This window comes from Lucilia sericata, unplaced genomic scaffold (assembly GCF_015586225.1).
Source record: "Lucilia sericata isolate MDLA Ls3-8-SP2 unplaced genomic scaffold, ASM1558622v1 Contig000366F_arrow, whole genome shotgun sequence".
Classification (NCBI taxonomy): Eukaryota; Metazoa; Arthropoda; class Insecta; order Diptera; family Calliphoridae; genus Lucilia; species Lucilia sericata.
The window spans coordinates 243,025-315,113 of NW_023994385.1; the positions used below are offsets into that span (position 1 = coordinate 243,025).

The window sequence follows — 72,089 nt, forward strand, 5'->3', positions numbered from 1 at the left end:
ATAGACTAGACTATAGACAAAACTATAGACTAGACTATAGACTAGACTATAGACTAGACTATAAACTAGACTATAGACTAGACTATAGACTAGACTATAGACAAGACTATAGACTAGACTATAGACAAGACTATACTAGACTATAGACTAGACTATAGACTAGACTATAGACTAGACTATAGACTAGACTATAGACTAGACTATAGACTAGACTATAGACTAGACTATAGACTAGACTATAGACTAGACTATAGACTAGACTATAAACTAGACTATAGACTAGACTATAAACTAGACTATAGACTAGACTATAGACTAGACTATAGACTAGACTATAGACAAGACTATAGACTAGACTATAGACTAGACTATAGACTAGACTATAGACTAGACTATAGACTAGACTATAGACTAGACTATAGACTAGACTATAGACTGGACTATAGACTAGACTATAGACTAGACTATAGACTAGACTATAGACTAGACTATAGACTAGAATATAGACTAGACTATAGACTAGACTATAGACTAGACTATAGACTAGACTATAAACTAGACTATAGACTAGACTATAAACTAGACTATAGACTAGACTATAGACTAGACTATAGACTAGACTATAGACTAGACTATAGACTAGACTATAGACTAGACTATAGACTAGACTATAGACTAGACTAGACTATAGACTAGACTATAGACTATACTATAGACTAGACTATAGACTAGACTATAGACTAGACTATAGACTTGACTATAGACTAGACTATAGACTAGACTATAGACTAGACTATAGACTAGACTATAGACTAGACTATAGACTAGACTATAGACTAGACTATAGACTAGACTATAGACTAGACTATAGACTAGACTATAGACTAGACTATAGACTAGACTATAGACTAGACTATAGACTAGACTATAGACTAGACTATAGACTAGACTATAGACTGGACTATAGACTAGACTATAGACTAGACTATAGACTAGACTATAGACTAGACTATAGACTAGAATATAGACTAGACTATAGACTAGACTATAGACTAGACTATAGACTAGACTATAGACTAGACTAGACTAGACTATAGACTAGACTATAGACTAGACTATAAACTAGACTATAGACTAGACTATAACTAGACTATAGACTAGACTATAGACTAGACTATAGACTAGACTATAGACAAGACTATAGACTAGACTATAGACTAGACTATAGACTAGACTATAGACTAGACTATAGACTAGACTATAGACTAGACTATAGACTAGACTATAGACTAGACTATAGACTAGACTATAGACTAGACTATAGACTAGACTATAGACTAGACTATAGACTAGACTATAGACTAGACTATAGACTAGACTATAGACTAGACTATAGACTAGACTATAGACTAGACTATACACTAGACTATAGACTAGACTATAGACTAGACTAGACTATAGACTAGACTATAGACTAGATACTATACTAGACTATAGACTAGACTATAGACTAGACTATAGACTAGACTATAGACTAGACTATAGACTAGACTATACTAGACTATAGACTAGACTATAGACTAGACTATAGACTAGACTATAGACTAGACTATAACTAGACTATAGACTAGACTATACTAGACTATAGACTAGACTATAGACTAGACTATAGACTAGACTATAGACTAGACTATAGACTAGACTATAGACTAGACTATAGACTAGACTATAGACTAGACTATAGACTAGACTATAGACTAGACTATAGACTAGACTATAGACTACTAGACTATAGACTAGACTATAGACTAGACTATAGACTAGACTATAGACTAGACTATAGACTAGACTATAGACTAGACTATAGACTAGACTATAGACTAGACTATAGACTAGACTATAGACTAGACTATAGACTAGACTATAGACTAGACTATAGACTAGACTATAGACTAGACTATAGACTAGACTATAGACTAGACTATAGACTAGACTAGACTAGACTATAGACTAGACTATAGACTAGACTATAGACTAGACTATAGACTAGACTATAGACTAGACTATAGACTAGACTATAGACTAGACTATAGACTAGACTATAGACTAGACTATAGACTAGACTATAGACTAGACTATAGACTAGACTATAGACTAGACTATAGACTAGACTATAGACTAGACTATAGACTAGACTATAGAAGACTATAGACTAGACTATAGACTAGACTATAGACTAGACTATAGACTAGACTATAGACTAGACTATAGACTAGACTATAGACTAGACTATAGACTAGACTATAGACTAGACTATAGACTAGACTATAGACTAGACTATAGACTAGACTATAGACTAGACTATAGACTAGACTATAGACTAGACTATAGACTAGACTATAGACTAGACTATAGACTAGACTATAGACTAGACTATAGACTAGACTATAGACTAGACTATAGACTAGACTAGACTAGACTATAGACTAGACTATAGACTAGACTATAGACTAGACTATAGACTAGACTATAGACTAGACTATAGACTGGACTATAGACTAGACTATAGACTAACTATAGACTAGACTATAGACTAGACTATAGACTAGATATAGACTAGACTATAGACTAGACTATAGACTAGACTATAGACTAGACTATAGACTAGACTATAGACTAGACTATAGACTAGACTATAGACTAGACTATAACTAGACTATAGACTAGACTATAACTAGACTAGACTAGACTATAGACTAGACTATAGACTAGACTATAGACAAGACTATAGACTAGACTATAGACTAGACTATAGACTAGACTATAGACTAGACTATAGACTAGACTATAGACTAGACTATAGACTAGACTAGACTAGACTATAGACTAGACTATAGACTAGACTATAGACTAGACTATAGACTAGACTATAGACTAGACTATAGACTAGACTATAGACTAGACTATAGACTAGACTATAGACTAGACTATAGACTAGACTATACACTAGACTATAGACTAGACTATAGACTAGACTAGATAGACTAGACTATAGACTAGACTATAGACTAGACTAGACTATAGACTAGACTATAGACTATACTATAGACTAGACATAGACTAGACTATAGACTAGACTATAGACTAGACTATAGCTAGACTATAGACTAGACTATAGACTAGACTATAGACTAGACTATAACTAGACTATAGACTAGACTATAACTAGACTATAGACTAGACTATAGACTAGACTATAGACTAGACTATAGACTAGACTATAGACTAGACTATAGACTAGACTATAGACTAGACTATAGACTAGACTAGATAGACTATAGACTAGACTATAGACTAGACTAGACTAGACTATAGACTAGAGATAGACTAGACTATAGACTAGACTATAGACTAGACTATAGACTAGACTATAGACTAGACTATAGACTAGACTATAGACTAGACTATAGACTAGACTATAGACTAGACTATAGACTAGACTATAGACTAGACTATAGACTAGACTATAGACTAGACTATAGACTAGACTATAGACTAGACTATAGACTAGACTATAGACTAGACTATAGACTAGACTATAGACTAGACTATAGACTAGACTAGATAGACTAGACTAGACTATAGACTAGACTATAGACTAGACTATAGACTAGACTATAGACTAGACTATAGACTAGACTATAGACTAGACTATAGACTAGACTATAGACTAGACTATAGACTAGACTATAGACTAGACTATAGACTAGACTATAGACTAGACTATAGACTAGACTATAGACTAGACTATAGACTAGACTATAGACTAGACTATAGACTAGACTATAGACTAGACTATAGACTAGACTATAGACTAGACTATAGACTAGACTATAGACTAGACTATAGACTAGACTATAGACTAGACTATAGACTAGACTATAGACTAGACTATAGACAGACTAGACTAGATATAGACTAGACTATAGACTAGACTATAGACTAGACTATAGACTAGACTATAGACTAGACTATAGACTAGACTAAGACTAACTATAGACTAGACTATAGACTAGACTATAGACTAGACTAGACTAGAGACTAGACTATAGACTAGACTATAGACTAGACTATAGAACTGACTATAGACTAGGACTATAGACTGACTATAGACTAGACTAATAGACTAGACATAGACTAGACTTAGACTAGACTATAGACTAGACTATAGACTAGACTATAGACTAGACTATAGACTAGACTATAGACTAGACTATAGACTAGGGACTATAGACTAGACTATAGACTAGACTATAGACTAAGACTATAGACTAGACTATAGACTAGACCTATAGACTAGATAGACTAGACTATAGACTAGACTATAGACTAGACTATAGACTAGACTATAGACTAGGACTATAGACGAGACTATAGACTAGACTATAGACAACTATAGACTAGACTGACTAGTAGCTAGACTATAGACTAGACTATAGACTAGACTATAGACTAGACTATAGACTAGACTAAGACCTAGACTATGACTAGACTATAGACTAGACTATAGACTAGACTATAGACTAGACTATAGACTAGACTATAGACTAACTATAGACTAGACTATAGACTAGACTATAGACTAGACTATAGACTAGACTATAGATAGACTATAGAATAGACTATAGACTAGACTATAGACTAGACTATAGACTAGACTATAGACTAGACTATAACTTAGACTTGACTATAGAATAGACTATAGACTAGACTATAGACTAGACTATAGACTAGACTATAGACTAGACTATAGAATAGACTATAGACTAGACTATAGACTAGACTATAGACTAGACTATAGACTAGACTATAGACTAGACTATAGACTAGACTATAGAATAGACTATAGACTAGACTATAGAATAGACTATAGAATAGACTATAGACTAGACTATAGACTAGACTATAGACTAGATTATAGACTTGACTATAGAATAGACTATAGAATAGACTATAGACTAGACTATAGACTAGACTATAGACTAGACTATAGACTAGACTATAGACTAGACTATAGACTAGACTATAGACTAGACTATAGACTAGACTATAGACTAGACTATAGACTAGACTATAGACTAGACTATAGACTAGACTACAGACTAGACTATAGACTAGACTATAGACTAGACTATAGACTAGACTATAGACTAGACTATAGACTAGAATAGACTAGACTATAGACTAGACTATAGACTAGACTATAGACTAGATTATAGACTAGACTATAGACTAGACGATAGACTAGACTATAGACTAGACTATAGACTAGACTACACTATGGACAAGACTATAGACTAGACTAGAATATAGAGTAGACTCTAAACTAGACTTTAGACTAAACTACAGAAAAGACTGAAGTCTATAGTCTAGTGTTTACTAAAGTCTCTATTCCCCGTATGTAGCAAATCTTCCAAACAAACTTTATAATCTAACTTAATAACAAGTTTTAATCTACTATCAATAATTGAGATTAAAAAGTATTTAGGCAAAGAACTAAAACCACAGAGGACTGATAATAAGTAAACAATTGAAATCCAAAAATAAAAAAAAAAAAACGAGATAAGATTATGCACAATAAATATTCATATAGACTACAAAAAAACAATGTGAGCCTATTGAACTACAACTCAAAACATTTAAATAAAATATATTAGAAATTAGTTGCAAACAAAACATAAACATGACAACAGTAGATTTTAGCACAAATTTCCAAACGAAATGGAATTTGTGGGGAGAACAAACACAAGCAGTATGGGATAAACTATTGGATAAAACTAGTAAGTTATAAAAATTTAAAGCGTCTATGCGATCAAGAAGTATATTTCATTAATAAATATTGAAAAAAAATGTGATATTAGCTGGCAAACTACTAATCTTGATATTTAAAGTTATTTTCAATTTATATGTAAATATTATTTAAATTTTATAATTTTATATTTTCAAGCTGACGATCCTAGTTTAGTATGGATTTTTGGTACCTCTTTAGTGATGTTAGTTTGCTACTGGAGTTATGCTGCATTTTTCACCTTTATCGATATTACAAATAAGCCACGTTGGATTTTAAAATATAAAATTCAGCCGGGACAAAATGAACCAGTAGATAAGCAAAAATTATGGAAGGTAAGAATGTTAATTACTTATTAATTAATATTCAAACATTTTAATTTTTTCGCAAGTCATATACGAACAAAGGTCAAGTTCTTATCTTCATATGTGTGGGTTTTTATAGTTAAACCAAAGTTTTGAGAACTTATTATTAAATACCTGAGGCAACTATAGACTAGATTATAGACTAGACTATACTATTGACTAGATTATAGACAAGTCTATAGACTAGACTAAAGACTAGACTATACTATAGACTAGATTATAGACTAGGCTATAGACTAGACTAAAGACTAGACTATACTATAGACTAGACTATATACAAGAATATAGATTAGACTATAGGTCAGACTATAGACTACATTCTAAACTATAGACTAGACTACATAATAAATTATAAACTAGACTAAACTATAGACTATAGGCTAGCAATAGACTACTCTGCAGATAAGACTATATTAGACTATAAACTAGAGTATAGACTATATACCAGACTATAGTATATTTGAAGTAAAACCTATTATATTAATTCATTCATTAATTCCCCACATTCCAGGCCATCAAACAAGTGCTATTCAATCAAATAGTTGTCACAACCCTGGGACTCTATATTGGAAATTTACTAGTCTTCCAATACCGTACAACTGCCAGCATACGTCAATTGCCCACAATGAAAACGTATCTTATCGATTTAATACTAATGACTCTACTCGAAGAAGTACTATTCTATTATGCTCATCGTTTGCTACATCATCGTTCGATTTATAAATATTTTCATAAAAAACATCATGAATGGACTTCTCCAATTGCGGTCATGACTTTCTATTGTCATCCGGTGGAACATATTTTGAGTAATTTTGGTCCCATAGCTTTACTGGCGGTTGCACTTAATGTACATGTTGTTGTGGCTTGGACTTTTGCTGTGATAGCAATTGTTAATTCAATGACTGATCATACAGGTTTTTATTTGCCTTTTCCATTTTCAAAGGATTCGGTGTTATTCCATGACTATCATCATGCCAAGTAGGTTTAAGTTTATTTAATATATTAATTTGAAAACGGATTAACACTGTTTTATTTTCTTTATACCTATTTCTTTCTAGATTCAATTACAACTTTGGAGTCTTTGGTTGGTTGGATAAACTCCATGGTACCTACAGAGAGATGAAATTTGACAAGACCCAAACTAAAACTGCAACAAAAAAACTAAAGTCGAAAAAATAAAACGATAACAATTAACATATAACAAAAATCTGAAATATTTACTTAAAATTTAGAAAATTGAGTGGATAGCTTTTTTCAGGTTAGAGCAAGAACATGACAAATACGTTTTACTCAAACAAAAAAGCATGGTAAAAAAATATTAGATTATTTTTCAGCCATGCAAAAAAGTATATTATTTTTCTCTTTAACTTCCAAAATACAATTCCACAAGGACAATGTTTTGCTTTATAATCTAATCCTGTACTTTAAAAATTGAAAAAGAACCAACCTGAAAAATACTACGACTTCTTTAAGAAGCTAATGGACAGACAACTTCCGGCAAGTAACTAGTACAAACCAGTCAGTTTAAAAGGATATTAAGCAATAAAAACGAATTAAAAGAAGATTTCTGCATTTTTACTGATAATTTTATGTATTTTGAATGAATTACACTTATTTAACGATTATATTTATATTTTTAAACTAAATTTCACTTGACTTATAAACTTCCCGCTATTTTAAATCAAAAATGTACAATTTTCATAAAAACTTGTACTAGTATTGCCAACTATCATTGCAACTAATAAAAAAAAAGTTTTACCGAACACTTCCCAAGAAACTGCATTCTGGAATGTATATGAAAATGTCAACACGTACGGAATAAATACAAAGTAAAAATAACAATAGCAACAAAACTGATTTTAGTTATTTAATAACTTTAGAATAGAGTATAGACTAAACTATAGTCTAGATTATTTATTTACAACGTAGAAAAATAAAACATAGAAAATTATTTTAATTTTTTAGTTTTAGTACCGCTAAAATTCAATACCGTTGAAATTTTGAAAAATAACGATTATACATAGCCGGCTTATAACCGCCGTCGTAGATGTTTGTCGGCGCAGATCTCTGATATCAACACACATGGAATAAAAACAAAATCAAAAATAACAAAAACAAACACACGCATAACAATTGCAACGTTGTCAGATGTTTTTTCAAACACACACATAACAAAATACCACAAAAAGAACGGACAACTTGAAGAAAAGAAAATATTAAATTACTAATAACACGCAAAAAAGGGTGTAAATTATTAAAACAAACAACTTTATAATGGTCTATTAGTTATTAAAATTGCAAAAAACTAAAGCTCAAATAAAATGAAATCCTTTAAATTATGGGTGCTGGTGTTTAGTTTCAGTGTTGTGGCATTTTACAAAACGACCCACGCAGAGTTGGTGTCCGGAGGAGGAGGAGAAAAAAATTCAACAATTGCAGCAGCTAATGGTAGTGGTAAAGAAAATAAAACTGTTATAGAACTTAATAAAGATATAACAGTTAACACCGGACTAAATTTGGATAAAACTTGGGCCGAACTTAATGGCACCGAAGCCTCGAATATACCCAAAGTACGCAAGGTAACACCCGTGGACAATGACAGTTTGGAAAGAAAGACAAAGGTGGAGGCTGTTAAACTGAATGGCACTAATGCTACAGAACAGAAAGTAATAAGTTCAACCTTGGCTACACCAACAGCCAAAGTAACTAAAATTTTAACAGAAGCTGGTGTGGTGGATGTGAAAGTGCCAGAGAAAAATGTCACGGAAAATAATAATAAAGATGAAGAAAAGGTTGTAGAAAGCAAAACTATATTGAATACAACTGTAACTACACAAAGTAGTTTGATTGGCAAAAATGAAACAGCTACGTCTTCAATAAATTCCAAGAATTCTACAGAGGTTAGCACAAAGCAAGATAAAAATGACAACACTAATACAAAAGAGGCAACAAAACCCACGGCCAAGGTAAGCACTAACACAACAACAGTAATTACCACGCCAGCAACACCCTTAGAAGCAACAAAACTTAAAAATGATAACATTACCAGCACACAGGCTACTTCAACCAATAAGCCAGTTAACAGTAGCAACAGCACTACCGCTACTACTTCAAGCACAACAACTACCACCACTACTACCACAACAACAACCACGACGACGACAACAACCACAACTACTACACCCAAGCCAAAAAAGCCCACTATTACCTATAGCATTCAAGATTTTCCCGATTTAGAAAAAGACAATCCAGATTTGAAAAATCTACTACAAACCAATAACAAATTACCCCTACTACCCGATGGTCCTTATGCTCAACCTTCACAAGAATTCAATAATAATTCCTTTCATCGTGGACGTGATTTCATTTTACCCATTGTATCTATGATCTTTATAATACCTTTGGTTATTGGCATTTTAATAACCTCCTACAGGCGTTTCCGTGATTGTTGGTCAACACGCCATTATCGCCGTATGGATTTTTTGGTAGATGGCATGTACAATGACTGACATCGTTGTCCGCAAAGGCAACTATTATTGGCTCAAACAAATAATGAGGATGAGGATCAACAGCAGCAGCAGCAACGTCATCATCTTCAAGCAGCCAATGTTTGTGATGATGATGAAGATGATGATGTTTGGAATTTATCGGAAATTGCTTAGCATTATAAAATTTCCTCCCACATAAAAAAATAAAACATTTTTAAAAACTCTCCCTAATAGTGTTGCTACCAAGTAAAGTGTAAAAAAGTAAAACTTTTTTCCTTTAAAAAAAAAAAAAATTATAAAAAATCCTCATTATTTGCCTCAAACAAGGAGTGAGATTTGTAATAAAACACACAACTTCCCTCAACATTTTTTTACATATACAACCACCAACATTATTATATATTTTATTATTTTTTATACACAACAAATTGGTATATTTCTTAAAAAACAAAAAATAATAAGCAATATATAACAAGAAAAAAATAACTTCTTGTTTTTAGCTTTTAGTTTTTCAAAAACTTTGCTTTAAAAAAACAAATTGTGGCCAAAATTTAAAACTACTTTTTTTTATAACACCATTATCAATATTTTCTTTAGCTCTTAAGTTTAACTTTGTTATAAAATATATAACAAATTCAAAAGTATTTTATAGTTAAAAAAAAAAATTATTATTTTTTTCTAAAACGTTAAAGTATAAAATCCCATTTTTAAAGATTATGTAAGTGTTTCTACTTTTAGCATTTTGGATGATTCAAAAAATTTATATATTAAATCTTATACGAAACCTGAACTAATAATATTTTTGTATTATAAGAAAAAAGACAGAATTATCTTTATATTATATGAATTTATTTTAATAAAAATTATCCAAAAACAAAAAAACTACACATGAATTACATCAATATATATTTGGAAGAGACTATAGAATATTATAAAATCTGTAGACTTTAGACTAGAGTATAATCTGTAGACTTTAGACTAGACTATAGTCCATACTATAGAATATACTATAGTCCAGACTATAGACTAGACTATAGTCCAGACTATAGACTAGACTATAGTCCAGGCCATAGACTAGACTATAGTCCAGGCTATAGACTAGATTATTGTCCAGGCTATAGACTAGATTATTGTCCAGGCTATAGACTAGACTACAGTCAAGGATATAGACTAGACTATAGCCCAGGCTATAGACTATAGCCCAGACTATAGACTAGACTATAGCCCAGACTATAGACTAGACTATAGCCCAGACTATAGCCCAGACTATAGACTAGACTATAGACTAGACTATAGCCCAGACTACAGACTACACTATAGTCCAGACTATAGACTATAGGCTAGACCATAGTCCAGACTATAGACTAGACCATAGTCCAGACTACAGACCATATTATGGAATACACATAGTCCAGATTAAAGATTATAGCCTAGACTGACCAAAGTCTGGAGTATAGTCCTACTATAGACTAGACTGTCGTTCAGACTATAGTCCAGTTTGTTGTCCAGACTATGGAATGGACTATAGTTCAGACCATAGACTGGATTATAGTCCAGACTATAGACTAGACTATAGTTCAGACCATAGACTAGAGTATATTCCAGACTATAGACTAGATTATAGTCCACGCTATAGACTAGACTTTAGTGCAGACTATAGATTAGACTTTAGTCCAGACTATAGCCTAGAATATAGTCCAGTTTGTTGTCCAGACTGTAGACTATAGTCCACACTATAGTTTAGACTATAGTCCATGCTATAGTCTAGTCCATAGTCTGTACTATAGACTAGAGTATAGTCCAGACTATAGACTAGACTATATTCCAGACTATAGACTAGACTATAGTCCATACTATAGACTAGACTATAGTCCATACTATAGACTAGACTTTAGTCCATACTATAGACTAGACTATAGTCCAGACTATAGACTAGACTATATTCCAGACTATAGACTAGATTATAGTCTATACTATAGACTAGACTAGTCCATACTATGTACTAGACTATAGTCCAGGCTATAGACTAGACTATAGTCCAGGCTATAGACTAGACTATAGTCCAGGCTATAGTCCAGGCTATAGACTAGACTATAGTCCAGGCTATAGACTAGACTATAGTCCAGGCTACAGACTAGACTATAGTCCAGGCTATAGACTAGACTATAGTCCAGGCTATAGACTAGACTATAGTCCAGGCTATAGACTAGACTATAGTCCAGGCTATAGACTAGACTATAGTCCAGGCTATAGACTAGACTATAGTCCAGGCTATAGACTAGACTATAGTCCAGGCTATAGACTAGACTATAGTCCAGGCTATAGACTAGACTATAGTCCAGGCTATAGACTAGACTATAGTCCAGGCTATAGACTAGACTATAGTCCAGGCTATAGACTAGACTATAGTCCAGGCTATAGACTAGACTATAGTCCAGGCTATAGACTAGACTATAGTCCAGGCTATAGACTAGACTATAGTCCAGGCTATAGACTAGACTATAGTCCAGGCTATAGACTAGACTATAGTCCAGGCTATAGACTAGACTATAGTCCAGGCTATAGACTAGACTATAGTCCAGGCTATAGACTAGACTATAGTCCAGGCTATAGACTAGACTATAGTCCAGGCTATAGACTAGACTATAGTCCAGGCTATAGACTAGACTATAGTCCAGGCTATAGACTAGACTATAGTCCAGGCTATAGACTAGACTATAGTCCAGGCTATAGACTAGACTATAGTCCAGGCTATAGACTAGACTATGGTCCAGGCTATAGACTAGACTATGGTCCAGGCTATAGACTAGACTACTATATAGTCCAGGCTATAGACTAGACTATAGTCCAGGCTATAGACTAGACTATAGTCTAGGCTATAGACTAGACTATAGTCTAGGCTATAGACTAGACTATAGTCCAGGCTATAGACTAGACTATAGTCCAGGCTATAGACTAGACTATAGTCCAGGCTATAGACTAGACTATAGTCCAGGCTATAGACTAGACTATAGTCCAGGCTATAGACTAGACTAAAGTTCAGACTATAGACTAGACTATAGTCCAGAATATAGACTAGATATAGTTCAGACTATAGACTAGACTATAGTCCAGAATATAGACTAGACTATAGTCCAGAATATAGACTAGACTATAGTCCAGAATATAGACTAGACTATAGTCCAGATTATAGACTAGACTATAGTCCAAACTATAAACTGGACTAGAGTCCAGACTATAGACTAGACTATAGACCAGGCTATAGACTAGACTAGATTCCAGACTATAGACAGGACTAGAGTCCAAACCATAGACTGGACTAGAGTCCAAACTATAGACTGGACTAGAGTCCAGACAATGAGGTTAAATATATACGGCGATCTCTCACTAAAGGTGTTTAAGTGAAAAATTTTTATATTAAGTCCAATTCCTATAAAATTGTCCTAATCCAAAAACTTCCTTATTACCAATTTATTATATTGCAGGGTACAACAAAAATTCGTCTAGTTCAAAACTTCAATATTGTATATACAAAGTTTCCTTTCATATACAGTGTCAATTATGCGAGAAGAAAATGATACATGTACTAGACACACGTCATTGATTATTTTCCAAATCAAGTGAAACACATTGTATGTTTATGCCTAAAGAAGTGGGCCAAGTCAGTGTTTAGTGTACTCGTTTAGGGATCGTTTATATTTTCAAATTCAAATCCAAATATTTATGTTGCACCTTTTGTATAAATATGTATGTATGTATGTATACGTATAATAAAAACATTCAGATCATAATAAAGACTTTAATGCGCTACGTAATCGGTTAGCATCAAAATCTATGATGTTTAAAATCTATATACATACATACACAGTCAAAATTCATGTTGTTTTTGTTTTGGAAATATTTTACCAACAACAAATAAAGCTATTTTCTTTTTTTTTGCCTTAAAACTACAAACACAAGAAAATATAGTTTGATTTTTCATTAAATCTTTAAACAAAATACAGAGAATTTAACACCATTACCGAAAGTAATTGATATTCTTTAAGAATTCAGAACTTTTAGTGAAAGATCGGTGAAAAATCCTTATGTGAAAGATTCTTAAAAGATTTCATTTTAAAGAATGATAAAGTGAACCTCCGGTAGATGCGGTGAACCAAGTCCACGCCCACTGTCAGAGGGTTCAGAAATACTAGTAAAGGATACCACAACAGGCTCGGTGGAGGATGTAGGTGTATTTCTTCGGATTTATTGTAAAATACATCCTCCTTTGAAGGTAAGTAAGTAAAAAACAAGCAAGAGTGCTATATTCGGCTATGCCGAATCTAATATACCCACCATCAAACCGTACGCCGTAAAAGGAATGCTCTCCTATAAACATCAGGGTGATATTACTCATCAAATTTACTGAAGAGGACCTTATATGAGAGAAAGGTTGAATTATTGACCGTTTTTCATAAAATTTTTCATAACTTTTTTAGACCGATTTTGGTTGATATAAAACATGTTTACATCGAATATCAGTTCCCTACACTTTCCGCTTTTAATTCGGTAGGAAGATTTACATTCCTATAAAAGTTTCTTAGGTTTTGTCCCGTAAGAAACTTACTTATGTCAAATTTCATCAATAATACTGGTATTTTTAAGTCAGTAATGAGAGTGAAAGTAATTTTTTGAAGGGGACCTTATATGGGGGGTAACCTATGGACCGATCCACATAAAATTTGCTAAAGAGGATTTTGATGGTAAGAGACATACTTATGTCAAATTTCATTGCTATACTCGTATTTTTAAGCCAGTAATGAGCGTTAAAGTAATTTTTTGAAGGGGACATTATATGGGGGGTAGGGTCAATTATAGACCGATCCACATAAAATTTGGTAGAGAGATTTTGACTAGCATGAAACTTATGTGTGTCGAATTTCATCGCTATATTTTTATTTTTAAGCCAGTAATGAGCGTTATAGTGATTTTCCGATGGGGACCTTATATGGGGGGTAGGGTCAATTATGGACTGATCCTAATAAAATTTGGTATAGAGATTTTGGCGCATATGAAACTTATTTATGTCGAATTTCATCGCAAAACTCGAACTTTTAAAACAGATATGCCCGTTAAAGCTGTTTTTCGGGGGTCCACTTGTATGGGGGCTATCCAAAAACGTGGACCGGTATTACCCATGAACGACAAAATCAATATACCCCCTTCCACCATCTTTTTTGATGGTGGGTATAAACATTTAAATAAAAAGCTTTTTAAAAAAAGTTTCCAAAAATTAAGATTTTATCGAAAATCCTTTCATAAATATCAAAATTATTTCAAAATTAAATTGGATATGGTGTAAAAAACACAAAATTCAATTTCCATTCAAGAAAGTTTTTTTTAATGAAAAGTTAATGTAAACATTTTCGAAAATATCATGCTGGAAAACTTATAGACTTGTTCTATATATTTTTATATTGTAAAAATCGTCTATCCACAAGATATACTAGTACTCGTACTATATAAATATTGAAAAAACTTTTGTTGTTGTTTATAATTTCTCTCCAGTTTAGTGTAAAATAGACGATAAGGTATACAAATACGAAAAAAAAAACTCTTGCTCATACTAAATAATTTTATTATTTTCGCAAATACCGTGAAAATGTGGTGTTTTTACGATAAAAAACTTTTTAGTTGCTATTTAGAATTCAGCGGGTTAAGTTGTTAAAATTTGGAGAAGAATAAAATTAAAAAAAAAAAACGAAATCGAAATTATTAATATTAGTGTTTAAAAGGAAATTAATATATTAAAAAAAGTAAACTTATATACAATGATGAATGCCACTTCTTCTCCTCGTTTAAATCGCGCTCGTATTGCTACTTCACCGCCGGAAACTATACGTTATCCGACAACGGATATACGGACATCGCATACGATAAATATACCCGCTCAGACAAATCGTACATATCAAGGATTAAAAACTTGTAGGTTTTACTTTTGGTGTTTAATAAAAACAATTATAATTAAAGTATTTAATCAAATAATTATGATTAGTTCTATTAGTACCGATACTCCGCCAATCTCTTAATAAATCGCTGTTTTGTTAAAAAGTTAGATTTCTTTAGTAAATTAATAGTCAGCGGGAAATTATTTTGAATTTCCAAATAATTTTTATATGAAATATTAATGTAAACATTTCAGAATATAAAATACTGGAAAAATTTTTAAATCATCATTTGTATACATTTGTAAAACATATCTGTCTAGAAGATATATTCGCGTTACGGTGGCAATTGACAATAAATTGATCAATATATTGATCAATATATTGATTTTAATAAAAACAATTTTGAGAAATCATTGAAAGATCTATTTTAAATAATATCTAAAATGAAAAATCGACTCTTTTTTTATATAAAGTTAAACGATCATAGAATGATCACTGATTTTTGCTATTTTTTGGTTTCAGTGAAAGATCGACTTTTTAGTGAAAGCTCTTTTATTAATAGAAAATTAATCTCTTAGTGAGAGATTAAACATTTATACTCTTTTTAGGGAAAGGATTGACCTATTAGTAAAAGATTGTTATGTTAATAAAATTAAAATCGAACTTTTAGCGAATTATTGACATTTTAGCGAAATATATCTTTTAAGTGGAACATCGATCGTTTAATGAAAGATTAGCTTTTTAGTGAATCATCGAACTTATAGCTAAATATTAAGCTTCTAGTAAAAGACCCCTTTTTAGTGAAAATGAAAAACAAAACAATTTAATAAAAAGTCGGCTTTTTAATCAAAATCAAAGAAACGATCGCTCTTTAGTGAAAAAACAATATTTTAGGGAAAAAATCAAAAATTTTTGGAAAAGATCAATCTTTAAATGAAAAATATTATTTTCAGTGAGTGATTGAACCTTTAGGGAACGACCCTTTTATTGAAAGATCAATCATTTAATAAAAGATCGATCATTTAACAAAATATCGACCTCTTAATGAAAAAATTAACTTTTTGTGAAAAATTTAGTGATTGATCATCTTTTAGTGAAAGATTTAACTTAAATGAATAATCTCTTTATAATGGAGGATAAATCTTTTAATCAGGATTAAACTCTTAGATTGATCTTTTAGCAAAAGATTTAGTTTCTATTAATAGATTGACTGACCTCTTAGTAAAAGGTCAAACTTTTTGCGAAAGATTGATATTCTAGTGAAAGTGAAAAAAATTATATTTTAATGAATTTAGGAAAAGAGGAAACTTTTAGCAAAAGATTTATCTTCTAGTGAAAGATCGATGTTTTTGCGACAGATCGTCCTTTCAGTAAATTATTTCCATTTAGTGAAAGAGGGATCTATAGAGAAAGATTCACATTTTAGTGGCAGATCCACCTTTTAGTGAAAGACCCTAGTAAAAGATTAACGTTTTGGTAAAAAACTGACTTTTTAGTTAAAGATCGAACTTTTAACAAATAATCGATCTTCTAGTGAAAAATCTCTTTTTAGAGGAAAAATTTACCTTTTGTGACAGATCGTAAATTGTTTTCATTTCTAGAAACCAGTTTAAACCGATAAAAATATCATACTTTCATAGTAGATTTCTTAATAAAAATCAATTATCGCGTTTATGATAACAGAAATTGCATTCCATGTAATTCGAACTGATAAATTTTCAAGCCAAAGACCTTAAAACACATGTTATCCATATTAAAATTTAAAGCAATTAATTTACTTAGGTACTTTTGTAAAAGTCAAAATAAATTACCCATGAGTCAATATATTAAAAGACTTAATTTTCGAAACGAATTTCTTTTATCTCAAAACTCAGTAAAAATCCCCACAAGAAAAATTCCCATATGAAAAGAAAAATATCTTAATCATTAATTACACTGCAAGTTACAAAACAAATCCTTAGGTGAAAAATTAACATGTACAAATACTAAACTTTATAGTGTAGACCACCAATATAGGCGAGCGCGCATAGAGACGACCCCCACCAGACAAACTTTCCAAAACAACAACATACAACTTGCAACAAAATAATAAACAAATTGTTTTAATGAACGAAAAAAACTAAATAAACATTCTGGAATTGAAATGTACCTGTACAGAGTAACAAGTATTTAAGTAAACAAGAGATTTAAGAAATTAGTTTTTACAAAAATTTGAAAAAATTTTAACCGAAATCAAAATTTTTCTACTTTAGACTGGACTATAGTCTAAATTATAGTCTACCAAATAGTCTAGACTAATTATCTATATATCAGACTATAGTCTAGTCCATAGTCTGGACTACAGTCTAGTCTATAGCCTGGACTATAGTCTGGACTACAGTCTAGTCTATAGGCTGGACTATAGTCTAGTCTATAATCTAGACTATAGTCTAGTCTATAGTCTGGACTATAGTCTAGTCTATAGTCTGGACTATAGTCTAGTCTATAGTCTGGACTATAGTCTAGTCTATAGTCTGGACTATAGTCTAGTCTATAGTCTGGACTATAGTCTAGTCTATAGTCTGGACTATAGTCTAGTCTATAGTCTGGACTATAGTCTAGTCTATAGTCTGGACTATAGTCTAGTCTACAGTCTCTACTAGTCTAGTCTACAGTCTCGACTATAGTCTAGTCTATAGTCTGGACTATAGTCTAGTCTATAGTCTGGACTATAGTCTAGTCTATAGTCTGGACTATAGTCTAGTCTATAGTCTGGACTATAGTCTAGTCTATAGTCTGGACTATAGTCTAGTCTATAGTCTGGACTATAGTCTAGTCTATAGTCTGGACTATAGTCTAGTCTATAGTCTGGACTATAGTCTAGTCTATAGTCTGGACTATAGTCGAGTCTATAGTCTGGACTATAGTCGAGTCTATAGTCTGGACTATAGTCTAGTCTATAGTCTGGACTATAGTCCAGTCTATAGTCTGGACTATAGTCTAGTCTATAGTCTGGACTATAGTCGAGTCTATAGTCTGGACTATAGTCTAGTCTATAGTCTGGACTATAGTCCAGTCTATAGTCTGGACTATAGTCCAGTCTATAATCTGGACTATAGTCCAGTCTATAGTCTGGACTATAGTCCAGTCTATAGTCTGGACTATAGTCCAGTCTATAGTCTGGACTATAGTCTAGTCTATAGTCTGGACTATAGTCTAGTCTATAGTCTGGACTATAGTCTAGTCTACAGTCTAGTCTATAGTCTAGTCTATAGTCTGGACTATAGTCTAGTCTATAGTCTGGACTATAGTCTAGTCTGCAGTCTAGTCTATAGTCTAGTCTATAGTCTAGCCTATAGTCTAGTCTATAATCTAGTCTATAGTCTAGTCTATAGTCTAGTCTATAGTCTAGTCTATAATCTAGTCTATAGTCTAGTCTATAGTCTAGTCTATAGACTAGTCTATAGTCTAGTCTAGTCTATAGTCTAGTCTAGTCTATAGTCTAGTCTAGTCTATAGTCTAGTCTAGTCTATAGTCTAGTCTATAGTCTAGTCTATAGTCTAGTCTATAGTCTAGTCTAGTCTATAGTCTAGTCTATAGTCTAGTCTATAGTCTAGTCTATAGTCTAGTCTATAGTCTAGTCTATAGTCTAGTCTATAGTCTAGTCTATAGTCTAGTCTATAATCTAGTCTATAGTCTAGTCTATAGTCTAGTCTATAGTCTAGTCTATAGTCTAGTCTATAGTCTAGTCTATAGTCTAGTCTATAGTCTAGTCTATAGTCTAGTCTATAGTCTAGTCTATAGTCTAGTCTATAGTCTAGTCTATAGTCTAGTCTATAGTCTAGTCTATAGTCTAGTCTATAGTCTAGTCTATAGTCTAGTCTATAGTCTAGTCTATAGTCTAGTCTATAGTCTAGTCTATAGTCTAGTCTATAGTCTAGTCTATAGTCTAGTCTATAGTCTAGTCTATAGTCTAGTCTATAGTCTAGTCTATAGTCTAGTCTATAGTCTAGTCTAGTCTAGTCTATAGTCTAGTCTATAGTCTAGTCTATAGTCTAGTCTATAGTCTAGTCTATAGTCTAGTCTATAGTCTAGTCTATAGTCTAGTCTATAGTCTAGTCTATAGTCTAGTCTATAGTCTAGTCTATAGTCTAGTCTATCTAGTCTATAGTCTAGTCTATAGTCTAGTCTATAGTCTAGTCTATAGTCTAGTCTATAGTCTAGTCTAGTCTATAGTCTAGTCTAGTCTAGTCTATAGTCTAGTCTAGTCTATAGTCTAGTCTATAGTCTAGTCTATAGTCTAGTCTATAGTCTAGTCTATAGTCTAGTCTATAGTCTAGTCTATAGTCTAGTCTTATAGTTCTAGTCTATAGTCTAGTCTATAGCTAGTCTATAGTCTAGTCTATAGTCTAGTCTATGCTAGTCTATAGTCTACGTCTATAGTCTAGTCTATAGTCTAGTCTATAGTCTAGTCTATAGTCTAGTTCTAGTCTATAGTCTAGTCTATAGTCTAGTTCTATAGTCTAGTCTATAGTCTAGTCTATAGTCTAGTCTATAGTCTAGTCTATCGTCTAGTCTATAGTCTAGTCTATAGTCAGTCTATAGTCTAGTCTATAGTCTAGTCTATAGTCTAGTCTATAGTCTAGTCTATAGTCTAGTCTATAGTCTAGTCTATAGTCTAGTCTATAGTCTAGTCTATAGTCTAGTCTATAGTCTAGTCTATAGTCTAGTCTATAGTCTAGTCTATAGTCTAGTCTATAGTCTAGTCTATAGTCTAGTCTATAGTCTAGTCTATAGTCTAGTCTAGTCTATAGTCTAGTCTATAGTCTAGTCTATAGTCTAGTCTATAGTCTAGTCTATAGTCTAGTCTATAGTCTAGTCTATAGTCTAGTCTATAGTCTAGTCTATAGTCTAGTAGTCTATAGTCTAGTCTATAGTCTAGTCTATAGTCTAGTCTATAGTCTAGTCTATAGTCTAGTCTATAGTCTAGTCTATAGTCTAGTCTAGTCTAGTCTATAGTCTGGACTATAGTCTAGTCTATAGTCTGGACTATAGTCTAGTCTATAGTCTACTCTATAGTCTGGACTATAGTCTAGTCTATGGTGTGGACTATAGTCTGGAGTATAGTTTATATTGTCGAATATTGTCTTGTTTATATCGGGGATTCTAGTCTAGTCTATGGTCTATAGTCTGGAATATACTCTAGTCAAAATTCTGGACTATATTCTAGTCCATAGCCTAATGTATATTCAGGATTATAGTCCAGTATATAGCCTGGACTGTAGTCTACGACTATATTTTAGACTATAGTCTAAATTATAGTCTAGAGTCTGATCTAATTTATTTTCTATATTCCGGACTATAGTCTATAGCCTGAAACAAAGTGTAATGAAATTTAATAAATTAAAGTTTCAATTTGTTCTCCCCATTCTTTAACACTCTGTTAAATACCTGTAATAAATGGAGTAGTATTTAGTATTTTCTTTTCATCTAATTAAAATTGTATAAACAACTATCAGTGTGTGTTCATAAAAATCAGTTTTTCTTCATTATTCAAAAAGGTGAAAATTCTATTTACTCGTAAATTCATCTCAAAAATAAAATCAATTACTACATGTGCATAAAAATAAACTCATATTTTTTTCTCCGTGTTTTTTTTTTTCTTAATTTTTGTTTAAATAAACAAATAAATAGTTTAAACAAATTTTCAAAATTTTTTTCTTTAAATTTATATTAATATTTAAGAGTAAATTTGTCAATTAACAGTCGGTGGGTTATACCGCGCCATAAGCATTTTTTGCTTAAAATATTTGAAGGATTTGAATAAAAATATACAAATTTACTTGGTGGCTATTTATTAACTTCAGCTATTTGTATATTTGTTATATGATTTTTAATTGTTTTTTTTTTTTAATTTTTGTATATTTTTCTTTTAATTATTTATTGTGTTTGTGCGCATCTTATTGTATTTATAATGTATGGTCTAATTGTTGTTTTAATGTTAACATTATAATTTATGAAAATATAAAAATAAATCAATATATTCGATTTCGGTAAAATTTGCTTTGATTTAAATAAACTTGGAATATTAATGTTTAATAAAATAGGAAAAAAAAGTTTGGTGTAGGTCAAAGACGAATTCTGAAGTCACTACTTTAAGATAGTTTATAAATATGGTTGTTATTGGTTTTAAAATGAAAACAAAGCGAAACTAGACTAAACTATAGACTAGACTATAGACTAGACTATAGACTAGAATATAGACTAGAATATAGACTAGACTAGAGACTGGACTATAGACTAGACTAGAGACTAGACTACAGACTAGACTATATACTACACTATAGACTAGACTATAGACTAGACTATAGACTAGACTATAGACTAGACTATAGACTAGACTATAGACTAGACTATAGACTAGACTATAGACTAGACTATAGACTAAACTATAGACTAGACTATAGACTAAACTATAGACTAGACTATAGACTAGACTATAGACTAGACTATAGACTAGACTATAGACTAGACTATAGACTTGACTATAGACTAGACTATAGACTAGACTATAGACTTGACTATAGACTAGACTATAGACTATAGACTACTATAGACTAGACTATAGACTAGACTATAGACTAGACTATAGACTAGACTATAGACTAGACTATAGACTAGACTATAGACTAGACTATAGACTAGACTATAGACTAGACTATAGACTAGACTATAGACTAGACTATAGACTAGACTATAGACTAGACTATAGACTAGACTATAGACTAGACTATAGACTAGACTATAGACTAGACTATAGACTAGACTATAGACTAGACTATAGACTAGACTATAGACTAGACTATAGACTAGACTATAGACTAGACTATAGACTAGACTATAGACTAGACTATAGGACTAGACTATAGACTAGACTATAGACTAGACTATGACAGACTATAGACTAGACTATAGACTAGACTATAGACTAGACTATAGACTAGACTATAGACTAGACTATAGACTAGACTAATGACTAGACTATAGACTAGACTATAGGACTAGACTATAGACTATAGACTAGACTAGACTAGACTATAGACTAGACTATAGACTAGACTATAGACTAGACTATAGACTAGACTATAGACTAGACTATAGACTAGACTATAGACTAGACTATAGACTAGACTATAGACTAGACTATAGACTAGACTATAGACTATAGACTATACTATAGACTAGACTATAGACTGACTATAGACTAGACTATAGACTAGACTATAGACTAGACTATAGACCTAGACTATAGACTATACTATAGACTAGACTATAGACTAGACTATAGACTAACTAGACTAGACTAGACTAGACTATAGACTAGACTATAGACTAGGACTTAGACTAGACTATAGACTAGACTATAGACTAGACTATAGACTAGACTATAGACTAGACTATAGACTAGACTATAGACTAGACTATAGACTAGACTATAGACTAGACTATAGACTAGACTATAGACTAGACTATAGACTAGACTATAGACTAGACTATAGACTAGACTATAGACTAGACTAGACTAGACTATAGACTAGACTATAGACTAGACTATAGACTAGACTATAGACTAGACTATAGACTAGACTATAGACTAGACTATAGACTAGACTATAGACTAGACTATAGACTAGACTATAGACTAGACTATAGACTAGACTATAGACTAGACTATAGACTAGACTATAGACTAGACTATAGACTAGACTATAGACTAGACTATAGACTAGACTATAGACTAGACTATAGACTAGACTATAGACTAGACTATAGACTAGACTATAGACTAGACTATAGACTAGACTATAGACTAGACTATAGACTAGACTATAGACTAGACTATAGACTAGACTATAGACTAGACTATAGACTAGACTATAGACTAGACTATAGACTAGACTATAGACTAGACTATAGACTAGACTATAGACTAGACTATAGACTAGACTATAGACTAGACTATAGACTAGACTATAGACTAGACTATAGACTAGACTATAGACTAGACTATAGACTAGACTATAGACTAGACTATAGACTAGACTATAGACTAGACTATAGACTAGACTATAGACTAGACTATAGACTAGACTATAGACTAGACTATAGACTAGACTATAGACTAGATATAGACTAGACTATAGACTAGACTATAGACTAGACTATAGACTAGACTATAGACTAGACTATAGACTAGACTATAGACTAGACTATAGACTAGACTATAGACTAGACTATAGACTTGACTATAGACTAGACTATAGACTAGACTATAGACTAGACTATAGACTAGACTATAGACTAGACTACAGAATAGACTTTAGTACTAGATTTTAGAACTCAGGATTAAACTCTTAGATTGATCTTTTAGCAAAAGATTTAGTTTCTATTAATAGATTAACTGACCTCTTAGTAAAAGGTCAAACTTTTTGCGAAAGATTGATATTCAAGTGAAAGTGAAAAAATTTATATTTTAATGAATTTAGAAAAAGAGGAAACTTTTAGCAAAAGATTGACCTTCTAGTGAAAGATCGATGTTTTTGCCACAGATCGTCCTTTCAGTAAATTATTTCCATTTAGTGAAAGAGGGATCTATAGAGAAAGATTCACATTTTAGTGGCAGATCCACCTTTTAGTGAAAGATCCTCGTTTTAGTGGAAGATTTACGTTTTAGTAAAAAAAAAAATAACTTTAGTTAAGGATTGAACTTTTAACAAAAAATCTATCTTCTAGTGAAAAATCTCTTTTTAGAGGAAAAATCTACCGACTAGACTATAGACTAGACTATAGGCTAGACTATAGACTAGACTATTGACTAGACTATTGACTAGACTATGGACTAGACTACAGAATAGACTTTAGAACTAGACTTTAGAACTAGACTATAGACTAGACTATAGACTAGACTATAGACTAGACTATAGACTAGACTATAGACTAGACTATAGACTAGACTATAGACTAAACTATAGACTGAACTATAGACTAGACTATAGACTAGACTACAGTCTAGATTAGACTTTAGAACTAAACTATAGACTAGTGCTCTCTTGATTATTTATTAAAAGTTTATAAGTTAGAAAAACTACCGATTTTGAATTTTCTATGCATTATCCAAACTTTACACACATGCCTCTAATTTGTAGGGTGTGTTGAAACTTGAGTGTATAATATTTTTATTTTCTTCTTTTTCTATGAAAAATTCAAAAATTTTTTATCGCAATTTTCATCGCCTAAATGAATTCATATGGTTGTGAATTTGTAAAATAAATGTAAAATAAATCAATTACAAAATTTGGAAAACATAGTTTTCGTACACAATTGAGTAATAGAATGTTTTTTAATCGTATTTTAATAGCAATATAAAAATAAATTTTGCTTTGAACGTATCGAAACGGAAATCGAATATTATGTTTATTTAAAAACTTGTTAAGTTTTGAAAAAAAAAATATTAATTTAACAACATGGCACTTATTAAGAGAAGGAGAACTAGTTTATGTAAGTCAATATTTTATAAAGATTTTTGGTAATTTAGGATACTACAGAAGGATTTACATTTAATAATCTTTTAAAATATTGAACATTTAATTTTCCTGATAATTAATATACATATTATTTTTTATTTTAATTTCTTAACTACAGCCGAAAATGAAGAAATGAATTGTGTAGAAATTCTGGCTACCACTATATCAATAATTATAATGGTCTTAACATTTCCCATTTCAATATTTATATGCTTTAAAGTAGTTTCGGAATATGAAAGAGCTGTGATATTTCGTATGGGTCGTTTGCGTAGTGGAGGAGCAAGAGGTAAACTACTTGTTATACTAACAAATACTCTAAAGTAATAAATTTGTATTTAAACTCTATCAGGACCCGGTGTTTTCTTTGTTTTACCCTGTGTCGATGATTATTGTAAAGTAGATTTGCGTACAGTATCCTTTGATGTACCACCACAAGAAGTATTATCCAAAGATTCGGTAACTGTAACCGTAGATGCAGTAGTTTATTATCGCATTAGTGATCCTTTGAAAGCTGTTATACAAGTATCAAATTATAGTCATTCCACTCGCCTATTGGCGGCCACTACTTTACGTAATGTTTTGGGTACACGTAATTTATCGGAATTGTTGACAGAAAGAGAAACTATATCACATACCATGCAAATGTCCTTAGATGAGGCCACCGATCCCTGGGGAGTTAAGGTGGAGAGAGTGGAAATGTAAGTAATATATACAGTGATTAATAAACATTAGTCTCTGAAGTAAATTTCTCTCCTTTAGAAAAGATGTTTCTTTACCCACCGCCCTGCAAAGAGCCATGGCAGCGGAAGCTGAAGCAGCACGAGAAGCCCGTGCTAAAGTGATAGCTGCAGAGGGAGAAATGAAATCCTCCAGAGCTTTAAGGGAGGCTTCAGATATTATATCAGCCAGTCCCTCCGCTTTACAGGTGCGCATTGTGTATACTTTTCTCTTTTTATTTCATTTTACTTATTCAAATTTTGTTATATTTTCAGCTCCGCTATTTACAAACTTTGAATAATATATCGGCCGAAAAGAATTCCACCATTATCTTTCCCTTGCCCATGGATCTTTTAACACCTTTCTTATCGCATCAAAATACTTCATCACACTGTACGCACAAACATCAATGTCAGTGACATTTACCCTTGAAGCAGTATTTAGATGAGCTGCACTCCTGCGAATTGAAAAACGATTTAAATACTACATAACGAACGATTTAAATATTGTTTACACTATTATTAAGTTTTTAAAGTCTTTTATAAAATCGCTTTATATTACAACAAATAAATATTACTTTCCGCCACACCATAGCTGGTTTGTGTCAATAATTCCTTAAAGTAATATTGAAATTTTCCATTGCCAGCTAGAATTATAAAAAGGTTTTCTTTACTATATTCCAACTTGTCTAATAATTGCTCCAAATCCTTTTCATTACACCGTAAAGGTTTTATGTTTTCTTTATATTTAAGTTTACTTTTAAAATTTTCACAGGTTTCTAGGCATTGTTGGTTAATTAAACATTCAGTATTATCACATAATTCCCGAGATAAATAAATATGCACCTTGTAATTCCAATATTTGTTAAAATCATATAACTTATCCCTAAAATACACATGTTGCATATCTTGAAAGCAGGCTATGTGTACCAGTCTAAACAAATCTTCCTCATTATTTAATATCTCCTCTATAATGGCTATAACCGGTGCTACTGCTACTCCTTGGCTGATGATTAGCAAACATTTTTCACCTTTGACATCTGTTTCATGCTCAAAACAGCCTATGGGACCTTTAAATTCCACTTCATCATTAATTTCTAATTTTTGTATATATTCCGACATGGGTCCTTGTGGTTTTAAATTAACTAATATTTTAAATTCCATTTCCAAGCAATCCCACCAATATGGTGAATAAGGACGTAGTAAAAATTTCCGTTCAATTGCCATTTCGTTTCCATTATTTCCCCCTTCAACATTTTCTCTTTCCGATAAAGGTTTCCGCATCATTAAATGATAGCCAGCATTCATGTCCAATATATATTCCTTATTATTTTTGGAATGTTTCGATTTAAAGTGCAACTCCCAAACATCGTTTACTTGAGGCAGGTGCAATGTTTTATTTTTTAGCCTGAAGTGTGTGTAGCTGCTGAGTATATTTTGTTTACCACTTTTATCGGCCTTAAGAGATTTGACTTGTTTAATATTTAGCACACAATTGGCACAGCCATTACCACAACAATCACTTTCATTAATATCTTCCATAAATATTAAAATATATTTAACTTTTTTAATAAAAACAAAACTATTTGCTAAATTAAAGACAATATTTTAATGAGGTGAATTTTTCTTATCAAAGAAGCAAAGTTGTAAAAAATTGTACCAAAATAATGCGTACTTTTTTGTGATATTGTCTAAACAGTGCGCAACATGTAAATAAGTACGGTGGTTAATTTTTTTATAAAATATATAAATGTAGTCTATTCTATACTCTAGAGTGTACACGAGGATTTAATCGATACGAGTCTATAGGCTAGCCTATAGTCTAGTCTATAGTCTAGTCTATAGTCTAGTCTAGTCTATAGTCTAGTCTATAGTCTAGTCTATAGTCTAGTCTATAGTCTAGTCTATAGTCTAGTCTATAGTCTAGTCTATAGTCTAGTCTATAGTCTAGTCTATAGTCTAGTCTATAGTCTAGTCTATAGTCTAGTCTATAGTCTAGTCTATAGTCTAGTCTATAGTCTAGTCTATAGTCTAGTCTATAGTCTAGTCTATAGTCTAGTCTATAGTCTAGTCTATAGTCTAGTCTATAGTCTAGTCTATAGTCTAGTCTATAGTCTAGTCTATAGTCTAGTCTATAGTCTAGTCTATAGTCTAGTCTATAGTCTAGTCTATAGTCTAGTCTATAGTCTAGTCTATAGTCTAGTCTAGTCTATAGTCTAGTCTAGTCTATAGTCTAGTCTAGTCTATAGTCTAGTCTAGTCTAGTCTATAGTCTAGTCTAGTATAGTCTAGTCTAGTCTATAGTCTAGTCTAGTCTAGTCTAGTCTAGTCTAGTCTATAGTCTATAGTCTATAGTCTAGTCTAGTCTAGTCTAGTCTAGTCTATAGTCTATAGTCTAGTCTATAGTCTAGTCTATAGTCTAGTCTAGTCTATAGTCTATAGTCTATAGTCTATAGTCTATAGTCTATAGTCTATAGTCTATAGTCTAGTCTAGTCTAGTCTATAGTCTATAGTCTATAGTCTAGTCTAGTCTAGTCTAGTCTAGTCTAGTCTATAGTCTAGTCTAGTCTAGTCTAGTCTAGTCTAGTCTAGTCTATAGTCTAGTCTAGTCTAGTCTAGTCTAGTCTAGTCTAGTCTAGTCTAGTCTATAGTCTAGTCTAGTCTAGTCTAGTCTAGTCTAGTCTATAGTCTAGTCTAGTCTATAGTCTAGTCTAGTCTAGTTTAGTCTAGTCTATAGTCTAGTCTAGTCTATAGTCTAGTCTAGTCTATAGTCTAGTCTAGTCTAGTCTAGTCTAGTCTAGTCTAGTCTAGTCTAGTCTAGTCTAGTCTAGTCTATAGTCTAGTCTATAGTCTAGTCTATAGTCTAGTCTATAGTCTAGTCTATAGTCTAGTCTATAGTCTAGTCTTTAGTCTAGTCTTAGTCTAGTCTATAGTCTAGTCTATAGTCTAGTCTATAGTCTAGTCTATAGTCTAGTCTATAGTCTAGTCTATAGTCTAGTCTATAGTCTAGTCTATAGTCTAGTCTATAGTCTAGTCTATAGTCTAGTCTATAGTCTAGTCTATAGTCTAGTCTATAGTCTAGTCTATAGTCTAGTCTATAGTCTAGTCTATAGTCTAGTCTATAGTCTAGTCTATAGTCTAGTCTATAGTCTAGTCTATAGTCTAGTCTATAGTCTAGTCTATAGTCTAGTCTATAGTCTAGTCTATAGTCTAGTCTATAGTCTAGTCTATAGTCTAGTCTATAGTCTAGTCTATAGTCTAGTCTATAGTCTAGTCTATAGTCTAGTCTATAGTCTAGTCTATAGTCTAGTCTATAGTCTAGTCTATAGTCTAGTCTATAGTCTAGTCTATAGTCTAGTCTCTAGTCTGGTCCATAGTCTAGTCTCTAATCTAGTCTCAAGTCTAGGCTATAGTTTAGTCTATAATTTAGTCTATAGTCTAGGCTATAGTCTAGTCTGTACTCTAATCTATAGTCTAGTCTAATAATTAGACTATAAAAATTTGTTCTCGGTTAGCAGTTTATCAAACCAAATGTATTGTTGCCATCATTCACTACTTACTACTCTTAATACTTATTTCTACAACTCTGCCATTTACGTACTCTCTATTTACTTTGTTTTGACATTTCATTTCTTTTTTCTCATTATTTGTGTAAAAAAATATTACAGCTGAAATAGTGCATTTTACTATTCTTATTGATATTTAGAAAAAAAAATTAATAAAATATGGATTTCACTAAAGAAAACTTTACAGGGAATTAAACAAATACATAAACAAGTAATCCATTAATTGAAAACATAAAGAAAATATCACAAAAAGTAATAAATTTTCATTAAACCACAGCAAAACCCCAAAAGCAACTGGTGGTGTACACCATTAGTAACCTTCCTAATAGGAATATTACATCAATATATAGAAAGAAACAAAGTAAATAGAAATAAGAAAAATCAACAACAATGAATTTACAGTCATTATTTCGTGATTTTAATCCTAGGTAAGTATAGAGACAAATTAAATTTTCATTTTAGAAAAGTTGATAGTGATTTGTGATATTTTTCTTCTAGTAAATTTATAGTACACTGTAGTTTATTTACGTTTGTAACATTATTTGCCCTGCGGTTAGATGGTTACATAGGTGAGTCTGCTGAAATTATTTTTTACAGAAATGTAAAATTTATGTATAATTTTTTATTCAAGATTGGCCTTGGTGGGCTATTTTTACACCTTTATGGATTTGGAAAACTATAGCGGCCTTGGGTGCTACAGTAGGAGCCATAGTATGGTGTCGTTATCCTCACTACAGGTTTATACTTAAAAAAAAACTATTTGAAATATTATATTTTTATTAAGTTTTCTTTAAATTAGACTTGAAGGTGATTCCTATACACAGTTTAAGGCCATGTTAATTTCCCTGTCCTTGCATTTGATTTTACTGATGTTTGAGTTATTGGCCTGCGATAATTTAACCTCTAAACGTCATTTGTGGGTTTTAGTTTTTATACCTTTGATATTTGGCTCGGTGGCCAGTGTGGGTGCTTGTGTTTGGGCTGTTAAACATGATCGTTCTTTTGAGCTGGAACTGTTTTTAGCGGTAAATGCTTTGCAGTTCGTTTCATTACCGTTGAAATTGGATCAATTTGTTACCTGGAATTGGGAGGTGGTGTTTGTGCCAATGTGGATTGTTATATGCTTAAGTTTAGTTAGTAAGTAAAGAAACGAATTCTTTGTTAATAATTTTTTATAATTTTTGTCACTTTTTGTGAATATTTAGGTGTTTTGTATAATATTATATTTTGTGGAATCATGATGCGTACCCCAGAAATTTCTCTGCAACAGAAGAAAGCTGCCCTCAATGCAGCAGTGGGTAATATATGCACGGTCTTGCCATTGTTATTCTTACAAGTAAGTATTAATAACTATATATAATGATTAACTAACGCACTCACTAACTGTTCCTATTGATCTAGGTGGTCATTTGCGATAAACTTGAAGGAGAATTGAAGTTCCCCTACATTGTCATATTCTCTCCGCTGTTGGCCTCTATCTTTGCTTTAATTGTTCTAAGTTTTAGCGCTAAAGGTGGAAATAAATGGTGGTTTGGCATACGTAAATCATTCAGTCAATTCCTACTCTCTGCTATGCCTTTCCTGCAAGAATATGGTAATATTTCCTACCATGCTGACAACAGTAATGCACAACAATCACAGCCCTTAGATGGTGGCTCCTCTTCGAGTACCGTGCATATGGGTGATTTTGATAAACATGACAAAAAGAGTAAAAAATCGGCTAAAAATGATAGTATGAAACCCGTGGTACCCATTATAAGTATTGATTTGCCTGATTAAATTCCGGAAACTAAAAAGGATATAATAAACTCCCACCACCACTAACACACCTCCTCCCCTTCTAACTCGCTGGTTCATCCTAAAACATTTAAGAACATTTTACTAGTAGTAAGTGTTAGTAGTTAAGTAATTGTTTATATTTTTTATTATTAAAATCTTTTTTTAATTTTCTTTCATTTTTAAGTAAAACAACGCACTTCCACAAATCATTAATTTAATTTTTTTTTGTACTTTTATTTGAAAGAAAAAAGAAAATGTTAAAATCAAAACCTTTTCAAGTTTTGAGAATCTCTTTAAGTTTTGTTAATACTGATTTTTTAAACTTTTAGTACACTAAAAAATCTTAGTTAAATAAAGAAGGAAAAACTTAAAACAGAAATTGAGAAATTTAAATAATTTGGAGAACAAAAATTGTTCAATAAAAAATTCAACTTAGGTATGAATTAATTAGTATTATAGTAAACAAATGAAAAAAAAAAAAACTTTAAGGAATTATATGTACTAGAATGTTAGTAAATAAAAACTAAAATATAAATGTTAATAAAAAAAGATGTTTCATTAAAATTACTATTTTAGAATTTTCAAAACTAAACATTTTCTATATAAAAAGTTCAATACTTTAACTTTTCTTTAAGAAACTGTTAAAAAAAATGTTAAAAACTGAAAATTTTCTATAAAAAATTTTATATTTTTAAAATTTTCTAGAGAAGATGTTAATGTCAGATATTTTTTTCGAAGAAAATTACAATACTAAAATTAAAAACGGTTTTAAATACTAAAGTTTACCCTCAAATACTTTTTGTTATCGAAATTTATATAATTTTTTTAACATCGCTTAAAGTCCCAAATAGACTACACAAGCGGCGTTTGTGCAAATCTGTTGTACTTGCTGTTTGTTTGCATAAAAAATTTGATTTTTACAAAAACATATTGAATTTTTTTTCAAACCGTTATTTACAAATACTACTAGTACAAATTTATGCAACCGTGTAGTTTGTTTTTAACTATTCTAATATTTAGGTTGGCAACGTTGTCAAACACAAGCCATCATACTCTCTTGACAGGTAAAAGAAAAACGCATACATTTTTCTCTTGATAAATTTTCCAATTATTTTTTGGTAAAATTATTATATTTAAATAACTAAAAAATGCCAAAAATTTAGACATTAATAAGAATTGAAAACTCTAGTTTATAGAAAAAGTGAAATTAAAGTAATTGTTTATGTTTAATATAACAATTTTTGTGATCAAAATTTTACAGCAGCAACGACGGTGAACACTACGCAATATACACAAAGAACACACAAAAAGTGCGACAGACAAAAAACTTATTATTGCGCTAGTGTTACGTACCAACAGACACACGGTCAAAAGTTTGCCAATTTTGTAAGGGTAAGTGGACCAATGTTATCTACCAAATATGTGTATGTATATGTTTACAAATAATGCTGAGTTTTGATTTCATTTTAGGTGTTAAAAACAATAGAAAAAAACTAAATAAAATTAATTTTATTTAAAAAAAAAACTTGCGTTAATAGAATTTTACGGTCGTTTTGTTAAATTTTTAAAGAAAAGTTTATAAATACAGTGTTTATTAAAAAAAAACTAAACAATGAATATAATACCCGGTGAACCAGTGCCACCTGGTTTCGAAGATGAGGTAAATCGGCAGCCTCAAATACAGGCCTCGATAGATCAGTATAAGGGCAATGCCTTGATAGGCATTGAATACACCATAGAACTGCACGAAGATGATCGCCATGAACCGGGCTATTTGTGTACATTGTGTGATAAACGTGGTGATCCACGTACCATTATAAATCACTGGTGTTCCTTTAATCATCGCATGAAGTATTTAGAAAAGCATTATCCCTCGGCCGTAAGGGAATGTCAACCGGTTAAGTACAAACCCAATTCGCATAATATCATGATATTGATTGTACAACGTTTAGCCGAAGCCATTGAAGATCATCATGGACGCTTGCTGGTATCGGTTATGAATGCTGATGATTTTCGCAAGCGCAAAACCATTTTAACCGAACAAATTATGAAAAAGAAACATTTCGATGAAAAAAATGGACCAAATTTTCTAAATGCCATTGATCGCACCCTGTGGGAACAAAAGCCTCCCTTTAAGAAACATGAGATTAATAAGGCCCCCAAACGGGTAAACAATAATTCACCGGCTAATGATATATTGGCCGTTAAAGATGGTTTAGATGAAATATCATCGGATTCTGATAATCAAGATACGGTGAAAAAACCCAAACTAACACGTGGTCAGCAGCCGGCATTTACTAATAAAAAGCGCGATTCACCTCTTAACTCAGAAGAGCCAGAGAAAAAGTTACCCACTCCCAAGGAACTGTCTTTGCAGGCTTCTCACATTGCTCAAGAACGTTATAAATGGGAAAAATATCGTTGTATGTTGGAAATACAACTAAAACAAATGGAAAAAATACAGGCGGACTATGAAAAAGCTCCCGAAAAACATCCTCATTATCCGGAGGAATGGAAAAAATTCTGGAATCGCCGCTATAAAGAATTACAGGCCGAAAAGAAAGTTGATCCCAATAAATATGACTACAAACCAGAATGGATTGTATTCTGGACAAAACGTATGAAGGAACTTTTCAATGCAGAGGTAGATAAAAAGAAAAAAGAGATTAAAATCAAACTGGGACTACCCGAAGATGCTGAGGAAAAGGTGGATCAACTTAAAGAAAAATATAAACTGCCGGTAAATCGCTTGCCAAACAAATCAAATCCCCGGGGTGGTCCGGCAGCAGATGTTATTGATATTAGTGATGATGACTCTCCTCATCACAGCCGTTACTCTAGATCAAGACGATCACGCACTAGATCGCGTTCACGTTCTCCACGCGGTCCACGTCATCGTGATTATAGACGTTCGCGTTCTCGTTCACGCTCCCGTTCACGCTCACGTTCTCGTTCTCTTTCACCATTTTCAGATGAATTTGAACCGTCCAGCTCTAGCAAACACTTACACAAGAAACATCATAATCCCATACGGCCTTATGGTGTAGAACATCCTCCTTCAGATTATTATCCTTATGCGCGTGTTTCACGTTATCCACCAACCAGCACCGTGCCACCACACTATCCACCACCCACGGCTCACTATCGCGTTTTAGATTCTAGCAAAATACCCAAATATCAAGAACCTGAGTATAGACAGTCCAAAGAACCTAAAGAAGAACCCAAAGAAGAAGAACCCGAAGGACCACTAACCGTTGTTGCTGTCTTGCGTCTGCTAACCGCACTCGAAGAACATTTGGGTAGTTTGGGTCCCAAAGTGGTGGATATGTTGGGTAAAGCTTTGGCTTTAGAAAAACTCAAAGGCAATTCATCAGATGATTTACTAATGAACGATGATCATTGTGTTTTCTTCGAAACCATAAAGGAAAAACTAAAAGGTTTACTTATTGCCGACGTCTTGGACGATCAGCAAAAAGTGAGAGCTGTTAAAAGGGCCATTAAAAATATAGCAGCTCTTATACATCAGGTCACCACTAAAGGTAAGTTAAAGATAGTTTTTGTTTTTATATTTTATTTTTAATGTTATTTAAGAAAACCTTAAGTTTAATGATATCTTTTAGTTTAATAATAAGTATGCTTATTAGTTTTAGTTAGATATTTACTTCTTTAAGTTTTTTTTTTTTTTGTAAGTTAGTAAAAGGAATTCGTTTTTCTTTAACGGTTTATAACGTTTCTTTTAATGTGCGGTTAACATTTTAATGGCATTTTTAGATGTTTATAAAGTGTTACAGTTTACATTTCTAAATCAAATAAAATCTCTGTAGCAATGAAACTTTTTTAGGTAAGAAATTTAAAATTTGATCAATTAGACATTTTTGTTGGAAAGTAAATTTTGGCAATTATAGTTTACTTAAGCTGTGTTTTATAGAAAAATTTAAACGATAATTGTCCTGGATTTTTCGTTATATTTAAAAGTCGTTTACGATCAAAACATGTCTACATAAAATATGTTCAAATTTTCTGTAATCTTTTGAAAATATTATTTTATTAATTGAAATCTTATATATCAATATATCTATCCTTTAAGGAATTATCAATCATTTTGGAACAAACAATATTGTACATATTTTGTGTTAAATAATAAATTTCAATTTCATCTTCAAACTTCTAGTGTCCGGTATATTGTGAGTTAATTGTGTTAAAGTGATATAAAGTTATTATAACGGTTTATAAAACTTTAGAAAAAATCGGATGTGATTGTAATCGAAAATGTTATGCAACAAATTTCAAAAACAAAACAAAACTAATTGTGTAAAATTGTCGATTTTAAAATTGCGTAGTTTATAACAATTTTATAAACTTTTCAATGGTGTAATTTTAAAAAAAGTAAAAATGTATAGTTGGGCATGGTCCACCGACCATATTATACCCTCCACTAGTGAGTATATTAAAAATGTGGATTATTTTTAATAATATAGCATTTAAAGTTGTTTTTTTTTTACCTTAATTCCGAAATATTTTAACAATTTGTTGACAAAAAAATGTGAAAAGATAAAAGAAGTGTTATATGGGGCCTATGGTAAATAAATATGGACCTATACTTATAAATTTTGGTTAAGTGATTTACGTTTACATTAAAGTTGTTTATGGAGAATTTCATTGTGATACTAGGGTTTATAAGTGAATTAATAGATTTCTAGTAATTTTGTGAAAAGAACTTTGTATGGGCGCTAGGGTCAAATGAGACCCGATCATTACGAAAATCGATAAAGAGTCAATGTATACGAATTGTAATTGTCTTTTGTTGTGTTTAATTTTTGTAAACTAGAGTGAAGACAATTATCACTTTACTATATAATAGTGATCTTGAGAGTAGACTCATAAAATAAACTTAAACGAGAAGTATCGACTCGTTTTGAATAGAGTCGATAGAATTTATGGAATGACGATTAAGTTCCTCCTAGGACATGCATATGTACATATGTTCAAACAGGAGTGGCTAGGGGTAACCCTAACCCATTTGACGACGTTTTTGTTTCCCAAAATTTTAGAAAAACTTTAGCGGAATAACAATACAATTTTGTAACAACTCAATTGTTTTAAACGAATCGATTTCAATTTATCAAATTTTATTCCTTGATCAAAAAAAAAAAAAAAAAAATTTAGGATTCAAAAAGTTTTCTTTCAGTTAAAAAATCGATCACTTTTTTTTATCGAGTCGAGTTTTTATATTGGGTCTAGTTTTTAATATGAAATTGTAAAAGCTTTTAAACTGAAACTATTGTTAACAAGTTAAAAATTGTTTAAAATGCTGATTTTACATTTTAGTGTTTATTTCCATATAAATTTTAGTGAAAAATACAAATTTTTACCGAAAAGTGTGTCTTTGATTATTGTATTTGAAAAAAATATTGTTTATTTTAGACTAAAAGTGAAACATTTTACGCTAAAGTGTTCTAATAAAATATTGAAAATATTTCTTGAAACAAAACAAATGTGCGAAGTGTTGCCGTCGTAATTTATTTTTCGAAAAAAAAAAAATGGCTTTTAAACAAAATTTTAATATTTTAGTGAATACTTTAAACGTTTTTGTGGAGTTAACATCTTTAAATCTTCTATAGTGACAGATTTGTGCGATATTTGTGTTAATTTTTATAAAATACTTTTTTTAAAAAAAGTGTTGCCATCGTGATTTATTTTTTGAAAAATATTTTTGGCGAAATTTGCATTCGTTTTTGGTGAAGTAACAAATAATGTGATTTATTTTTTTTTAGAAAATTAATGAAAACTTTGACATTATTCAGTTATAATTACTTATATGTATATAAAACTTTTTTTATTTTTAACTAATATATTAATCGGTTTTGAACCTATGATAAAAATTTAAGATTAATACTTATCATATATAATGAGTTATTAACTAATAACTTATCTTAAATTTATATTTATTATTATCAATTTTTTCAAAATTTGTCGATGTTTAACATTTAGGGCGGGTTTCTTACTACTCAGTTAAACTAGGCTTAACTTGATGTTAGATTAAACTTGAAACAAATTTAAGCGGACTTTAATCTATGATTGTGTTTTTCAGTTAAAGTTAATATCGAATTATGATTTTTTATAAACTAAAAATATATGAAAGCTCTCTGTTATTAGCACAGTTCAGTCACATAATACCAATGCGATCGAATTCTGAAATTATTTTCATTCTTTTATTATGCAGAAAATGAAAAACAAATAGTTTATACGGAACTAAATGACTTTCAGTTTTCAAAGTGAAATTGAATAGTAAAATAACAGCGAATGGAAACCACTCCGATCGGTATGAGAGTTTGATCTGTATAAGAAGATCTTATTAAGTTAATATAATAATAAAAATAATAAAAATGGCGTTTATTATCGTCTATTTTTTAAACTCGCGATAAAATTATAAATTTTCCAAACTAGAAGTGCGTTAAAAATTGTTATTAGTATTATTATAATAAATTTTTCAATTTACTCGATATATTTACAAACGATTTTCGGAAGTTAAAAGTGACATATAGTTTAATCAGTTGATTATAAGAAATGAATGCAAAAAAAAAAAAGTAATTATTTAAATTGCAAAAAATAAGTAATATTTTATACATATACATTCCACCTCTACAATAATAATCCTATCAGAATTTTTTCTTTAAAAATTTCTTCATATCTCTAGGACCCTCTACGGACTCCAGCTCTAAAGATAAAACTGAAAACAACAATGATGGTGCGAGCAACATAGCTAAAAAGACACTAAATAAGAATGCAACTGGACCGAATATTAAAGATTTACCCTTTGATCGTCAGACAGTGGCCACTAAATTGGCGGCTGCCTTGGTTATGGAGGGTCGTGAAGATGTCTCGACGGCCGATATGGATAAATTAATCTATATGTTTATTTTAATGGTTAAATTGAACAAAACCAAACGTGAAGATGATGGTAAGGGTTTATGCTGTAATGATATTTTACCGGCATTGGGTATAGCAATAAGTAAACTGCCAAAACCGACTTTATCACTGGCAAACCTACCCGCTATTGTAGATGATTTGCTAGAAAATGAAGTAAATGCTTTGGTTAAAGAGGTGGAAGAGGATATGGAAAGTGAAGTGGTGGCAAATGATAAAGAAGCTAGAAACGATAACAATAGCAGTATGTTGGAATCGCTAACAGATTCTGATCTGCAGACATTATTACAAAATTTCAAACACTTATCTAGTGAGGAACAACATCATTTGATAGCCCATCTCAAGAAACTGGAATCGGCCGATCCTGGACGTGTTGAAAAACTAAGGAAATTTGTTAATATTTCAGATCTAACAGGCTCCAAAGAATCCTCCAACAAATCGCACAAAACCTCCGATAGTACACCCACAAAATCTTCAACTTCTTCAAGATCTAAATCACGTTACGAGGATACTCCTCCCTCGGGCAGTAGAAAAGCACACAATGCTTTGCCGCCGGGTACAGAAGATGATGATGATGATGATGACGACAGTGGCGGCGGCCGAAGACGTGTTAATCCCAATAAATTTAGTTTAGATGATGATGACGATGATGATTACAATTTCGAGGATGTATTTAAGGCTGCCTCGAGCAATGTCAATCGTTTGTCTGAAGAACATTCGCGTCAATCTAAATCACCCATAGTTCCCGTATCTTCATCACCCAGTGCTTTGACATTTAATCCTGCTGGTCTCAAGACTTCTCTGAATGATACACAAAATCTAATTGCCAATCTAATGGGCTCTTTACAGCAAAGCAACTCCAATTCGGCCAATAAGGCATCACCCTCCTCCTCTACAGCAAAACCAACAACACAACCACAACCAGTGCCACCCATAGCCGCCGCAACACCTCATCAACAGCAGCAAACACAAGTGCCACCAACACAACATGCCAATCAGATGGCATTCTATCAGCAACAACAGCAGCAGCCACAACATCAGGCCTATCCTCCGGGTCCCTATAATCAAATGAATCCTGCTCAAGCTAATTACTACAATTCCATGGGTGGCTATAATCAAAATCCCTACGACGGCTATCAGCAATGGCCCCAAGGTCAACAACAAATACCACCTCAAAATATGCAACAATTTGGTATGCAAGGTTATGGCATGCCACCCCAACAAATGGGCTACAATATGTATGGACAAGGCCGCAACTAAGTTGTAAAAGCTTTTTTCTCATTATATAAAAATTTCAATATCACAAAATAAGACTAGTTATATAAACAAAACATTAACAATTGAAATAAATTACATTTAAGGATACTCGTTTTGCAAAACTAAAGGTTAATCGTTAATGGAAAATATTGTAATTATTTTCCCACAAAATTTCATTTTTTTTTTAGAAAACGTTTAATTTTGCAAAGTAAATATATTATTTTCTTTATCATTTTTTATTCTCATCTGAATTTCATAAAAGCAATTTCATTTTGCTTAAATTATTTACTAAAAGTTTTATTCCATTTTTTTTCTTGTAATTGTTTGAATAAAAGTAAAAGATTTATAATCTAAGGACACACTCAACCTACTGCGGACATTATTTTCGCAAATATAACTTCGTTATCTAAATAAAACGAATAAAACGTTGCTGCGGTGTTATTAAACAAAAACTTAAATACATATTTATGCCATTCTTTTTAAATAAAATACAAGCTAAATATTAAAAAATAAATAAAAGTAGTAACTACTATATGGAAATTAAAATGCTTATTGCATTCGTAAGTATATATCGAATAGAAGATCAATTTGTAATCAAAGTTCCGGGAAAATTAAACTTTTGGATAAAAACTCAAAGAATCTAAAATTTAAAAATAGAAATTTGATCATGAAGGACTTAAAAAAGGAGCTTGATTTGTGATTTTTTTTGGTATGAAAAACTTAAATCATTAAGGAGCTACATTTGTGTTCATATTTCAGACTAAATTAATTTTTATATTAAAATCTCAAAAAATTTGAAATAATTTGCATTGTTCATTTTCTGTTCATTCATTCACTTTGAATTAACGGTTTGTGCAATGTTGTTTTGTTGAAAACTACTATTTATTACAACTGTGTGTTGTTTATCACTGGTGCTTCTTCTTACAACTGACATTGTTTACAATTTTGTTATTTTTACTTTAAACCACAAAGTACTAAAATGATGCGTAAAAAGCATTTAACGCAGAATAATAATTTAAATAAAACAACAGGTAAGTTTTTTTTATTTTCAAATAATTTTTAAATTTGTTAAAATTGTAATATTTACAACAAATTCTATAGAAAATCGTAGTGCCAAAGTAACAGTGCAATATATTCAAGAACAACAACAATTAATACAGAAATCTGATAACACTAGAGATGAACAACATATGATACAACCACTAGCTGCCGGTACTCAGGATGATCTTGAAATAGAAAACGTAGAATATTTGGAAGAAACTCCCAATGTAGAGGAATATATAGAAGAGCCGAATGAAAAAAATGATTTGGAAGATAATTTCTATCCCAATGCTATACACTGCCTTTTGGATTTGTATAAAACTAAATATGAAGGTTTCAACCCAGAAGATGGTTCGGTTAAAGTGAGTCAAATATGGCATGACATAGCCAAAGATATGCAAGAAAGTTTCTTTGAATTTAATGAACATCAAATACAGCACAAATATGCAAGTTTAAGGGAACAATATTTTAAAGTTCAAAGTAAAGAGGATGTGGAACATTTTGATTATTTCGAGCAGTTACATGAAATTTATAAAGATCCTGGAAAGGAAAATATTTTAAAAGGTTTAAGTGATTCAAAAGAAGTTGGAGTTTATTATAAAGATGAAATATTACTGCAGTTGGAGCAATTAGAGAGTAATGAAAATCAATTACATGATTTTAAAAGTGAGGAGATTGTACATAAAGAACATGAATTTATAGATATGGTGGAGAAAGAATTACAGGCGATGGAAGATGGTTTAAACATAGAAGACAGTAAAGTAATTGCTCAAGAAGAAGAAACAAGCAGAAAAATTAGTACAGATACTAAAAGTAATAAAGCAACTCTAATTTCACCTGAAGATCAGCAATCACAAGCTAAAAAAAGAATACTGTCAGACACAGAACCTTGTTTAGAGGAGCCTGCACCCAGGAAACAAAGATTAAATGATTACTACGAAATCAAAGAAGTATTAACAGAAACTCTTCCAAACAGTCCTAAAACAAAACATGATTTTACTTTATATCACTACAATCAACAGCAAGAACGTAGACATCGTGAAAAAATGTCTTTATTAGAGAAAAGTTTACAACTACAAGAACGTGCTCTGGAACAGCAAAATCAATTATTACAAGAACTAATAAAACGTTTGCCTTCATAAGTTAATATTGCTGTTTCAGTTGTTCTATATATTTTTAATTACATAATTAAAACATTTCATCTACCATAAGGTAAATCTTCAAATTCCACCTTTTGTTCTTTGAATATCATTTGTAATTCATGCTGTAAAAGTTCATGCAATGACTGGCCGGTATGACGATAAATCCATTTGCCTGATTCACCTGTGGCGGGACCCACAAAGTCATAACGTTTGGGTCCAGTTGTGGGAGAACTTAACCAAATTTGTCTGTTAGGAGTTTGACGATTAATTACATAGGTACCATGCTCCGAACCTAGTTTGACAGTTAAAACTCCATCCTTTTCCAAAAAAATAAAGCAAATTTTTAAATCTTGTATTTAATAAGTTTATGAAAACTCATCTTACACTGTAGGCTATATCGCTGCCAGGTATGGTCTCTACACTTTCCAACAGTTCTTCGAAGTAGTCATTAAGGCCATCCATAGTTTCGGTACAAACTCTTTCGTAAGTCGCATGATCCAGTACCGAATCTACAATATGTTGTGTGGGCTTTTGGTTAGAGCAGTAACGTTGAAGTTGCAACAAATTTGTATTAGCTTTTGCAGCTATTGCCGATTTTATCAGTCTACTACATGTTATAGTTGAAATATATCTTAAATTTCTTTGATATTTGGTAATATTTCGTATTATATGCGTGCCACGGCAAAACATTTTTTTTATTTTGATTTCTCAGCTGTTTCGTTGTTTTTGTTTTGTTTTTAACGGCAATGTGTCAGAGATAGCGAGTTGCCAGATGGTTAAATATCTGGTTGGTTTGTGGCTATGAAATGTACTGTCGTGTGTCCTATGGACATAAGTGCAGCCTTTTTCAGCAATCGTTCATTTCATTTCACATTTTCAATACAAATTAATTAAAAATAGTCGGGATTTAACTGATAAATATATGTATATAAAACGTTTAGCATATAATATACATTTATATATACATATATCTCTAACAAGTTTTCCCCATTATTCCCAATTAGAACGGAGCTACTTAGAAATAGCGTATAAATCTGGCCATATTGATATATTGCTACTATTAAATACAACCATGTGTGTTATTGTCAATTTTGACATTTGAAAATTGTAATAGCATAATGGCGTCGTCAATTTTCATTTGACAAGTATATTGCTTTTTTTCTGTACTGTATGTGAAAAAATAATTTTTCATAGAAAATTAACACAAATAACTAAAGAAAAAACATTAAAAGAAAATATAATCAAAATAAAAAACAAACCGTAAAGCAATAAAATGTCTTTACCCAGCAATTATAAGGCAATTGCTCCAGCACAACCCGCCACTCCAGCAGCCGGTACTGGCAGCAGTGGTGGTGGTAGTAGCAGATCTCGTTCTTCTGGTACCGGTGCAGGCTCGGAGCGTAATAAAGATAATACTCCCATATTTACACATAGCAACTATGGCAATCCAGCCTTTACACCGCAAAAAGCAGGAAAATCTTCCAGTAACAAAAATCAATCGGAAAGTCGTGCTCCGAAGGCACCAAAACCGCCAGAGAAACCAATATTGCCCTACATGAGGTATTCGAAAAAGATATGGGACAGTGTGAAGGCACAACATCCCGATTTGAAGTTATGGGAATTGGGCAAGAAAATAGGCGCTATGTGGAAACAACTAACGGAGGCTGAAAAACAAGAATTTGTGGATGAGTATGAGGCAGATAAGGCCGAGTATGAGAAGAATCTGAAAGCTTATCACAACTCTCCTGCTTATTTGGCATATTTGGCAGCGAAAAGTAAAACCAAGGCTGATGGTGATGTACACGAAACACCCTCAAGAGGTGGCGGCGGTAAGGGTCTGCAGGAAAGACGTATTGATATACAACCGGCTGAGGATGAAGATGACCAAGATGATGGTTATTCCTTTAAACATGTCGCTTATGCCAGATATTTGCGTAATCATCGTTTAATCAATGAAATTTTCTCAGATGCTGTGGTACCGGACGTACGTTCTGTGGTCACCAACCAAAGAATGCAAGTACTTAAAAGACAGGTGAGCTCTTTGACTATGCACCAGACAAAACTAGAAGCTGAACTGCAACAAATGGAGGAGAAATTTGAGGCTAAAAAGCAACGTATGATGGAGTCGAGTTTAGCCTTTCAGGAGGAACTGAAGCGCCATTGTAAACCTGCCGTCGATGATGAAACTTTCCAGAAAATGGTGCAGCGTATGTATGAAGAAATGAAACGTGAAAGACAGCGTTTAATTGACGATCCTAATGCGGCTGCCAATAAGTCAGCTGTGGGTGGACCCTTGGCGGGAGCAGCTGCTGCTGGCTCATTAACCGCTGAAGCAAAAAAGGAAGCAGCCAGTGGTGTAGCACCACCTCCAACAGCACCTTCAGCTACCCAAACAAAACCACCTCACGAATCAGGTAGCAAAACAGACCCGGAGCCTATGGACATAGAGCCACCTGCGAAACCAACCGCTCCCATACCACCACCTAAAACGGAACACAAACCTACGGAAATAACAAAAGGCCATAAGGGTGAAAATGTCAAAGAGCATGCCAAACCTAAAGGCAAAAATCCACCTGTTATTATTACACAACAACAACAACTACAACCGCCAATAGCACCACCCACTGCTCCAGCAGTTGAACAACCAGTGCCGGCTACACAAGGTCCTCCTCATGCCGTAAGTGGTGGACCACCACCAACTATTACAGCAGCTCCTCCCACCAGTGGAGCTCCTAATGCACCACCACCAGCCGCTCAACATGTACCACCTTCAGCAGCAGCTGGTCAGCCGCCATCACAACAACAAATTCCTCCTAACATGCCACCTATGCATGCTCATCATCCTCCGCCACAGCATGGGGGACCACCACCACCCTCCCATTTGCCACCACACATGCAGCCACATCAAGCTATGGGTGGAATGCCTCCACATGGAGCCTATCCGCAATATGGTCCTCCCCCAACAGGGCCAACACGTTCCCCCTACTATCAGCCTCAATATGGGGCTCATCCTCCTCCACCTCAACAACCTTATGGTCAATATCCTCCATATTCTCATTACCAACAACCCTACGGTCCACCACCACCCGGCTCACATTACATGAACTCACGACCACCACCACAACATAATGGGTCTGCACCACCCCTACAGCCTCCCATACATTATGGCGAACATTCTGGACCGCAACTACCACCGGGACAACAAGGCGGTCCCGGTTTACCACCACCTGGCCATATGCCTCCACATGATGTCTATGGCCAACAACCGCCACCCGGTGCACCACCATCTGGTCATCCCTTACCACCACCACAACAACCATTACCAGCTGCCACAGCTGGTGGACCACCTCCACCAGGTCCCTCTGGTGCTCCACAACCTACACCCCCCAATCAGCCACCGCCACAAACTACTCAACCACCAGCTGGTGAAAATTCTTCCAAATCTGATGCTGATGATAAAGCTGATTAAAATTAATTCTTACTTGCAAATCATAACATTAATGAATCTAATGGAAAATTCAATTTTAATACATATTTAGTTTAAGTCTTATTTTTTATATATAAATGTATCCTCTATCTAAATAACCCTTCTCCTTTATCATATATAAGTTCGTTCTACTTTTACTCTCTGTGTATCCTGAGTGTGAGCAAATAATAAAACACATCAAAAAAATTTATGTAATTTTGCCTAATATTTATAAAGTAGTTAAATTTGTGCTATGAAAACGGAAATTGTTAAACTAAAAGTGAAATTGTTTGTTCATTTCGACCCTATTATTAATAGAATCTAGACACATAGAACCGACTGCAAATTGTAAACGCTCGACAAATAAAGCTCACAGAACACTAATGTAATTAGACTGGAGAAGTCTCATGATTGATAGCTTTCACAAACAAATCGAACAACTTCGCTTTTCCATGACAACTGAATAGTTACACTGAAAGTTCCCCCTAGTGAATAACTACACTGGACAACAAAATATATCTATCACATCACGATTTCGAGAAATTGTATTTGTAGCAATATTTTCCTCTACTTCAAAATAATAAACTAGTTATTTAGTTGAAAAGATTAGACTAAAGACTTATTATCTCCAAACTTCTTTCTTTGATTTGAATTTTTAAAATTATGAGTCCTATACCGTCACTGACTAAACTTTTTCATATTTTCGTCAATCAGGAATGTAAAAGAGTTCTGCGAAGCATTTTCATGACTATTAAATAAGTCATAGTTCTGTGAATCTGAATCTCTCTAGAAAAAAGTCTGATTGAGTTCCACAATATGTTCCAATTCATCGCCTATTTTCTAGCCATTTCAATCTGAGCTATGACACAATCCATAATGTTCTTGTGCATATTCGCATAACCTTTAGAAGTCCTATATATTACTTTCCCACTTACTGACAAAAACACTAATTGAGCAATGCCTTTACATTAAGTATTGGCCATAAGGGCCTTTGATATTTTGCAATCAATTTTTCTATTACAAGACTGGTTGCTGATGTCCGAAGTCTCTCAAAGATCAACCTATAATAGTAACAAATGGTTGTTTTCACTCTCCAGTTTCTATTTTCATTTGTTAAGGTTCGAATCTAATCTTAATAGTTCGTGCGCAACTTCATTAACCTACACACCGCTATATCCTCGTACATTCCAGTCTTATAGTTAACAGTATAGTAACAGTAACCGATCACAGATTAATATGATTTAAGCATAATATAACAAGGTAATGATTGTATCACGAAATTCAACTTATTTTGAAGATCTTTAAAAAGTTGTAGGTATGATATTTGGCACAAAAGGTGATTTTTTCAAATGCAAACATTTTTGTAATAAAAATCAAATTGAATTACATCAACTTACTTGATAATAGTAAACAGCAATACAATTTTGAATTATAACACTTTAAAATAATTTAATAAACACTTTTACTAAAAATTCTTAACTATTTCACAAATAACTAATGAAATGACCGAAAAAAGCGCTAAAATAATACTGATGCTGTCAAAAGTAGCGAACCGTTATTTAAGAAAAAATTGCATAGTTGTTTAATTAAGTACGAAAATTTTTATAGTAGTACAATAAATGTTTAAGATGTAAAATACCTAACATTAATAATTTAACTAAAATTAAATATGTTTATTAGTAATACTTTTGATAAGAAATTCTATTTATTTTAATAGATTTTTTTATAAAAATATCTCCCTTATTATTGTTTGCTTTTTTACTGCTTTTAAAAAACAACTCTGTTTTTTATTTCTTTATACGCCGCTATCTAGAGTTACAAGTCGATTGGACTTAAAGCTGGGCGCCGGTAATATATTGCAAGCACTCGCCGACTAGATAATTGTCGAACCATTTTTTAACGTTTTTTTTTAATTTTTGGTGAAGTAATTAACATTTTTTTCCAACCAATTTGGTTTTTAGACAGGTTTCTATATAACAGACTATTATATAGAGATTTTTAAAAATATTAAATACTTATAAAGCAATTCCTGAAGAAAAAGTTAAATTGAGTCGACAATGAATTTTATAATAAGCCGTCGCCGTCGACAAAAAATTGTAGAACTGCCGCCGTTGATCATTTTGCATCGGCTTGTATCTCTGCCGCTCTCTTTAATTTTCTAGTTGCAAAAAGTCGTGTCATTTTTCACTACGGAATTTGATTTGTTTTTTTAATTTTCATTTAAGTTTAATTTACTTAATTTTCTTTTTCCATTCCATTCAAATTTTGTTTTAAACAAAATCAAACATTAAAACAAGTGTTTTTTAAATACATTATTTGCATATGAAAAAAGCAAAATCCAATTAAAGAAAACGCACAATAAGACAAAAAAAGAATCGAAAAAAACTTGTTAAAACAACAAGAACAAGCAGCATTTAAACAAGTTGTTGTACTCTGTGTAAAAGAGAGTGTTTGTGTGTGTGTGTTAAAGTAATAAAAAAAGTGCGAAAAAGCGCAACAGCCAGTAGTAAAAAAGCAGAAACAGAAAAAACTCGGCTGAGAGACGAGACACAAAGAAGTTCCAGCACAAAGCATAAATTGTAAAGAACGCGCCTTTAACTTTCGACTCGTCATTCAAAGATTTCGAATAAAAAAACAAATTTCAAGTGTAAAAAAGTACAGAAAAACTATTTTAAAGATTTTATTTAAAAGCTAGAACTTGAAGTGAGAGTGTTATTGAAAAATTTTGTATAGATTTTTTTTTGCTGAAGAAAAAATTTATTACAAAAAAAGAAAGGATTTTTCTTAATAAAAAGCTGTTTTCTTTAAAGGTAAGTTTTAATATAAAAAGCAGAAAATTTCACTTTTAAATTGTAGCTGGAAAAATGGTTATCTTTGTTAAGTTTTCTTCGTGCTGGCATCTTTTTTTCAGCTAAGAGGTGCTTGCATTTTGGAATTTCATGGAGTGAGTCATGTTGGCAATAATCAGTGCCGGTTTTACATTTTTTTCTTTCCCTTTCCACTTTTGTTTCGTTTTTTTTTTGTGTCTTTTGGCCGGTCTCGCTTTCAATTTATATATTTTTTTCCTCTCTTTATATATGAAGTTTTTTCTTTTTTTTTTTTTTGACAATTTTGACATTGTTTTTTTCGTTACACATTCATTGGTGTGAGTTAGGGTTATATTTTACTAAGTATACTTTTCTGGTCACAAGCTTTAATCGCCTAAATAAAAAGTATATATTTTAGAAAAAAGCATACTTTTTATAAGAGAAATAAGTGAAGAATTTAAAAAATTTCAACTAATTTGTTTTCAGAAAACTTTGTCAAATTTACAGGACAATTATTTTGTTATCAGATTAGTTTGACAAACCTGTCACCAATTTTTCTTGAAAATCTACTTAGTTTCTTTATGTTTGTTTCCACAGATTTAACCCTTTTCAAAGTCATTGACTTTTATAACACAAAAATTGTTGCTGTTTTACTTTATTGTTTTCTTTTTCTTCTTTAATTAACCCTTAAGTGAGAGATTCTTATAAGATTCTAAAGATACTAGGTATATAGAATTTAATTAGAGTGTGAAAAGTTCATCTTTGTACTTTTTTCATAATGTTAAAAATCTAAAAACGTGACTTCTCAATTATTTGAACTTAAGACGGATTCGTGGCAGCTTGATTTAGCAAAACATTTTTCTTTAGTTTTCCTTTATGTCATTACTAATTTGTCTTTAGTTTGTTGTGGTTTTTACTTTTCTATTTTAAGAAGTACAAAAAAGCTTGCTGAATGGCTTTAAAAGTTGCTGAATTATAATTTGAGGCATTGCAAACAGCTGAATTACAATTTATGAAAACATTAATAAAATGCAGTTCTGCTGAATTTCATAGAAATTAGCTGAATTAAAGTTTTATAGTGAATTTATAGAAAAATATGTATAGAATTTAAAAAGCTTACTTACAATTTAAGCTTATAATTCAATAAATCTCGGACAAATGTTTTGCTGAACTATATAGTGTTATCGTAAATTTATAAAAATGTTTGTAAGAAATTTTTAATATATTTTTGCTGAATGGCTGAATTACAATTTTAGTTAATAATTCATAACAACTTTAATAAAATTGTATATATTTCTTACAAAAATATTTGCTGAATTGCTTAAAAAGTAGCGGATTTATTAGTTGTATGGTAAATTTATAGAAAATTTTTGAAGAATCTAAGAAATCTTAAAAAAAATTCGAAAAAAGTTTTGCTGAATTGCATTTAATGGAGCTAAATTATTGTTTTTTTATTAAATTTATAGAAATTTTTTTTAAGAAATTTAAGAAGAAAATTTTAAAATATTTTTGTTGAAGGGCAATAACATAATTAAGCTGAATTAAAATTTTTGTTAATAAACAACTTTAATAAAACTTTACATATTGCTTACAAAATGGTTTGCTGAATGGCTTAAATAATAGCTGAATTATAAGTTTTACTGTAATTTTATAGAAAATTCAAAAAAATTTTGCGGAATCACCTATAATACAGTTTTATTGTAACATTTTTTGCCGTATTGTTTAAAAAGTAGCTGAGTTATCTATCTATAGTAAGTTTATAGATAATTTCTATAAAATTTAAGAAATCTTTGAAAAAAATTTTGCTGAATTTCAATTCAGGCAGCTGAATTACAATTTAAGTTAATAATTCCATAAATCTTCGAAAAAAGTTTTGCTGAATTATATTTAATGGAGATAAATTATGGTTTTATAGTAAATTTATAGATTTTTTTTAAGAATTTAAGAAGTTTTTAATATATTATTGCTGAATGGCATTTAAAGAAGCTGAATTATTTTAGTTAATAATTTATAACAATTTTTATAAAAATTTATATATTTCTAGCAAAAAGATTTGCTGAATTGCTTAAAAAGTAGCTGATTTATAAGTTTTATGGTACATTTATAGAAAATTCTTGAAAATGTTTAAGAAATAGTTAAAAAACTTTTTTGCTAAATCATCTTTAATAATTTATAACAACATTACAAAATCGTATAAATTACTACAAAAACATTTGCTGAATTGCTTAAAAAGTGATGCTGAATTATAATTTTATGTTAAATTTTTAGAAAATTTTTTAAGAATTTATGAAATTTAAAAAAAATTTCAGAATTTAATAAGTCTTTAAAAAAATATGCTGAATAGAATTTCAAGCATCAGAATGCAATTTTAGTTTATAATATGTATATAAAAATATTTTGCTGAATTATATTTAATAAAGCTAAAATTTAGCTTTCGTATTCAATTTGTGTATGTAGCGCATCATATGTTCGTCATGCCTATTATTATTTCATACTTATTTCTTGACCATTTTGCTGATGTGAACCCAATTAATGTTCATTATTAATATTATAAATTTTCTTCTAATAACTTGATTTGCTTTTTCTTTACACTTCCTTCCTTTAGTCTAGCACCTATTATTCTGTCTTTATGTCTGTCTCGGGTGGTATTGTTAAAATATATATTTTATCTTTTATGTAACGCTTTTTTTTACTGGAATTTTTCTTTTAGTTTGTGCTTGAGTTTTTTTGTTGTTGTTGTTGTTGTTGTCTACTTGATAACATTATTTTTGTTTAGATTTTATTTGTTTTTTCTATTTAGTTATGAAGTTGTACAACGCACTTTCTATTTTTTTGTCTTTATATTTTCTTTTTATAGCATTTTGTCTGATAGCTTCTTCTGCTTTTCTTAAGTATCAAATTCATTTAGAGTTTTATTCGAGAAATGGAAAATGTTTTAAAGTTTTACTTTAAGTTGAAAAATGTCTTTAATATTGACAACACTTTCATATAATAAATTGTTAAAAACATTTTTAAATGGGAATATTTTAAAGACTTTTGCCAACTGCAGTAATTTCCGGTATTGATTGCATTTTTGTTTAAAAAAAACGAAAAGAAATAGTAAACTTGTTTGTTAACAAGTTTGCAACATTGTTTACAAAACAAAACAAAAATATGGCAACATTTGTTTTCACTGTTAGCATGTTAAACAATGTTGCTAATTCAGAGATTTTTCATTAAAAAACAAAAGACTTTAAGGACATTATTTGTTTTTGAAATAAAAAATATTTCAACCTAGTTTTTATAAATTGCAAATTAAAACATTTTACTATCTAAATTACTCTTAACGATCATTATGTAGAGAAAAGTCATGGGATAATAAACACTTGACTCTACATTTATACATGTATTTTTTTTTCATAAATAATTTCCAAACGAATGGAACTAATTGTCTATTCAATATCCAACCCATCACGTGATTTGATCGACAATCGACATCATCACTGTTGCTGCTTCAAAATATTTTATATTTTTTTTTTCAAGAGAGAATAAATGAAATGGAGACATAACTTTCAATTGTTAATTAAATTTGTTTGGCTTGTGTATGTGTTTTTTTTTTTTTGTCAACAAAAATGTTTATGTTTATTTGCCAATTTCCTTTCAGTTATATTTTAAATATATTTTTTTATTATGCCAATGACACAGAGCATTAAAAGAATGTGGAATTATATTTATAACATTATACTTTGTTTTTAACAATCAAATAACTTTGAAAACATTTATTCAAAAACCTCGTACATTAAACTTTAAAGAATGTCGCAAATCTTATCTTTTTTTAAATAAATACCTTGATTTTTTATAAATACTTTTTTTTATAAAATTTATAAAATATAAAATGTTCTTTTTACGAACACATATAAAAAGTGCTAATGACAGAGTTGCTATCAGAGCAGTAACTACTCTTTAACACCACACTCTTATTTGTTGTATTCTGAAATTAAGCAATTTTATTAAAATAATTGAACAATTGCTTTTATACAATTGAATTATCTTAAAGATAATAATAAATAAATGATTACTTGTTCACACACATTGAAAGGTACAGTGAGAGACAATTGTTTAGCACATGCAGGCAATAACAGGTCAAAATAATCTAATAATTTTACACAAAAAGGTAACCCTTATTATTGTTATTAATCTCTAAGAATAGCTCCGCACAGCTAGTTTTGTAAGCTTCATATCTTAATGTCCCAAATATTGTGGTCTTTTAATTGATCGCTTCTCTTAGCCACTGAAGAGATAACTTGTGAGCTAGCTTCTTATATTTAGGATATTCACTTACCAAAATCTTACGTATATTAAATTTATCGAAACTATTCTAAACATCTTCTGATCTTCAACAAGAATAGATCTCAAAATTTTTCGCATTCTTAAACGTTTCATTTTTCTTTGGTCTACAGAAAGAGCTCACTGAGCGAAATTTTCTTTTAAAAATATAGATTTGCCTGAGAGGCAATCAAGTAAAATTTTGAACCAATAAAGGCGTTTGATTCAGCATAAGATTAATCATGAAAGGAGTGCTAGTTCGCTAACCTATACTGTATATTGAATGTGTAAACAGCTATACATGTGTTGGTGCACAAACTTTTCTATATGTTTTACGCCAACCAACAGGTAAATCAAAATTTTTTAAATTTGAATTAAAACGTTAATGTGAGATCACCAACGCTGCTAATATAATGCACACAACATACAAACATATAAAACTTATAAAAAAAATGCAAATAAAAAGTAAATTTTTAAATGACACAAAACACACGCAGTATACCCTTGAAGATGATTGTAGAAGATGGAGAGTATTCAAATTAATCACTTAGAAAGTAACCACACTGTTAATAATATAAACAGTGTTGTACGAAATTTAAATAATTTGTTGTGAAATTGCAATGAAAGATAAAAAGCTTTAATTTTAAAGGGTTTGTCTGTAAGATAATGAACCAAAACATTCATTAAAATTGGATTGGCAAATAGGATTCACATTGTTGCTTTAATTTCATACATTACTGTAAGTTTAAGTTTATTTGCATAAAATTGATAAAGTTTATTTTATTATGAAATCATCAAAAATTTATTTATCATACTATTCTAGTACGTTTAAAAGATAAGTTAATTGTTCTATTTAGCACAAGAATACAAACTAGATAATTATGAAAACATTTTGTCTTGTTTATCTTAAAGACATTTGCCGAAAAAATAGGAAATTAAATTTTGTTGCGATAAAACAAATATTAGTAATTGTTAAAAAAACGGAATGATTCATTTAAAAGTTAACCTAAAATGTTGTTTACTTAACTGCAGTAATAGGTTGGAACAAATACTTTAAGTGTATTTGATCTCGATTACAATTATAATGATTTGAGAAAGTATAGAAAGTTTTTGGAGTTTTTAATACAAGGAGATATCAATAACTCCTAGGTAGTTATATAGCAGACAGTTAATATTGAAGCAATGAAAAAAAAGCTAGATTTTCTTTTATAGATTCTTTTGGTTATCTAATTTTTCTAAATTTCTTAATATTTCATTAGTTTTTGTGAAATAATTTACATCAAATTCATCCTCAACAATTAGAGGAATTTCTTCTGGCAACTTTGTCTACAAACATTCAATAGTTATCTGGCATTACTACGCGGCCTATCGTTAATAAATTTGTTATTTGTTATTGATGTCAATTTTTAGCTTTGACAACCGTAATTTTAACACCTCTTTCTAACTATTGCTCTCTACAACAACAAGTCATTAGTATTATTATTGTTGTTGTTTTGGTTACTAAACCATTAAGAGTTACAGGTGATAAATTGATAAAAGAATTCGTTTTGACTATTTCTAAACATGTGTGTATTTATTGTTGTTTTGACCATGATTTTTTTTGTTTATTTCAATTTTCATTCAATTTATTCGATTTCTTTCATTTGTGGTTCCCGATTGTCATCTGCTGGTTGAAAATGCTGCCAACTGGTGACAACTACTATGTTTATTCAAACTTGAAATGAGATTTTCATATATTTTTGCTGATTTATTTCTTTTCCATTGAGTTTTTGGCCACTTTTCTGTGGAATTTTATTTGTTTATAAAAGTTTTGTTGTTGGTGAGTTTTAGCCAATTAGTCGTATTTTCTCTATTTAGATAGATAGATAGATAGATAGATAGATAGATAGATAGATAGATAGATAGATAGATAGATAGATAGATAGATGGATGGATGGATAGATAGATAGATAGATAGATAGATAGATAGATAGATAGATAGATAGATAGATAGATAGATAGATAGATAGATAGATAGATAGATAGATAGATAGATAGATAGATAGATAGATAGATAGATAGATAGATAGATAGATAGATAGATAGATAGATAGATAGATAGATAGATAGATAGGTAATAGATAGATAGATAGATAGATAGATAGATAGATAGATAGATAGATAGATAGATAGATAGATAGATAGATAGATAGATAGATAGATGGATAGATAGATAGATAGATAGATAGATAGATAGATAGATAGATAGATAGATAGATAGATAGATAGATAGATAGATTGATATATTTTCTACATAAAGTTTGACATTGTGATTTTATGTACAGAATTTGACACACTCGGGATAAATCAGCTGTTTAAATAAGTTCAGCTCAACTGAATTCGCCTTGGCTGATGGCTGCTGCTTAGTTCTTTTACCTTTTAGCTAACTCTCTTTATACGAGTAGCAAAGAGTCTTAAATTGAAAATAAAACTTATAAAAAGTAATAACTAAGAAAAACCAGTTTTTTCACTATCCAGATTTCTTTTTATGTTATTTTTATTGTTACTACTTCAACAGCAGCAGCAGCAGTAGTTTAAGGTGTTTTTATTATTTAGCCTTTAAAATCCACAAGTTTTAAACTCTAAATTCCAAATCTGTTATGTTTAACCTTCATAAAAATTCTTAGAAATTTATGTTTTTAAAATAATAACCCTTTAATGTTTAGTTTTTTGTATTTCAATTTAATTTTTAAACCTCCCTATATTACTTTACATAATATTTCTGTTCGCCTTCATTTATACTCATTAAATATATTTTAGCTTATTTTTCAGTATTTGTTTTATTATATTTTTTAATTGTTCTAAAAATAAGTAATTTTTTCTGTATGTAGGTATGTTTTTTTTATTATTTTGTGTTTTATTTTTTCACTTTTTATTAGTTTGATCAAACCCACCTGTTAAAGTTGAGCTTGTTTTTTTGAGATATATTCTATTGTTTGCTCTTTATCATATTCAAAAACTTTTTCATTCTCTCTCTTCTTTACTTTAATTGTGCTCTTGCTGTTGTTGTTGTTGTTTTTTTTTTCTCCTCTTCTGTCACGCAACAAGTGCTCTATTGTTTTTAATAATTTTCATGGTTGTCGTCGTTTGTGGTGTTTTGCAGTGTCTATCGAAAGTGGTTTGAAAGGTTTAAAACTGTAGCGATAGATAGATAGATAGAGATAGATAGATAGATAGATAGATAGATAGATAGATAGATAGATAGATAGATAGATAGATAGATAGATAGATAGATAGATAGATAGATAGATAGATAGATAGATAGATAGATAGATAGATAGATAGATAGATAGATAGATAGATAGATAGATAGATAGATAGATGTATAGATAGATAGATAGATAGATAGATAGATAGATAGATAGATAGATAGATAGATAGATAGATAGATAGATAGATAGATAGATAGATAGATAGATAGATAGATAGATAGATAGATAGATAGATGTATAGATAGATAGATAGATAGATAGATAGATAGATGATAGATAGATAGATAGATAGATAGATAGATAGATAGATAGATAGATAGATAGATAGATAGATAGATAGATAGATAGACAGATAGATAGACAGACAGACAGACAGACAGACAGACAGACAGACAGACAGACAGACAGATAGATAGATAGATAGATAGATAGATAGATAGATAGATAGATAGATAGATAGATAGATAGATAGATAGATAGATAGATAGATAGATAGATAGATAGATAGATAGATAGATAGATAGATAGATAGATAGATAGATAGATAGATAGATAGATAGATAGATAGATAGATAGATAGATAGATAGATAGATAGATAGATAGATAGATAGACAGGCAGACAGACAGATACATAGATAGCAACGGAAATAGTGATAAATGACCGATCAATGCAAATATTTCAATGAACTAAGTTGAAAGCGGCAAAATGTCTTACAGACTTTACATTTTCTATTATGTTTTTCTGCTTCACTGTATGCTTACATCAGTGGTGTAAAATCCCCATGATCACCATGGGAAATTTATTTATCCACACTAAGCTCTTTCTCTCTGATGTCACAACTACACTATTATTATTATTATTATTCCTATTCATGAGTTAATTTACCACACAAAACGAGAGTAATAAAAAGTCGTCGTCATTATTTCAATACTATATGATGATGATAATGATGTTGTAAATGAATGAGTACACAGAGATGAAAAGAGTAAATATTAAAAATTAAAGTAAAAGAAGAAACACAAAACGTATAAAGAAAGAAAAATAACAAGTTGCGTGTAAATTTTGTTGTTTTGTTGCATATAAAAATTCATTTTGTATTTAACTTTCGTTACGAACAGACGACGGTTTTTACACCAAAAACATACAAAAATAACGTTTTTAATGTGGTCGTGATAAATTTTCAATTTCAGTGTTAAGTTTGTGAACAAAAACACGGTGTGTTTTAATTTTTTCTTTTATAAAATATAATAAAAAATTGTTGTTATAAAGTTGCAAAACACCGACATTAAAGTTTGTGTAATACAGATTTTTTGTTCTAAAGAAAAAAACCTACAACATTTTATAAAAAAGTTAATGAAAATATAAAAACAATCTTGTTTCTAATTTAGCTGTAATTTTTTTCTTTGATTGTGTTTGTGTGAATTTTTCTATGAATGACTAGAAAGAGAAAAAGAGAGAGTTTTCATTATTTCCGGTTTGATATAAAATCTCAAGTTTCTGCTTTTTTTTATCAGTGATGACAATTTTCCGTTTTTTCAGATGAAAAATTTGGTTTTCTTTTTTGTAATAAATCTTTAAATTTGTTTTCAGAGTGTTTTATCTATATTAAACTTAAAAAAATTGTTGTTGATTAATTCAACTGTGATAAATATTGAAAAAATATTTTTTAATTAAATTTTACAATTTAAATATTATAAATAATCACCTTCAAGTGTTCACTGTTCGAAGGATAATTATCTTTTTTTAAAAAGTAAGTTTCAACTTTAATAATTTTTAAATAAATTTTCAAATTTAAAAGCAAATTTCAGAAATTTTTAATATTTATTAATTTTTATATCAAATTTTTATTTTTTTTTAACAAATTTTATGAGGAATTTCTAATTTTATTAAAAACGTTTGATTAATTTTAGAAAATTTTTAATAAATTTTTCTATTTTTATAGATTTTTTTTTTTAACTTTTCTATTATTATAGAAAAATTTCGAATAATTTTCAATGTATAGAAACATTTTATTAAATTTCCTATTTTTTATAGAAATTTTCGTTTATTTTTTAATTTAAAGAAAATTTTCGATAAATTTTCTATTCTTTACAAAACTTTCTGTAAATTTTTTTTATAGAAAATTTTCAATCAAATTCGTATATTTCGATAGATTATCTATTTTTATACAAAATTTTCGAGAAACTTTGTTTAATATTTCGATAAATTCTGTATTTTTATAGAAAATGTTCCATAAATTTTAGGTTTTAAAAGAAAATATAAGATGATTATTCAGTTTATAGCAAATTTTCTAAAAATTCTGATTTTGATAAAGAAAATGTTCGATAATTTTTCCATTTACATAACTTTCGATAAATATTTTTATAGAAAATTTTCGATATTTTTTTATTTTTATAATAAATTTTGTATTTGTATAGGAAATTTTCTTTAAATTTTGTTTTTATATAAAATTTGGAGAATATTTCGTAAAATTTAGAGAAAATTTTTGATAAAATTTGTGTTTTTATAGAAAATTTTCGATAAATTTTTTATTCATATAATATTTTCGATATATTTTGTGTTTTATAGAAAATTTGAAGAATATTTCGATAAATTTAGAGAAAATTTTCTGTAAATTTTTATAGGAAAATTTCGATAAATTTTCTAGTTTTATAGAAAATTTTCAAAAAATTTTTCAGTTATATAACATTTTCAATAAATTTTGTGTTTTATAGAAATTTTCAAGAATATTTCTATAAATTTTATATTTTTATAGAAAATTTTCGATAAACATTTTCAATAAATTTTGTGTTTTATAGAAAATTTTAAGAGTACTTTGATAAATTTAGAAATATTTTCGATAAGTTTTTTATTTTTATAGAAAAATTTCGATAATTTTTTTATTTTTATGAGAAATTTTTGATAAATTTAGTGTTTTATAGAAAATTTTGTATTTTTATAGAAAATGATTGATAAATTTTGTATTTTTATATAAAAATTTCGATAAATTTTGTAGAAAATTTTCGATAAATTTTGTTATTTAATAGATTTTTTTTTTATAGAAAATGTTTTGACATTTTTTTTATAGAAAATGTTTTGACATTTTTTTTTATGAAAATTTTCGTAAGATTTTGTATTTTTATAGAAAATTTTAAATAAATTTTGTGTTTTTACAGAAAATTTTCAATAAATTTTTTATTTATATTACATTTTCGATAAATTTTGTATTTTATAGAAAATTTTAAGAATATTTCGATAAATTTAGAGAAATTTTTCGATAAATTTTTTATTTTTATAATAAATTTTCGATAAATTTTACATTTATGTAACATTTTCAATAAATTTTGTGTTTTATAGAAAATTTTAAGAATATTTCGATAAATTTAGGAATATTTTCGATATATTTTGAATTTTTTTTTTAAATTTTTCGATAATTTATTTTTATAGAAAAGTTTCGATACATTTTTTATTTTTATAGGAAATTTTTGATAAATTTTGTGTTTTATAGAACATTTTAAGAATATTTCGATAAGTTTAGAGAAAATGTTCGATAAATTTTGTATTTTTATAGAAAAGTTCGAATAATTTTTTTATTTTTAAGTGAATGTTCGATACATTTGGTATTTTTGTAGAAAATTTTCTATAAATTTTGTTTTTATAGAAATTTTTTTATTTTTATAGAAAATGTTTGACAAATTTTTTTTTTTTTTATAAAAAATTAAAAAAAAAATATTTTTATAGAAAATTTTAGATAAATTTTGTATTTTTATAGAAAATTTTAGATGAATTTTCTTTGTGGAAATTTTTTGATAATTTAGTATTTTTATATAAAATTTTGGATAATTTTTGTATTTTCATAAAAAATTTCGGACAAAAATGTTGCAGTTTAATAGAAAATTTTCGATATACATACATAATTTTCATTTTACAACAATTTTCCTACAAATGTAATTTTGTATAGAAAAAATTCTATACAAATTATCATTTTACAAAAAAATTTTCGATTAAAATCTGATTTTATAATAAAATTTTCTAAAAATTTGATTTTATAATAAAAAATTTCAATGAAATGTCCTTTCCTTAAAGAGAAATGTTGTTTTCATATGCATTTCATAAAAACATCAAAGCATTCCCACTCCTGTGTTTAACTCTGTCATTCTATTTACAATCTGGCAGTCCGGCAACTCCCTTTAAAGTAGATTTATGTAAATTTTAGTGTTGTCAAGTAATTTAAAACAAAATAACGGTTATTAAAGGGGTTTTGTGGTAAAAACATTACAAAAATATTACAAATCCAGTAAAATCTTATTTTTGTATAATTATTTAAAAAAAAGTAAGTTCAAATCAAGAGTTTTTCTATGTGCTAATTAATAATTTTCAAAAACTATTGCTCAGCTTAAGTAAATTGTATAATTTTGCGTCATTTAGTTGTTTATTTAATAGTTTCCCTTTATTTGCACAGCATTTTTTCTTTATTTATTTATTAATATTTACTATTTATTTAAATTTAGGTACTTACTTTGTATCTCCATTTCCCCCAATCTTCAAAAAAACTAATTTATTACTTAATGTGGCCCCGTAAAATGTATACATATATTTATAAAAAAATTTGTTTATTTTTTTTTCAAACTTTGTCATTATTATCTTCCTGTTCGGGGAATAATAAACTACGTAACTTTTATTTCTTAAGTTAGCTTTTAGGTTCCGTCTGTTTAATCATTAAATTATAACGACCCAATACCGTAAAACATCTACAATTTGTGCTTCTACCTGCCTACATTCTTATATCTAATATTTAGCTGTTATTTCTAAAATTTTTTCTTGTATTCATATCAATTTTCTTATTCTCAACCTTCGAATTAAATATTTATTCTTTTCTATGTTTTTTTTTTGCTAAAATTGTTCGTTAAATTTGAATATTGTGGTGGGTTTTGATTACTCAGCTAATGTTTATGTTGTGTATTTGAAATATGCTATTTATTTGTAATCAATATGTTATTTTTTTATAAAAAAAACAACGTTACAATACTTTAATTATGACTTCTTGTTGATTTCATATAGTTTTTTTATCTGTTTCTTCAATAGTTTCTTTTATCAGTCCCACATTCCTTTGGCAATGTTATGAATTCATTTGTAATTTTAATACTTGGAAAAAAAAAGAAAACAATAGTTTCAACATTTTTTAATTACTCTTTAGTTTGGGTATTATTTTAATATATCGATAAGAATATTTAAACTATTTTTCTTCTTGCGAAATGCTAATAATTTTAAAATCAAGTACATATTTTAAAAACAACGTCATTAAAAATATAAGTTTCAAGCGGAAATTCCAGAATTTAATTCAAAATTTTCACAATCCGTCATAAATCATCATAAAAAATTCTTATATTAGTAACCAAGAATATTCCCATCAATATTAATTAGCTTTAGAGTGCTAGAGACTAAATAACCGCACATTTTATCACTGCGACGTTGTGATCCTGGTCTGAGATTACAAGGGCATTCTTGTCAATTTGGCTAACAAATTGTTCCGTAATTTTAAGGTTAGATTAAGTCTCGCTTCCAAGAAAATTCTAATTCATAATTACCATCTAGTATTCGTATAAAGGTTAGGAGACCTTGATCACCTTCAGTCATGTGGAAGTGGAAAAATTAAGACATTCGAAGAGCTGGATTTCTAGTATCTCCGCTGTATTTGTTTTTTTGTTTTGTCTTGACCAGAAACACCATTCTAAGTATAAGTTTAATTTTCCTCCCGAAAGGTTCAGGATGATAAAAATCCATTTAGATTTTTTTCGGTTCCGCAAGTTTTCATTTCTACAATGGCTTTAATGGATCTTCACGAGTCTTCTTGATAACTTGGATAAAGACTTTGAGCTTTCCCACTGATTATTTTACATCATTATGCTCTCAATGCTCTGACTACAGCCGCCGTTTTTATACTTCGGAGAACCCAGATAAAGCCGCACTTTTAATATCGCGTGAAATAAGGTCAAGTCAGTTCTCATGGAAAATATGGTATCTCTATATGATATAGACTTCTGGAACCTAAACCTTTATTTTGACACATACGCAGATACCTGGCTTCTGGATATGTATGAAAGGTCTCGGTAAAGTCTAAAGTTTGTGCGTTATTGAGGTGCAATATCTTAGTTACTAGGGAATCTCATGATGTTTTCTTTCAATTGATCTGGCAACACCATTAGCAAGCCTCAGTGTATGTATCTTTTTCCCAAAGAGAAATGGGAGAAAGAGAATGTAAATAAATATCTGTGTTAATGATTGTACTATATTTTAACTATTTATTATATGATATGCGTTTATATCGCTTCACAAGTAAGCGATATTTTTATACACATATTTTTATTACTTTTTTTGCAATCATATATATTCAATATGTATAAAACGATTTTTTTTGCCGATGGCCAGCAGCGACAGCAGGCCGGCAGTTCAGATATTTATATGAGGTAACGCTGCAACGTCAGCTACAATAATTGCCGTTGACGATAAAGCGACTAGCGATGATGATGATGTTTATTTTTCTATATGTATAAAAACAAAATTATGGTTGTTGTGCTATTGTAGTTACTGTATGTGGAATGTTTTAGTAAAACGACACATACATATAGGACAGGCAAACACCAAGTGTACATACTATACGGTACAACTCCTCTTCTCTATTTACCCACAACTACTTTATACTCTGTTGTCAGTATCAGTAACACGGGTATGTGTGTTACTGGTTAAAGCTCAATGTTGTTGGGTCTGCCAGTCATCCAGCCAGCTATACCCGATCAACAGTAACAACAACATCACACACACACAATACTATGACAATCTAACTTTATTCAGAAACTACGGCGCTACAGCAGCAACAAGCAGTTAGTAAAACGACCGTCATTCAAGCTGTTTTATAGGGAGCAGGGAGGCACTAACCGGCAGACGGCCATAAAGTCACAATTTTTTTTTATTATTTTTTGCGGCAGTAACTTTGAATTTTAAAATATTTTGCCATTTAGTTGGCAGAGAACTTGCTTTCGCGTATGATCGTCAACACAAAACTACGGGCGCTAGACAATTTTGAAAGAAAAACGTTTAAAACGAGAATAAAAAGACAGAGAGAAATAATCTCGGTCAATAATTTCGGTGCAATTTCAAATATTTTAACAAATATACAAAAAAAGTGGAACATTTTAAATACGAAATTTTTTCTTTTTTAAAAAAGGTGTGTGTTTAACAAGTGCTTTAATTAACTTAAATAATATAATTTTCTTTAATTAATTTCCAAAAAAATGTGTTTTTCCCTAAAAGTAATTGAAAAAATATGTACTTTTAAATAATTAACTAATTTGTTTACCTATTTATTTAGTTAAACACATATCTGGATTTGTTCGAGAATGTACTGAGAGAAAAAAAACCTGTTAATTAATGTGCTAATCATTTTCAGACATGTTCATGTTTAAATTTTGTTCAATTTATTTTTAAGTTGCGGTACTTTTTGTCAAAATTTTACTTGAGTTTTTTTTGTTATTGTCGTGAACTTCACCTTAAACTAAAACTTTATTGTCAATTCATTGAATATTTCATGGAATTATTATTATGAAGATTTTTTTTACCTAATCTTCAGCGCGCTCTCTTACTTCTATTGTCGTATTTATTTTGCTGTGCTAAATTTATTTATTAATTTTTTAAAATGATCAATGAATGAATGTACTAAGATGATGTTGTTGGTTGGGGTTTTTTTCCTTAGAACTAAAAAAAACTTGTTTAGAATGTTTAAATTTCTGGGTATTTTAAAAGTTTCAAAAGAATAAAGAAGATAAACTAGCCACAAGATTGTATACTGGTATATAGTAACGGGATCTTTTTAATTGTAATACTTTTTCCAAAAGAAATCTAAATTTTTGGAAAATAGTATTTGTGCAGATGGAGAAGTTGATAGACAGATGGAGAGAAGATAGATAGATGGAGAGATAGATAGATGGAGAGATAGATAGATGGAGAGATAGATAGATGGAGAGATAGATAGATGGAGAGATAGATAGATGGAGAGATAGATAGATGGAGAGATAGATAGATGGAGAGATAGATAGATGGAGAGATAGATAGATGGAGAGATAGATAGATGGAGAGATAGATAGATGGAGAGATAGATAGATGGAGAGATAGATAGATGGAGAGATAGATAGATGGAGAGATAGATAGATGGAGAGATAGATATATAGATATATAGATAGATAGATAGATAGATAGATAGATAGATAGATAGATAGATAGATAGATAGATAGATAGATAGATAGATAGATAGATAGATAGATAGATAGATAGATAGATAGATAGATAGATAGATAGATAGATAGATAGATAGATAGATAGATAGATAGATAGATAGATAGATAGATAGATAGATAGATAGATAGATAGATAGATAGATAGATAGATAGATAGATAGATAGATAGATAGATAGATAGATAGATAGATAGATAGATAGATAGATAGATAGATAGATAGATAGATAGATAGATAGATAGATAGATAGATAGATAGATAGATAGATAGATAGATAGATAGATAGATAGATAGATAGATAGATAGATAGATAGATAGATAGATAGATAGATAGATAGATAGATAGATAGATAGATAGATAGATAGATAGATAGATAGATAGATAGATAGATAGATAGATAGATAGATAGATAGATAGATAGATAGATAGATAGATAGATAGATAGATAGATAGATAGATAGATAGATAGATAGATAGATAGATAGATAGATAGATAGATAAATAAATAAATAGATAGATAGATAGATAGATAGATAGATAGATAGATAGATAGATGGATAGATAGATAGATAGATAGATAGATAGATAGATAGATAGATAGATAGATGAAGTGAACAGCTAGTTCCACCTATTTGAAGTTCAGTAAAGATCCTATCTTTTATTAGGACTTTGGCGTCAAATGGGATAACGTATTAGAGGTCCGTGAACGATCTTCCACTAGAAATTCATGATTAAGGTGATAATTGAGTCACCAAAATAAGGATTGAAAATCACCAGTTGTCGATCGTGAAATGGGTTTGTTGTCTTCTGTGCCTAATCTTCAGTTTTAATAGATTTTTTATATTATCGACGATATTTCTTTTGACGAATGATCGCCAGTGCACATATTTTCGTAGTGAAGATACAATTGTCAAGGGACCAAAATGACTGATTTCATTCTTATGATATCTGATAGGATATCTTTTTTCACCGGAAGTTCTTTTCTGGAAAAAACAAGCTATTGTTAAGTTAGCAATCTATATCCGAAACTAAGACGCTCATAAAAATTAGAGTGTTAATCCGGTTAATCCGAAACGTTGTTAACTGATATAGATGTCAGATAAAATACTATCAACCTTGAAGGAAATTGCTTTAAAGCTTGGATCCAATAGGCGATGCTTGGATATGTTCATCTGAAATAGCTATTTAAATGGATAAAGTTCTGGGGGAAGACTATATATATAGACTATAATTCATAGTATATTTGACTATTGTCCGTATAAAATAACATTTAGTCCAAGACCCAGACTATAGTTGAAAATATATTCCAGTCTACAGTCCAGAATATACTTAGTGGAGACCATACTTCAGACTATAATTCATTCTTTTGTTTAGACTATATACCACGTTATTAAGTTTATAGTCTGCACTATAAAAAAGGTACAGTCCAGGCTATAGTTCAGAGTAAACTTGTATGTTGACATCTTGGTGACCTCTGTCAAAATTTCTTAAATTTTGCTATAACTAAAAAATAGTATGTACATTTTTTTATATCGAATATTTTTATAAATACTATGAAATTTATTATTTTTATTATCTTAAGTTTAGAATCAAGATTAGGGTCAGCTATTAGTTTCTTAATAACTTTAAATATGTTTAAAAATATGGTTTTATTAGCTACTATCATAAAAAAACGTCATTTGTTCTAATTTTTTTATTATTTGTTAAATTATCTTGATTCTTTAATGTTTATTGAGCGGTAATTTCAAAGTGCATAGTTTTTTATGTAATTTGAATAAACCTAAATTCTCAATAAATAACGAGGGTTAAATAATAAGTATTATTTAAAATAAAAAATAATATACAAATTTTAAGAATATAGAAGAAATTTGGGTGACGTAATGTTTGGAATTTAAAGAATGAAGCAAGTAGGGAACTTAGAGTTATAAAAGATAGCTATCAGACCTGACGAATTCGTAAAAAAAGTGAAATGATTTAAACGCATTCAAACTTCATATATTAAAAAATGCAATACTCCTGACTAGGCGTATAGAATCCAGAAAAAATAGATGATTTCAGTTTTAGTTTTGCAGTGCAATCAGCTGTTTAAATATCATTACCCTAACGAATATATGTGGAGATCCCAATTTTGTATTTTTTGGTCCGTTATTTAAATATTTTATACGATTCTCTTATATTGTAGTTTTTTTTCCAATTGCTAAGGTTTCACCCTCGTATAGATATTTTTAAACTATAAATAAAACTTTAATTGCAGCAAATATTTAAGATTTTTTCTTGAAATCAATGATGCGTTCGTCTTCGATTTCAATGCATTGTGATTTTTTTTTTCTTTTTATTTATATTTACTTTTTTTTTTATTAAAACAAGATGAGACCGACATTAATAGCAATAATATGAATAAAAATTTAAACAAAAAAACAAAAATAGACAGACTTTGTTTAATAAACGGTTATTTTATATTTAGTTCCATTGTTGACTTTTTTGTGCAATTGCATTTTGTATGTTTTTCAACTTGTGTTGTTTCTCTCTCTTTTTACTTGATTTTTCTTTTAGTTTTTTTCATCATTTTTGTTATTTCTTTCAACCAACATGACATACTTTCTCAGTAATCTTTTTTTTTTTCTACATACTTTGTAAATATTTCTTAGTTTTAATTTTATTTTTATTTATTTATTATTATATACATGTTTTTTCTTTGCTTTATAAAGAAAAAAACTAATATTAACTTGTCTTAAACTTAGAACTTGATATAATAGTGTTGCTGTCTAAAAAGAACAACAATTTTTTTTACAGAAACCATCAACAACTTCTAGACAATAATTCAAACTTTTAACTTATTACTTAAATACATGCAGAAATGTTGTTATTTTTTTCTTAAAATGTTGAAAAGACTAAATTATTCTTTATTATTTATCTATTGCTAACTCTAACAGAGCTACCATTCAAATTAACTAAAACCATCTGGTAGCTTTAATTTTAAGCTTTGTTATTGCTGTCAAATTACAGACGACCCTGCCTTATTTCTCTGCTTCTTCTTAATACTTGCTTTTTTACACTTTTGGGAAAACATAGAGACGTCATTGTAGGCCATCTTATTTATGTGAGTTTGTTTGTCTGTTGTCTTTTTTTGGAGATTGCATGTCATATAGTAACAACAACCACATTCATTTACTTTACACACCGCGAGAAAAAACCAGTAATTCATCATTATACATGTCTTGAAATGATGTTTGTAAAACCAGTTGAATATAACAAGTGGTTCCCAGTTCTTTTTTCTTTTATTTGTTTCTTTGTAAACTTGACAACAAAAACAGTTTTAACATACATTTTTTGTAATTTTTGTTTGTTGTTAATTTTCTTTTAAAATGCTCATATGTTGGTTGTTTTTTATATATTTTTGGTTCACATAAAGTGATTCTTAACCAACTTTACCGGTTTGTTTTTTAAAGAAAAATTTTACCCACAAAAATATGTGTCAACTTTATTTATTGTTTTATTTTCATAGAAATTTAGTTTTCTTACTTAATTTGGTAACAGGATTTGGGGTTGAGAACATAAAGATGGGCACTAATATAGAAAAAAGTGGGAAATTTCAAAATCATGTTAGGTATTTCGAAAGAATATTGAGACTACATTTCAAGATAGATAGATAGATAGATAGATAGATAGATAGATAGATAGATAGATAGATAGATAGATAGATAGATAGATAGATAGATAGATAGATAAGATAGATAGATAGATAGATAGATAGATAGATAGATAGATAGATAGATAGATAGATAGATAGATAGATAGATAGATAGATAGATAGATAGATAGATAGATAGATAGATAGATAGATAGATAGATAGATAGATAGATAGATAGATAGATAGATAGATAGATAGATAGATAGATAGATAGATAGATAGATAGATAGATAGATAGAGATAGATAGATAGATAGATAGATAGATAGATAGATAGATAGATAGATAGATAGATAGATAGATAGATAGATAGATAGATAGATAGATAGATAGATAGATAGATAGATAGATAGATAGATAGATAGATAGATAGATAGATAGATAGATAGATAGATAGATAGATAGATAGATAGATAGATAGATAGATAGATAGATAGATAGATAGATAGATAGATAGATAGATAGATAGATAGATAGATAGATAGATAGATAGATAGATAGATAGATAGATAGATAGATAGATAGATAGATAGATAGATAGATAGATAGATAGATAGATAGATAGATAGATAGATAGATAGATAGATAGATAGATAGATAGATAGATAGATAGATAGATAGATAGATAGATAGATAGATAGATAGATAGATAGATAGATAGATAGATAGATAGATAGATAGATAGATAGATAGATAGATAGATAGATAGATAGATAGATAGATAGATAGATAGATAGATAGATAGATAGATAGATAGATAGATAGATAGATAGATAGATAGATAGATAGATAGATAGATAGATAGATAGATAGATAGATAGATAGATAGATAGATAGATAGATAGATAGATAGATAGATAGATAGATAGATAGATAGATAGATAGATAGATAGATAGATAGATAGATAGATAGATAGATAGGTAGATAGGTAGATAGGTAGATAGATAGATAGATAGATAGATAGATAGATAGATAGATAGATAGATAGATAGATAGATAGATAGATAGATAGATAGATAGATAGATAGATAGATAGATAGATAGATAGATAGATAGATAGATAGATAGATAGATAGATAGATAGATAGATAGATAGATAGATAGATAGATAGATAGATAGATAGATAGATAGATAGATAGATAGATAGATAGATAGATAGATAGATAGATAGATAGATAGATAGATAGATAGATAGATAGATAGATAGATAGATAGATAGATAGATAGATAGATAGATAGATAGATAGATAGATAGATAGATAGATAGATAGATAGATAGATAGATAGATAGATAGATAGATAAATAGATAGATAGATAGATAGATAGATAGATAGATAGATAGATAGATAGATAGATAGATAGATAGATAGATAGATAGATAGATAGATAGATAGATAGATAGATAGATAAATAGATAGATAGATAGATAGATAGATAGATAGATAGATAGATGGATAGAGAGATATATATATAGATAAATATTTCATAAACTTAGTCAGATTCTATTAAAAACTATTTTTTTAAATATCTCATATGCATGTGATTTCCTATACAAGTTGCTGTCATAATTAGTTGTTTAACAAATGTTTTTTATGCAATTTTTTTCTATTAAAAGTTAATTATTGAAAAATAAATTAACTTCACAACTCAACTGTCATAACTAATAACACAGTTAATAAATAAAATTATTAAAAAAAGTGCACAATCCTACCATAACATAACTACACTTAGAAAAAATTAAAATAAGTTTATTCATTTTAATTCTTTACTACTTTCGCAATGTTACATAATTTGTCTATAACTATTTCAAATAAAATTTCGCTCACTGTTTGCCACTGCTGTTTTCGCATGTAAAGTTGACAACAGAAATGAAAAAATATTCATATTCAATAGCACATAAATATTTCTGGATTTGTATAGTTATATTGTCGAGAAGATGTTATATCTGTGTCTAAAGTTCAAGGCATGTTAATAGCATTGCTAAAAAATATATTCATTTTTAAAATATTCTGATTTTATTTGTAAAGGGTGTCACACGAAAGTTATGTAAGGTTTGTTTTAGGAAAAACAATTTGATAGTTGACAGTTTAGGTTTAACAAAAATAAATCATTACATGAAGAAGAGAATACTTTGTTGAGTTATATTTCAAAATTGTAAAATCTAAAGTATAGAAGTCACTTCCCCGATGTTTTTATAGAACTGTTTACTTTAATTAAAATTAATAAACTTGTTTGAAATTTTATTCTAAATTTGTAAACACCCTTTTTTATTCTGTTTTAAGAAAAACACATGTCTACGAGATCAATTATGATGAAACTTTACAAAATAATAAAATTATTATTTTTACTATTTTATTGTTTATTCGTGTATCTTTAGATTTCTGTTTAAAGTTTTTTTTCTATTTTTAAGTTTATTACTAGTACATTTAAAAAAAACAACATTGCGTGCTTGGAAAAAAATTTTACGTTTATTTTTCAAATAGCCTTTTTTTTATAACAATTAATAAATAATAAACGTTATCATTGTTATTGTTTTATAAATTGCATTAAGAAAAAAAAAACATTTGATTTCATAGTAAAAATTTATTTATATTTTTAAATTTCTATAATATTAAATGTGTTATATAGTGATAGTGGTTTTACAAAGAAAGAATTTATTTTATTTAAGATTGTATTAAAAAGAATTTATTTTAATAATAAGAGACAAAAAAATGGAACTATATTCATGAATCTTTAGTCCAGATTATAGATTTACTGTAGTCCAACTATGGTCTCACTAAAGTCACTATACACTATAGTCCAAACAATAGACTATACTGATGTGCTGACTACAAAATCACCATAGGGCAGACATTAGCCTCAATATAGTCCACATTATAGTTTCACTATAGTCCAGACTATAGTGTCACTAAGAGTTAGATTATAGTCTCATCGTAGTGCAGACTATAGTCTCAATATAGTCTAGATTGTAATCTCAATATAGTCCATATTATAGTCTCAATATAGTCCAGTCTCATAGTCTCATTATAGTCCAGAATATAGTCTCACCAGACTATAGTCTCAATAGTATCGAAACTATAATATTAATATAGTCCAGACTAAAGTCTCACTATAGTCCAGGCTATAATCTCACTATGGTTAACGTGGTAGTTCACTGCACGCGAACTGTCAAGTAGAGTAGAAGGGACTCCGTTTTGACCCACTATAGCCTCATTATAGTCCAGACTATAGCCTCACTATAGTCCAGACTATAGCATCACTATAGTCCAGACTATAACATCACTATAGTCCAGGCTATATAGTCTCATTATAGTCCAGACAATATAGTCCAAACAATAAGATTTCTATATTCCATTTTATAGTCTCATTATTCAACGGACTATACTGATGTCCTGACTACAGAATCACCATAGGGCAGACATTAGCCTCAATATAGTCCACATTATAGTTTCACTATAGTCTAGACTATAGTGTCACTAAGAGTCAGATTATAGTCTCATCGTAGTGCAGACTATAGTCTCAATATAGTCCAGAATATAGTCTCACTAGATCCCAGATTATAGTCTCACTATAGCCCAAACTATATTGAGATCCACAACGCTGCCGATTTGTGTGGAATTTACTAGAAAACTTTAAATTTATTATTTATAAAACCCTCATTAACTTGATTCAATTAAACTTGAGGTTTTCTATTTAAAATTCCTTTAACATGAACACTGCACATTAATATTGCCAACCACTTTAACAAATTCATCATCGTTTAGCTAATGTTTAACAAAATTTGCCGGCAAATTTCATTATTTCAAATACTTTTTGTTTTTCAATTTTATTCATTTTTATTGCTATATATCGTCAATATTAACACACATGCATTTAATTAAGCAAACAAATTAACCACATTTTTCAAGGTAGCAAATTGGTGTCTATAATAAATTTTCAAATGAATCACATTTTAACCAACAAAAGCTTAAACTGCTGCTGGTGGTTTTTTTCAATAAACAATTCCATACACTTTATTTCAAAATTTATTAAGTATGTTTATTGTTACGAAGATTTCAAAGTCAAAAATTGCATTTTGTGTGTTAATTTGTTTATTTTGCACGTTTGTTTTTTTGCTTTAGTTTCTTAGAATCTATATAATTTTGAAATATTCATCAAGCTATTTTTGTGTGTAATTTTTTTTAAACGGTTTAACACGTTTTTTTAAAATAGTTAACTGGGCGGCAGTTAAAAAAAAACAGTTTTTTGTTAATTTTTTCAAAAATAAATTATTTTTTTGCATGAATTCCGTCACAAATTTAATAATGAAACACGTAAACAGTTTTAAATATGGAAATTATTTGTGATTTTTTGTTATAAATGTGTATAATGACGTGGGAGTTGGAAATTTTAAAATTTTATCTTTGTTTAGAAAAATTACAAAAACATATTACAAGTAGCTAAATAGCTTTTTCTTGATATCTTTTTATAAAACTGAAATTCAATTAAAAATTTCTCCATGTGTCCTTATTTATACACAAACTTTCATGTCTGGCAACCTTATTCTTTCTTCCTCTTCTTTTATCTCCTTTAACCAACAATCTGGTATTGTATTTAAAGCTGAGTGATGCCAACTCTGTTATATTTTTTAGTTATTATTTTATTTATTTATTGTTTTTATTTATAATTAATTAAA

The 72,089-nt window shown here is 29.9% G+C and overlaps 10 protein-coding genes across 14 annotated transcripts in view; 8 read left to right on the forward strand and 2 right to left on the reverse strand.

Annotated features, from left to right (window-relative positions):
• Positions 1-5,677: 5,677 nt before the first annotated feature.
• LOC119604150 (fatty acid hydroxylase domain-containing protein 2-like) lies at positions 5,678-7,775 on the forward strand. Its single transcript, XM_037956622.1, has 4 exons — positions 5,678-5,840; positions 6,008-6,183; positions 6,725-7,191; positions 7,272-7,775. The coding sequence occupies exons 1-4, from the start codon at positions 5,744-5,746 to the stop codon at positions 7,390-7,392; spliced, it is 861 nt and encodes a 286-aa protein (XP_037812550.1). The 5' UTR covers positions 5,678-5,743; the 3' UTR covers positions 7,393-7,775.
• A 502-nt stretch (positions 7,776-8,277) lies between these two features.
• Positions 8,278-10,060, forward strand: LOC119604143 (myotubularin-related protein DDB_G0290005). Its single transcript, XM_037956615.1, has one exon. It carries the CDS (start codon positions 8,535-8,537, stop codon positions 9,720-9,722), a length of 1,188 nt encoding a protein of 395 aa, XP_037812543.1. The 5' UTR covers positions 8,278-8,534; the 3' UTR covers positions 9,723-10,060.
• A 5,335-nt stretch (positions 10,061-15,395) lies between these two features.
• On the forward strand, positions 15,396-26,468 carry LOC119604149 (band 7 protein AAEL010189-like). Of its 2 annotated transcripts, none has more exons than XM_037956620.1 (5): positions 15,396-15,665; positions 25,310-25,477; positions 25,541-25,889; positions 25,951-26,116; positions 26,184-26,468. In XM_037956620.1, the coding sequence occupies exons 1-5, from the start codon at positions 15,512-15,514 to the stop codon at positions 26,325-26,327; spliced, it is 981 nt and encodes a 326-aa protein (XP_037812548.1). In that variant the 5' UTR covers positions 15,396-15,511; the 3' UTR covers positions 26,328-26,468. The 2 variants fall into 2 exon arrangements, with proteins under 2 accessions (XP_037812548.1, XP_037812549.1); XM_037956621.1 differs by lacking the exon at positions 15,396-15,665 and adding an exon at positions 25,092-25,095.
• LOC119604147 (NADH-cytochrome b5 reductase-like) lies at positions 26,435-27,528 on the reverse strand. Its single transcript, XM_037956619.1, has one exon. It carries the CDS (start codon positions 27,447-27,449, stop codon positions 26,466-26,468), a length of 984 nt encoding a protein of 327 aa, XP_037812547.1. The 5' UTR covers positions 27,450-27,528; the 3' UTR covers positions 26,435-26,465.
• A 2,024-nt stretch (positions 27,529-29,552) lies between these two features.
• On the forward strand, positions 29,553-31,792 carry LOC119604146 (transmembrane protein 185B). Of its 2 annotated transcripts, none has more exons than XM_037956618.1 (7): positions 29,553-29,683; positions 29,750-29,900; positions 29,971-30,041; positions 30,104-30,209; positions 30,272-30,609; positions 30,678-30,808; positions 30,874-31,792. In XM_037956618.1, exons 2-7 carry the CDS (start codon positions 29,863-29,865, stop codon positions 31,249-31,251), a joined length of 1,062 nt encoding a protein of 353 aa, XP_037812546.1. In that variant the 5' UTR covers positions 29,553-29,683; positions 29,750-29,862; the 3' UTR covers positions 31,252-31,792. The 2 variants fall into 2 exon arrangements, 1 of the variants encoding a protein (XP_037812546.1); XR_005231469.1 differs by having other exon boundaries at positions 29,562-29,900; positions 30,874-31,359; positions 31,436-31,792.
• Positions 31,793-32,287: 495 nt separating this feature from the next.
• On the forward strand, positions 32,288-39,552 carry LOC119604141 (uncharacterized protein CG7065). Of its 2 annotated transcripts, XM_037956613.1 has the most exons (4): positions 32,288-32,315; positions 32,513-32,643; positions 32,722-34,790; positions 37,949-39,552. In XM_037956613.1, the coding sequence occupies exons 3-4, from the start codon at positions 32,864-32,866 to the stop codon at positions 39,436-39,438; spliced, it is 3,417 nt and encodes a 1,138-aa protein (XP_037812541.1). In that variant the 5' UTR covers positions 32,288-32,315; positions 32,513-32,643; positions 32,722-32,863; the 3' UTR covers positions 39,439-39,552. The 2 variants fall into 2 exon arrangements, with proteins under 2 accessions (XP_037812541.1, XP_037812539.1); XM_037956611.1 differs by lacking the exon at positions 32,288-32,315 and having other exon boundaries at positions 32,322-32,643.
• A 789-nt stretch (positions 39,553-40,341) lies between these two features.
• Positions 40,342-41,623, forward strand: LOC119604144. Its single transcript, XM_037956616.1, has 2 exons — positions 40,342-40,466; positions 40,537-41,623. Exons 1-2 carry the CDS (start codon positions 40,415-40,417, stop codon positions 41,616-41,618), a joined length of 1,134 nt encoding a protein of 377 aa, XP_037812544.1. The 5' UTR covers positions 40,342-40,414; the 3' UTR covers positions 41,619-41,623.
• Positions 41,612-42,346, reverse strand: LOC119604152 (frataxin homolog, mitochondrial). The gene is made up of 2 exons (XM_037956624.1): positions 42,003-42,346; positions 41,612-41,935 (listed from the first exon to the last, which is right to left on the reverse strand). The coding sequence occupies exons 1-2, from the start codon at positions 42,306-42,308 to the stop codon at positions 41,675-41,677; spliced, it is 567 nt and encodes a 188-aa protein (XP_037812552.1). The 5' UTR covers positions 42,309-42,346; the 3' UTR covers positions 41,612-41,674.
• Positions 42,347-42,738: 392 nt separating this feature from the next.
• On the forward strand, positions 42,739-45,295 carry LOC119604142 (basic proline-rich protein). Its single transcript, XM_037956614.1, has one exon. The coding sequence runs from the start codon at positions 42,892-42,894 to the stop codon at positions 45,085-45,087; it is 2,196 nt and encodes a 731-aa protein (XP_037812542.1). The 5' UTR covers positions 42,739-42,891; the 3' UTR covers positions 45,088-45,295.
• Positions 45,296-56,538: 11,243 nt separating this feature from the next.
• The window catches only part of LOC119604138 (moesin/ezrin/radixin homolog 1), a 51,735-nt gene continuing 36,184 nt past the window's right edge, over positions 56,539-72,089 (forward strand). Inside the window, exon 1 of one of the 2 annotated variants that reach the window (XM_037956610.1) lies at positions 56,539-56,664. The gene's annotated coding sequence lies outside the window, so the exon portion shown is untranslated. Of the gene's footprint in view, positions 56,665-62,308; positions 62,654-72,089 lie in introns of those variants that run through there. The other variant, XM_037956609.1, reaches the window with a different exon arrangement.

Coding starts and splice junctions, on each gene's coding strand:
- LOC119604143 (XM_037956615.1), top strand. CDS start 8,535: ATGAAATCCTTTAAATTATGGGTGCTGGTGTTTAGTTTCAGTGTTGTG.
- LOC119604150 (XM_037956622.1), top strand. CDS start 5,744: ATGACAACAGTAGATTTTAGCACAAATTTCCAAACGAAATGGAATTTG. Junction 6,184..6,724: donor ATAAGCAAAAATTATGGAAG/GTAAGAATGTTA, acceptor CCCACATTCCAG/GCCATCAAACAAGTGCTATT. Junction 7,192..7,271: donor CATGACTATCATCATGCCAA/GTAGGTTTAAGT, acceptor ATTTCTTTCTAG/ATTCAATTACAACTTTGGAG.
- LOC119604142 (XM_037956614.1), top strand. CDS start 42,892: ATGTCTTTACCCAGCAATTATAAGGCAATTGCTCCAGCACAACCCGCC.
- LOC119604149 (XM_037956620.1), top strand. CDS start 15,512: ATGATGAATGCCACTTCTTCTCCTCGTTTAAATCGCGCTCGTATTGCT. Junction 15,666..25,309: donor ATATCAAGGATTAAAAACTT/GTAGGTTTTACT, acceptor TCTTAACTACAG/CCGAAAATGAAGAAATGAAT. Junction 25,478..25,540: donor GCGTAGTGGAGGAGCAAGAG/GTAAACTACTTG, acceptor AAACTCTATCAG/GACCCGGTGTTTTCTTTGTT.
- LOC119604141 (XM_037956613.1), top strand. CDS start 32,864: ATGAATATAATACCCGGTGAACCAGTGCCACCTGGTTTCGAAGATGAG. Junction 34,791..37,948: donor ACATCAGGTCACCACTAAAG/GTAAGTTAAAGA, acceptor TCATATCTCTAG/GACCCTCTACGGACTCCAGC.
- LOC119604144 (XM_037956616.1), top strand. CDS start 40,415: ATGATGCGTAAAAAGCATTTAACGCAGAATAATAATTTAAATAAAACA. Junction 40,467..40,536: donor TAATTTAAATAAAACAACAG/GTAAGTTTTTTT, acceptor CAAATTCTATAG/AAAATCGTAGTGCCAAAGTA.
- LOC119604146 (XM_037956618.1), top strand. CDS start 29,863: ATGAATTTACAGTCATTATTTCGTGATTTTAATCCTAG. Junction 30,042..30,103: donor GCGGTTAGATGGTTACATAG/GTGAGTCTGCTG, acceptor TTTTTATTCAAG/ATTGGCCTTGGTGGGCTATT. Junction 30,809..30,873: donor TGCCATTGTTATTCTTACAA/GTAAGTATTAAT, acceptor CTATTGATCTAG/GTGGTCATTTGCGATAAACT.
- LOC119604147 (XM_037956619.1), bottom strand. CDS start 27,449: ATGGAAGATATTAATGAAAGTGATTGTTGTGGTAATGGCTGTGCCAAT.
- LOC119604152 (XM_037956624.1), bottom strand. CDS start 42,308: ATGTTTTGCCGTGGCACGCATATAATACGAAATATTACCAAATATCAA. Junction 41,936..42,002: donor GCAGCGATATAGCCTACAGT/GTAAGATGAGTT, acceptor TTTTTGGAAAAG/GATGGAGTTTTAACTGTCAA.